The sequence below is a fragment of the Carassius carassius genome, chromosome 29 (genome assembly GCF_963082965.1).
Source record: "Carassius carassius chromosome 29, fCarCar2.1, whole genome shotgun sequence".
NCBI lineage: Eukaryota > Metazoa > Chordata > Actinopteri > Cypriniformes > Cyprinidae > Carassius > Carassius carassius.
Window position 1 is genome coordinate 19,297,083 of NC_081783.1, and position 72,089 is coordinate 19,369,171.

At 37.9% G+C, this 72,089-nt stretch overlaps 2 protein-coding genes and 1 long non-coding RNA gene across 5 annotated transcripts; 1 reads left to right on the forward strand and 2 right to left on the reverse strand.

Moving 5' to 3' along the window:
• Positions 1-26,687: 26,687 nt before the first annotated feature.
• LOC132109839 (uncharacterized) lies at positions 26,688-29,867 on the reverse strand. The gene is made up of 3 exons (XR_009424557.1): positions 29,730-29,867; positions 27,925-28,103; positions 26,688-27,396 (listed from the first exon to the last, which is right to left on the reverse strand). It is a non-coding gene; the product is annotated as an uncharacterized LOC132109839 (long non-coding RNA).
• pcgf1 (polycomb group ring finger 1) lies at positions 29,724-38,283 on the forward strand. 3 transcript variants are annotated; one of them, XM_059516219.1, is made up of 9 exons: positions 29,724-29,856; positions 34,366-34,471; positions 34,636-34,788; positions 34,876-34,947; positions 35,031-35,136; positions 36,905-36,947; positions 37,086-37,172; positions 37,592-37,672; positions 38,102-38,283. In XM_059516219.1, the coding sequence occupies exons 1-9, from the start codon at positions 29,770-29,772 to the stop codon at positions 38,150-38,152; spliced, it is 786 nt and encodes a 261-aa protein (XP_059372202.1). In that variant the 5' UTR covers positions 29,724-29,769; the 3' UTR covers positions 38,153-38,283. The 3 variants fall into 3 exon arrangements, with proteins under 3 accessions (XP_059372202.1, XP_059372203.1, XP_059372205.1); XM_059516220.1 differs by having other exon boundaries at positions 37,089-37,172; XM_059516222.1 differs by lacking the exon at positions 29,724-29,856 and adding an exon at positions 29,875-30,004.
• A 2,855-nt stretch (positions 38,284-41,138) lies between these two features.
• Positions 41,139-44,198, reverse strand: LOC132110168 (transcription factor LBX2-like). The gene is made up of 2 exons (XM_059516768.1): positions 43,601-44,198; positions 41,139-42,096 (listed from the first exon to the last, which is right to left on the reverse strand). Exons 1-2 carry the CDS (start codon positions 43,926-43,928, stop codon positions 41,651-41,653), a joined length of 774 nt encoding a protein of 257 aa, XP_059372751.1. The 5' UTR covers positions 43,929-44,198; the 3' UTR covers positions 41,139-41,650.
• Positions 44,199-72,089: the final 27,891 nt, after the last annotated feature.

The following is a 72,089-nucleotide window of genomic DNA, read 5'->3' on the forward strand; positions in this document are numbered from 1 at the left end:
TAATTGCTAAACGATTAATAGCTTTTTTGTGTTTGTTTATATGTTATATGTGTTTGTATATACAAAGGCACACACATATAGTATTATCATCTTGGAAACATTATATTATGGAAGTAAAATGCACTGTGATTCTGTTTTAAAATATGATACTGAACAGATTTTAATGTGGGAGGTGCATCTGAATATGACAGAGATAGAAACCAAATGATCGACTAAATGTCTGGCAAGGACAGAAAACAATTTAATCAAATTCAAATCCATTGTCAAAATTCATATTAATGCAATACTCATGTCCCCACAGGATCCCATCCCATTTCTGTGTGAAAGTGTTACTTTCAGCAGTACAATCTCCAGCTCTCTAATCTTGACACTTCAGGGCCTTTTGATTGCTTAAGTTGAAAAGACTAAGGAGTTGTCATACTGCTACCGCAGGCCTGGTGCTAATATCAGTAGCTATCTGCTGTCCGGTCCTCCCTGTCCACTGGTCCTGCCCTGCTCGCAGCTCATTCCACTTCACTACTGTCTTCTGATTGATGGCTGGGAAATAGCGGTAATGTATCTGGACAGGAATGCTATTACTGCAAGATTCACACACCCCTACGAGATTCCAGCGCGCCGGTGAGATGGAGCATCAGAGCCGGAGCGAGAAAACGCCTGGAATTTACATTAATTCATGTTCAGAAGTACAGGGAGGGAAGGATTGCTTTGAGAAAGGCAGAAGCACTATCAATTGAGAACTCTTTCTAAACACCTTTGCAGATTAAGTAGCCTCTTTCTTCATCTTTTTTATTCTGTTTCACTCTTCATTCTGTGTAAATTATGAAATCCAACCACAGGGCTTATTAGTCATGGATCCGGCAGGTTGGGGAGGGGAAGGTAGGGTAACATCCGAAGCATGATGCAACAAAACTACATCCGTCTCATTTATGAATCTGTCTATATATATATATATATATATATATATATATATATATATATATATATATATATATATATATACATAGGTGCATCTCAATAAATTAGAATGTTGTAGAAAAGTTTGATTATTTCAGAAATTCAACTCAAATTGTGAAAATCGTACTAAATGAATTCAATGCACACAGACTGAAGTAGTTCAAGTCTATGGTTCTTTTAATTGTGATGACTTTGGTTCACATTTAACAAAAAACTCACCAATTTTCAACAAATTAGAATACTTCATAAGACCAATAATAAAAAAATATAATAATAATAAAAAAAATAAATTGTGAATTGTTGGCCTTCTGGAAAGTATGTTCATTAACTGTACATGTACTGAATACTTGGTAGGGGCTCCTTTTGCTTTTATTACTTCATCAATTCGGCGTGGCATGGAGGTGATCAGTTTGTGGCACTGCTAAAGTGGTATGGAAGCCCAGGTTTCTTTGACAGTGGCCTTCAGATCATTTGCATTTTTTGGTCTCTTGTTTCTTATTTTCCTCTTGACAATACACCATAGATTCTCTCTGGGGTTCGGGTCTGGTGAGTTCGCTGGCCAGTCAAGCACACCAACACCATGGTCATTTAACCAACTTTTGGTGCTTTTGGCAGTGTGGGCAGGGGCCAAACCCTGCTGGAAAAGTAAATCAGCATCTTCAAAAAGCTGGTCAGCAGAAGGAAGCATGAAGTGCTCCAAAATGTATCAGTAAAGGGATGCAGTGACTTTTTCAAAAACACAATGGACCAACACATGCAGATGACATTGCACCCCAAATCATCACAGACTATGGAAACTTAACACTGGACTTCAAGCAACTTGGGCTCTGAGCTTCTCCGCCCTTCCTCCAGACTCAAGGACCTTGGTTTCCAAATGAAATACAAAACTTGCTCTCATCTGAAAAGAGGACTTTGGACCACTGGGCAACAGTCCAGTTCTTCTTCTCCTTAGACCAGGTAAGATGCCTCTGACGTTCTCTGTGGTTCAGCAAATTCCTTGACACGTCTGTGTGTGGTGACTCTTGATGCCTTGATGATGTCCATTCCTTGTGAAATTCAATAAAATTCTTGAATCAATTTTGCTTGACAATGCTCATAAGGCTGCGGTTCTCTTGGTTGGTTTTGCATCTTTTTCTTCCACACTTTTTCTTTCCATTCAACTTTCTGTTAAAATGCTTGGATACAGCACTCTGTGAACAGCCAGCTTCTTTGGCAATGAATGTTTATGGCTTGCCCTCCTTGTGAAGGGTGTCAATGATTGTCTTATGGACAACTGTCAGATCAGCAGTCTTCCCCATGATTGTGTAGCCTAGTGAACCAAACTGAGAGACCATTTTGAAGGCTCAGGAAACCTTTGCATGTGTTTTGTGTTGATTAGCTGATTGGCATGTCACCATTTTCTAATTTGTTGAGATAGTGAATTTGTGGGTTTTTGTTAAATTAAAACACAATTAAAAGAACCAAAGACTTTAACTACTTCAGTCTGTGTGCAATGAATTTATTTAATAGACAAATTTCACAATTTGAGTTGAATTATTGAAATGAACTTTTCCAAGACATTCTAATTTATTAAGATGCACCTGTATATACACATTAATATAAAAATATAACACATATACATAATCTTCTTTGTATCAATCCAATTTATTATTTGTTCCACCTAAGCATATTTTTTCAAACATATATACAACTCTTAGCATTCATTGGCTTCAAATGAAGCACTGGTGTGTCACTTCTTATTGCTTTCTTACTCTTGTCTATAAATCTAACCCAGCTCACCTCTCTCTCTCTCTCTCTCTCTCTCTCTCTCTCTCTCTCTCCTTCTCACTCACTCTTCTGTTGCCCTCAGAGATCCATTTACAAGAACAGAGTAAACACTCCCTATTCCTCAATAAGCTTTTAAGGTCTTTCCCTCTCATAAACTTGATGAAACTTCACGGGCCAATGGGCAACATTAGAGCAGGAAGGTTAAGTGGTGACCGCACTGTAGTCACCTGAGGGGACGCATCACAGCTTGGGACCATTATGGATGATACTGTTTACCTGGCTACTAAATAAGCCCAGTTCCTTTATATATTAACAATCTGAAACGCAGTTGAATACTATTTAAAGGGAAAGAGAATTTCTTACAATAGCATTAACTATAGTCGAATCTGAAGCTGTGAACTGGGAATCAATCGCATTTTACTGTAGCCAAGTTGCTATCCCACGACAGGAATGAAATTCAGTTGTAACTGAGCTTTGTTTGTATGGAGACCCGTATTGTATCTTCAGTGTCTCTTAAAAGCCCCCATCAAACTTCCAGTACTGTGAATCATCAGCTAGAATTCAGTGATTCATTTTGCGGCTCACTTAAATCTCACATAGACCATTACTGTCAACGAGGTGAGATGTTATGGCATTTGTTATTAGTTATGAGTGCTGAGTTTATTCCTAATGGTGAGTAACTGCGATGAATCAATTTGAGAGGGGCTCCGTTGGGAGAAACTTTAATGACAACGGGGTTTGGTGTTATTTAAGTGATCTTGACTACTACTGTAGTCCTCTCACCACTGGGCTACATCAAAGTAGCTACTGCTAATCTCTATAGGTGAATTCACAAAGAAACAAAATTCATGCACTGCCTGCATTGATTATGTGCCTTTAAAATGCTGAATATGCACTAGTCAACACTGGATATATGTGTTACAATACTTTTGATCATTATTTGATCTATATTTAGGTTGCAGTGTAGAAAGGAGGCATGTTTGTGCTTGAAGACAATGACTTTGTCAAGCTGTAGTGCTATTAACATGGATTGCAATTGATTAGACTGCGCTATGGAACTGTTCATGTACATTTACTGGCCACTTTATTAGGTACACCTTGCCAGTACCGGGTTGGACCCCCTTTTGCCTTCAGAACTGCCTTAATTCTTTGTAGCATAGATTCAACAAGGTGTTGGAAACATTCCTCAGATATTTTGGTCCATACTGACATTATAGCATCATGCAGTTGCTGCAGATTTGTCGGCTGCAAATCCATTATGCTAATCTTCCTGTTCCACCACATCCAAAAGCTGCTCTATTGGATTGAGATCTGGTGACTGTGGAGGCCATTTGAGTAAAGTGAACTCATTGTGAGGTTCAAGAAACCAGTCTGCGATGATTTGAGCTTTGTGACATGGTGCATTATCCTGCTGGAAGTAGCCATCAGAAGATGGGTACACTGTAGTCATAAAGGGATGGACATGGTCAGCAACAATACTCAGGTAGGCTGTGGCATTTAAACAATGCTCAATTGGTAACAAGGGGCACAACGTGTGCCAAGAAAATATACCCCACACCATTACACCACCACCACCAGCCTGAACCATTGAGACAAAGGCAGGATGGATCCATGCTTTCATGTTCTTTAAGCCAAATTCTGACCGTACCATCTGAATGTCGCAGCAGAAATCGAGACTCATCAGACCAGGCAATGTTTTTCCAATCTTCTATTGTCCAATTTTGGTAAGCCTGTGCGAATTGTAGCCTCTGTTTCCTGTTCTTAGCTGACAGGAGCGGCACCCAGTGTGGTCTTTTGCTGCTGTAGCCTATCTTCTTCAGGGCTCGACGTGTTGTGCATTCAGAGATGGTATTCTGCATATCTTGGTTGTAATGAGTGTTTATTGTTGCCTTTCTATCATCTCTAACCAGTCTGCCCATTCTCCTCTGACCTCTGACATCAACAAGGCATTTTCATCCACACAACTGCCGCTCACTTGATATTTTCTCTTTTTTGGACCATTCTCTGCAAACCCTAGAGATGGTTGTGTGTGAAAATCCCAGTTGACCAGCTCAGACCAGCCTGTCTGGCACCAACAACCACTCCACGTTCAAAGTTACTTAAATCCCCTTTCTTCCCCATTCTGATGCTCGGTTTGAAGCATCTTCATCACATTTACAGTATATGCTTAAATGCATTGAGTTGCTGCCATGTGATTGGCTGATTAGCAAATTGTGTTACCAAGCAATTGAACAGGTGTACCTAATAAAGTGGCTGGTGAGTGTAACCGTTTTTTTTAAAAGACATGTATTCTTTAATTTGGCAAAGATGCATGAAATTGATCAAAAGTGACAATAAATATATTTGTTAAAAACGGTTTTAATTTAAAATAAATCCTTTGAGCTTTATTTTCATCATAAAATAAAACAAAAATCACAATATATATATATATATATATTTTTTTTTTTGAAAAAACATTAAGCAGCACAACTGATTTCAACATTGATAATAAATCAGAAATGTTTCTTGAGCAGCAAATCAGCATATTAGAATGATTTCTGAAAGATCATGTGACACTGACTGGAGTAATGAAATAAAAATTTAGCTTTTATAAATTACATTTTATTGTTTATGTTTTATTAATTTATGTTACTTTAAATTTGAATAATGTTTCCCAATATTACTGTTTTTACTGTATTACTAATCAAATAAATGCAGCCTCGGTGAGCATATTTTCTTTCAAAAAGACTAAATAATCTTAGCGACCCTAAACATTTTGAACGATTGTTTATGTAAAGTATAAATGCTTTTGCATGTAACAATGTTATTTTAGGCTGTACACTGAAGTCAGTCTATTCACAACGAAACGAATAACAACGGTGCAAAAATTCCCAGAATATTAATTGCACTAGAACCCATTAATTGTCTGGGAATTGTTGACCTGGGCTCGAGTTTGGGGATATTTCTCCATGGAAATGGTTCTGTCATAGCATGTACAGCTGAAATCGTAGAGTGTTTGTCCTCTCCCCTCCCAGCTCAATCTGACTCTGATTAACGCCGCAGCCCATGGCGGGGTGGGAACTGACCTTCGCAGTGATGTCATCACAACCGGAGCGCTCCAGGTTGACCATCACGTATGAGGCGGAGTGCTGAGTCATTCATTGCATGCCCGGAGTGGTGAGTTTTCCTTCAGGAATAGCGCAGAGCACGGGTGTTTGTCTCCCAGTGCTGGCTGAGGTCATGACGGGATTGAGTGGAACGTGTGCTGTATCTTTGGCTGGGCAAGAGGCGTACAGAGTCCACCCTCATACTGATCCACTCACTGCTGGGCCTCCATTTCGCCATGTGTCCGGGCGAACACGCATACACACACCTCTCCCCTGGAGAAATCTATTTCACCATATATCCTTAGGAATGGCTGGGCTGAACGATCACCCCACACATACACACACACACATACACACAATGCTTCTCCTTGACAGAGTCTCACTTTTCATGCACTGGGACCTGTCTTGTACAATACACGGCCCACCCAGGAGTGCAGCCTACCCGTGTTTGTGTGAGTGTAAGTGGGCAGGTGGGTGTGTATTTGCACATCTCATATGTTTCTATAGGCGATTTGTTTTAAAACGAACGTATGCTTTGGGACGCAGTGTTGCATTCCATGTATGTACACATAGCGAACACAGCTGCTCCTGCTCACCTCGTATCACTGCAAATATCTGGCTCTCCCTTCACATTCTATTAGTGCTCACACAAATATCTGCCCCGGGTCTATTCTTCATACGTCTAAATTTCCAGCAGGCATCTCCGTACTCAAGTCTGCCAGTTCGCCGCGCAAGTGTGTCAGATGCAGGCACTGACACGCGGAGGACAATCAATCTGCTTGCCAGTCAACTGGTCTGACAGCCCACACGAAAAGGCCTGACAAATGGTTCGTGGCAATCTAAAGCCAAATCAAGCTGTCATTGGGCTCCCAGACCAAACGAATGAGACATATCAGAGGACTTGCTCAGAACTCTTCACTGTTTATTTAGGCCATTCATACCTGTCAAAGACTAATGTACCCGATTCTTTGTGTGTCTTTGAATCTGTGCCAGCCTGAGTGAAAACTAAGTGAATGCAGACTGGGTTAGTGTAAAACGAGAATGCAAAAAGAAAGGATGGTTTGATGAAACATGCATTCTGAAACTACATTTCAGCATTGGTATTATGCCAAATTAACAGCTTATAAGGTAAAGTAAATAAGGTAAAAATTGATGTAAGATCTACTTTGAAACAATATTCACTAAGAAATGTGTAGTAAATAGTGAATTTAAGTAATAACCAGCTGGGTAGTAACGAGTTACATTTACTTCGTTACATTTACTTGAGCAAATATTTGGGGAAAAAACTGTACTTTTACTTCCTTACTGTGGGCGACTTTCCTCTCGTTACATTATCTTAATGCAGTACAAGTTATAAATGCTTCAGTTTACTCCAAACGCGCCGTCTGCTTTTGCTGGGCAATGAGCGATGCCCATTCATGAATCTCTTTGACTCTCTCTGACTCTTTTGAGTCAATTCTGTTCAAAGGCTTGATCAAACCAGTTGGCAAACCAGTGAATTGGTTTGCGAATCAGTTTGAATGATTCGTTCAGTTCCTTGCTGCACATGCTGAGTCGTCTGAAAGCGGTTCTCACTCAGAGATGTAACAGAAAGTTTAAGAACATCAAGAGCATGGAAGATGTGGCTTTGGATCAACAGTCAATTGAAAGCAAATCTGCAAAAGCTATTGTTTGCTAGTGATGAATATCTTTATTAAATGAACACCGCATGTGCTATGGTTCAACAGGTACAGCCTAAGTTATAGCCTAACTTAGGCAACATTCGATTACAGTACACGATACCACTATGACATTAGTTTGCTGTACGTGTAACTTACACATTAAATACAATATTATTTTTACATTAAATAAGCTGTCACAGAGTATGAAATGAATACCCTCCAAACCCACGTTAGCTCTGTTCCAGGAGGAATGCCTTTGCCTAGACACATATATTGATATTTCCACAATATTTACACTTGCATAAATATACATTTGTTTACATTTTGGAGAACAGATGGAAGAAGATCTGTCAATATGCATTTGGTTCATTATGTTCAGATGTTCGGTAACTTAGCCGTCATGTGAGGAGTTTCACTCTTCTCCGTGTCAGAGGTTATTTATACATATATAATACATAACTAATATACTTTAAAACATAATTTATTTCAATGATGCAAATCAGAATTTTCATCAGCTGTTACTCCAGTTTACAGAGTCATGATCCTTCAAAAAATAATTATAATATATTGATTTATTACCAGTGCTGGAAACGGATTTGCGGCTTAATATTTTTTTAACTTGTGACATTTTGTTTAGGATTATTTGACGAATAAAAAGCTAAAAAGAACATCATTGAGAGTAAATCAAAATATTGGAATGATTTCTGAAGGATTATGTGTCACTGAAGACTGGAGTAAAAGCTGATGAAATATATATGTATACACACACACACACACACACACACACAAACACACGCACGTACGCACACATACACACACACACACACACACACAAATTTCATATATTTTATCTATATATCTAAATAAAAATAGACTATAGATATTCAGCATATGACCCAAAGTAACTGGTAACTAACTACTTGAGTAGTTTTTTTATCCGATACTTTTTTACTCTTACTCAAGTAACTATTCATACTAGTACTTTTAGTTTTACTTGAGTAAATATTTGTATAAGTACTTTTACTTGAGTACAGTTTTTGGGTACTCTACCCACCTCTGGTAATAATTTAGACTAATGACCTGGTCCTTTTGCAAAGAGCTTGAACTAGCAACCTTCTGGTTAACAGCCCTAGGATTAGCCATGACACTACACCATCCCTCATACGTCTTTGCCAACATGAGTCAAAACCCAAACATGGCTGAAAAACATTTGATAGAGTTCACTAACTGTGACGAGTGGGGTGGGGCCGAGGGAGCGAGGCCGGTGGAGTGATTGGAGATGAGCTACACCTGTTCGACCCACCGGTCTCGAGGCCCACGGAGGTGATGGAAGGATATAAAACTGGAGCGACGACAGTGAAGGACGAGAGAGGACCAGGCCTGGGCTTTATTTTAGGTTTTGGTTTCATTTTGTGCGCATCAGTCGTCCGTGAGGGGCTGATGCGCTGTTTTTTGTTTATTTTTATAATTAAAGTTTAATTTGATTGACCGCCGGTTCCCGCCTCCTTCTTCCGGATGAATATGAAGGTTTTATCATTACAGTGGTGCCGAAACCCAGGAGAAGGAGGGACGGCGCTGCTGAAGATCCCTCGCCGCTGTGGTGAATCCGCGGTGCCATTGAGCAGGCGAGGAGGATGCCGCCATGGACGCTCGAGGCGGTGGACTGGAGCGAGTTGCCGGGGACGGGCGAGCTCGTTGCCGGGCGCCCGCGATGTGGAGGGACGGCTGCCGTCCATGAGGGAGCGGAGGAGTCGGCGCCGTTCGCCAGGGGGCCGGAGCCTGCTGCCTCCGTGATGGAATCCGGAGGAGCAGGGAACGGGAGACTCCTGCCGGCTGCCCAAAACCGGAGGAGCCGTCGCCGTCCACCGGGCGGCGGAGGAGTGTCGTGCCGTCCGCCGAGGACCGTCCAGTGCCACCGCCAGGCACCGCGGAGGAGATCACCCAGCTGGTGGAGGGCCGAGCAGCAGTGCGTCTGGGAACCGGAATTTTTTTTTTTTTCTCTCTCCCCTCTCTCGTCTCTGTCGCTCCTCCTTCCATCTCCGTTTCTCTCGCCTCGTCTGTCCTACCCCCAGGTTCCTGCAGGTCATCGTGAGCATTCCCCCCCGGAGGGAGGGGGGGGGGAGTAGAGCGCAGTCTCAGGAGTACCCCCCGGCCTGCGAGGGGCGATGGGGGTATGTGACGAGTGGGGCGGGGCCGAGGGACATGGGAGCGAGGCCGGTGGAGTGATTGGAGATGAGCTACACCTGTTCGACCCACCGGTCTCGAGGCCCACGGAGAGGACGGAAGGATATAAAACTGGAGCGACGACAGTGAAGGACGAGAGAGGACCAGGTCTGGGCTTTATTTTAGGTTTTGGTTTCATTTTGTGCGCATCAGTCGTCCGTGAGGGGCTGATGCGCTGTTTTGTGTTTATTTTTGTAATTAAAGTTTCATTTGATTGTCTGCCGGTTCCCGCCTCCTTCTTCCGGATGAATATGAAGATTTTATCATTACACTAACATTAATTAATGTCAATAGGGACAGACTGTTTTTGAATTTGACAAATATAACTGTTTGTGGAAATGTATTACGCAATACAAAAGTAACTGATGCATCAGACAGACCTTACTCAGAGTAGACTTTATATTTAAATGGATGCTGAATTTTCAATTTTTTTAACTGTCATCATTTAAAGGGTTAGTTCATCCAAAGATTACATTTCTATCATCAATTACTCATCCTCATGTCATTGCAAACCTGTAAAGCCTTTGTTCGTCTTCAAACCTCTTAGATATTTTAGATAAAATCTGAGAGCTTTCCAACCCTGCATAGACAGCAATGCAACTACCACGTTCAAGACCCAGAAAGGTAGTGAGGACATCATTAAAATAGTCCATGTGACATCAGTGGTTCAACTGTACTGCTACAAGAATACTTTTTGTGCGCAAAGAAAACAACTTTATTCAACAATTTCTCCTCAAAGTATTCTTGCAGCTTCAAAAAATTATGTCTGAACCACTGATGTCATATTTTAATGATGACCTTATTACATTTCTAGTGTACATTTTTATCAATTCACGCATTCTCTAGGTTTTGAAACTATGACCTTGGCGGTGCTGGTGCCATGTTCATACATGCGATTACAATGATTACATAACTTTTATTTTTGGCTAACTATCCTTTAAATTTTTTGGAAATGGAAACAAGGATGTGTGGGACAGGAGTACGAGTCAATTCAACGTTTTCAAAATGAAAAGATCAATGTTTTTTTATACATAAAAATATATTGAACAGACTGCGATTACATCCCTCACCACTTTGTTTTCAATATGCCATTGACTGCTAATAGACACATAACTGTGATGTAAAAGCATAATGTGGACTCCCATTACCTGCATAACATCATCCCTTAGCAGACTGAAAGTGAGTCTATCACCATAGCATCCATTGTCTAACATGGATGTTACAGTAATTACACCCGTAATGAAGCGGTTACCCTGACAACGCCCCACCTCTCGGCAGAAAGCTGTAACCAGACTTCTCTGGCAGGAAGGGCCACAGATGCTCTCTGGTTTCAGGAAGGTAAAGACTATGTTTAATGTTAGTCTGGGAGGAGGACACTGCCTCTGGGATAAAGCAGCTGTTTGCTCCTGTAAAAAAAGAAAGAAAAGAAAAAGAAGCATTGCGAGAAATATGCTGAAGAATGCAGAGGTTCATATGACCATACAAGACTTATTGTTGGTAATTATAGTCCCAGAGATAATGGCATTATCAATGGCAGAAACATCTGCACAGCTCACACAAAACTGCACAGACATGTTTACGGCATGTGGCTGGAATCAACACATGTTTAAAGCGGCACTTTTCATCTAATGAATAACTGATTCTTTGTGGTATTCGAGCCTGGTTCTGAATTGCGTGTTACGTGTCGTTCAGTTTAATGGGTAGTGCATAGGAACTCTGTGGGAGTAAAACATGTCCAAGTCCAAAGAATGAGTTTTTCCTAACCAATGAGCCTACAAAATGTTTTCATAACATTTTGAAATATTTTAGGAACAAAACACCCGGTACAGGTTAGTTCATTCATCTGAGTGTTTGGTGGTTGTCATTACAAATGTCTTTGGAATGAGGATTCTACGACATCTTGCAATGAACATTCTTTTCTAAATAAATATACCGCTGGGGAATTCAATAATGAATTGTGTCCAATCATAGCATTGTTTATTTGCACACACCGTCTGCTATGTTTTAGCACCTTGATTTATGCAAATCAGGTAATGGCATGAATGCGGTCCAAAAATTTACTGCTGAATGAAATATGCACGATGCAATTCCACTTCTTGTGAATGTGACAGAGTTACGAAACTGACTGAGATTGTACAGCGTCACTCCAAAACGGCAGTCCAGACAACCGAATTGGCTGTTTCATCACAGGATTTATAGATATTTTAGATTAGACTAGACCAGATAGAGAGAGAGAGAGAGAAAGAGAGAGAGAGAGATTGAAAATAAGTTACAATCTATGAGACAAACTTACATAAAATAGGTTTTGGTGTGCTAAAAATAATAATGCTATTTTTCAAAATGAGGAAAAACTTTTATACTGCTGGAAGAAAACACAGCTGTTAATAATGAATTAAGTGTCCATCAAGATAAAGAGTCTGTCATGAGATAAGATGTGATCCAAGAAGTGATCGGAAACTATTTCAAAGCCGTTTTTAAAAGTTTTTTGCCATTCTGGCAAGCCTACAGTCTCAAATACACGGGAGAGAGAGAAACGGACTGACTGATAGACACACTGGCCTTTTTCATGAAATGTGAGCAGAACGAATTTCTATGTAAACCGTACGCAAAACCATTGAATTATGCAATAATTGATTTACGAGCGATTTGCACAGAAATTAATTTGGCTCATGTTTCATGAATAAGGCCATAGATTTAAAATGCATTTTTTTTAAATCTTTTCACACATCAGTCAAATATGTTATCTTTTGAATTAAATAGTTCTGCTCTTTTTTTAATATATATATATATATATATATATATATATATATATATATATATATATATATATATATATATATATATATATAAAGAATGCCACACAGAAAAGAAAGAAAGAAATGAAGGAGAATCAAAACAAGTTGACTGAAAGTCCTTAAGCAGGAATTTATCCTAAAAGGAGGGCAATTAGGTGTACTAACAACACCGCATCCCTTATCTATTACCTTTATCAGTGGTTCCTCACAGACTGAGACTGAACTCCACCACTGAGGAAAGCTATTTTAACAAGACCTTTGAAGGAGGAAAAAGATGATCATAAAATCAGAAGTGTGCATGGTGTCATGTTAAACTAATCTGTGGAATTTACGAGCTTCTTTCAAGTGCTGACCAGAGAGCAAAGTCTTGTGGGATTTGAAAGCTGCATGGTTTCACCCAGGGTCTCGGAAAGGTGAGTTAATAACACATTCAGCAAATAACCTGTGGTCACTCTGTTTAACACCTTTTATTTTAAACATTCGTAACTCATTATGAATGAACTGAGTTTTGTAAACATGTCAGAGACTTCAGAAGAAAGCCAGGATTACAGCACCGGTCAATTTACATCTGTCTCCACTTGTTATATTCATATTTTACAGTTTTCTTTAGTTTTAGAGTTTCAACCAAAGTGAGGTCACTCGCATATTACCTTTTAGACAAAGAAAACCCTGTTGCTAATAGTAACAGATGTAAAATATGAGCCCTCTTATTCCGGGTTATATTTTTTCTTTTTTTGGGTGGCAGTGGCAGGTCAGTGTGTGAGTTTGAAAAACAGCAACAAAAGATTGCTGTTCACTGAAGCTATTGTGAGTCTTTAGACTCTTACTAAATAAACCCACTTGGGGAGATCTGTGTGACTATGTCCCCATCTCTTTGCGATGCTCAGGCAAGGCCTGAGCAAGCTGTGCTGCACATCTGTGCTGCAAAAATGCCAAAACTTGTGTCAGACTCCATTTAAGCTCACATGAACTAAACCCACCCCCTAGTGCTAGTGCACCTGTAGCATGGAGTTTGAATTGTGAAATTCTTCTATTCTCTATGCATTCTCTCAAACCCCTTTCCTACAAAAAAGGCATACTGTACACTCAGTATGAATCATAAAAAAAGACATACACTCACCCCTAACAAAAGAAGGTCAGGATTTCACTTGTGTGTGAGCGTCTGGGGGTTAAGTATTGCAGCAAGTAAGTGCTGCACTGCACGTTAACCTAAAAAAAAAAAAAAAAACACTAACGTGAGTGTTAGAAAAGAATAAATAGGAAAATGTGGAATTTACAACTGCTGCATGTGTCCATTTTTCATAAACCTGTTGTCGATTCGTGAGGTCTGACAGAGATGTGCACGCAAGGAAAATCAGCATCTGTGTGTATCCATCTGTGTGTTTGTGCATGGGGGTAATCTAACAGATTTATGGGCATATCTCCAAAATCAGTCTTCAGCTATGTCATCAGCATTGTAGAGGGTGCATTATCTGAACTGATTTACTGTGATACCTACAACATCCTGATGGGCAACTTTGGTCATTTAGTGTAAGAGAACACACGCATTTAAAAAAAAAAATTTTTTTTTAAAAACCTTTGAGAGAGGGGTGGGGTTGAAGCATGTAAGTAAAAGAAAGATATGTGGCATACTCTGCTGTTTCCTCTGTCTTTGGAAAGTATCCAATTTGCAGTGATAACATCATTGTTTGATATGGGCAATAAATGTGTGATGTTCCAAGTTACTGACCCTTTAGTGAGCAGGTAAATTAAGCTTGAATAACACACTAGCTGCTCTCACTGCCACACTGTACACACACACACACACACACACACACTTGCATTAGTGGTTTACGGGGACTCTCCATAGGTTTAATGGTTTTTATACAGTACAAACTGTATTTTCTATCTCCCTACACCAACCCTACACCTAAACCTATCCTCTACAGAAAACTACTGGCAATTTTTTAATTTCATTAAACACCATTTTGTATGTTTTTTAAGCCTTCTGTTTTTCTTTTAAACATATATACCAAGTACACACACACACACACACACACACACACATTGACTTATTAGGTATTGAAATGGCATACTGACATACTTTAGGTTCTAAAATTATAATTACTGCAAACTAATCCAAAACATAAGCTCCCACTCAAAGAAAGTGCTTGCATTTTTTAAAATAAATATTTCATTTAGCATACTTTATGAAATAGAATTAACTTTGAGGATGATATATTTGGTTTTGATCCCAAAGTAAAGTCAAGTACACTAAAACACAAAAACAAACACACCTGCAAGCCTGCAGTCCTCATTGTATCTTACTATTTTCCTTTGACTCTTACTTATAAAAAATAAATGGTTCCACTGTTCCATTTTTGGTTCCCCAAAGAATGAATAATTTGGCTTTTTTTTTTCTTGGATCTATTAAAATATTAAAATTCTAAATACTACAGAAACTTTTTTTTTTCATTACAAAGAAACCTGGAAATGTTCCATGAATGCAAAAGGTTTTTCATAGAACACTCCATGCCAATAAAGAACCTTTCTTTTTAAGTGTTTACACTCTGAAATTATAACCCTTCACTGCATTTAACATTGCCAAACTCAGTCAAAGTAATGGTCTTAGAGTCGAAAATCTATTGAGTCTTCACTCAAGTCACTCTGTTCTTTGAGCACCCTACAATGGATGAACAGAGAACCAATAAGACAAGCTGGAGGCATCTGCTCTGCACTGCCCCCTTCTGGTCCAGAAAAATAGTAACATTTCCCTTTTTGTTCACAGCCTGACAACCCTACCTTGAGGTCTTAAGAACACTCAGTTAATCATATTCTTCCTTTTTTGTTCTTTCTATTTGTCCTATCTACACCTAGAAACTAGATTAAAATCAACTTAAATTTACTTATTTTGAGAAAAATTCAAGGTCAATTTCAGTTGTGTAACACGGAGACGATACATAATAATGAAAAAAAAACATAAATAAAATGGGATTATAAAACAATAGCATAAAAGCTATTAGATCACAGTCGTTTAGTATCATCCTGGTAGGCTGAACAATTTCGAGGAACCCACTATGAGATCATTTCACATCTCAGAGGCGATTAACACTTACAGTAGAGGTAAAATATTGACACATAGATCAGGTGTTATCAAAGCTGAAGAACGTCCAACTGTATTGGCAAGCATAGCAGTTCTATCCCAGACGGTTTGGCTGCCCCCACCGGAGTAATTCAAAATTTAATTGCTGCTCAGACAATGATGTGTCCAGGAGGGTCTTCCTCCAGCTTCTCTCTAAGGACAATATTGCAACCCAAAGCAGACAAGAAGCTAAAATGGAAGCAACCGTGCTGTTCTGAACTCCCTTCTCTTTTAAAACAATACAAGAAAGTTTCAGCACTTTTATGAATACAGAGTCCAGTGGTCAGAGGTCTAACAAAGCTTGGAACGTTATCGATCCCACATTTCTTTTCGCACTCCGTTTACTTCATCATCTTTTAACTTAATGGGTTTACCTCGATAAACTCCACCCCCACAATCTTGTGTTCCTCAGCAAAGCGTTTGAACTGCTGGGTATATCTTGACCTGGCTGAGCTTTTCACACATACCTGTAACTGATTGAACCAAACACACCAGCCAAATGGGAAATCAATGTCCTTTCAAACACAGCTCAGAGACTGCAGTTCCCCTGCTGTTATCAAAATCCTGTCTCACTCACGGACGCCATAAAGCACACTTAATCACTGACCATGAGGCATTTCTTATCCGATAAGTACTATCCATTTCTATTTCTTCTTTGTGTGTTAATTTTTATACCAACCTTAGCTTTTACAGCATGCAAATAAGCTGGCTTTAGTTTGGGAAAACAATACTACGAATCTTAGTGATAAATCTTTGAGTCATTCATTACAACAGCAACCTTTTCTTATTCTTTTCTTTTTCCATCTTAAGATGACGTCCGAAATTGTTGGATGACTTATTTCCAACGCCCTATTCATGGAAAAAAAAAGAACCTGTCAACACACGCCAAAGTTGCGTAAACACTTGAGAAAATATAGATATTAAAATAAAGTCAGAAGACCTGCAGACAAGTGAGATAAAGTGTGTTTTTGTAAGATGTGTCAAGTTTAGCAGCCACTACCTCACACCCGATTCAAAGCCTTCCTCCGTCTGACAGTGGGAAGCCAGCAGCGCATCTACTTTGCAATCAAAGCCAACAGTGACGCTCAAAGAAGTGTCCCGTCCCTGATGGGAGATAGTAACCCTGGCTAACTATGTGGCCTTTGTTTTTTTGCCCTGCTCTAATTTTTCTGCTCGGTTGATGAGCAAATCAGAGTTAATTGTTGCAAGAAAAGACGAGGTCATCAGCCAGGGTAATTTAAAAGAAAATGAGGTTCCGCTAAAGATGACCTCACCACTGCAGTCAGAATCCCCTTTCCCGCCTCCTCAGGCAGGGATGAGGGTTCTTCTCTGGCCAAATCCTGCACATGTGGCTATATGGGAGGTAGACACTGAGATTAAAATAGGGGTCAATGACCAGGATAGACTGTTCAAAGTGCTTCATCAGTTCTATCCTGTTCAACTGACTGGCCAAGTTACATTCATCGATAGCTCAAGGGGCTTATAGATCATTCGGCGGCCGTCTGTGTATATCTAGCTGTGTCGTTCATCACATGACTAAGAAATCTACTGGATTTCTAATGTGACCTTTAAACTCTTGATCATTAAATCATTTAGCCCCACATGGTGCTCCCCCATTTCCCATGTGGTCCAGTGCTCTGCTGATTGCTGCCTGGATTAAAGCGATGCGAGGAAATAGTTCCGCGTGCCGTTCACCTCGCCGTTTTCTTTTAATCTCTCTGTAACTTTGATCCACCCCCGATCAGGACCTGCAGGAAAATTAAAGACCTTCCACCCACTCACAAATCTTCAGTTGGCTCATAAGTTTGCCAGCACACCGGTGCACTGTGAAGGAGTGACTCTTCGGTCACTAAACACTGAGTGGCTTAGAGTTGCCACATTAAGGCCTAAACCACCTGTGCACAAGCCTCTCTTTGGGTTATCATCGAGAAAGAACGAACTCCCTTGACCCTGCTGTGAATTCAAACAACGCTGGGATTTGGAGGTGGTGAGGACGGTGGGTGTTTAGTGGGGGGATTGGCAGTGTTTGGGGTGAGGGAGGGACACACACTGTTGCACAATTTCATCCACTTTTTTAAGAATACGTTTCGAAACACAAAAGTAAACTGTCCGAGTCCACAGCTAATCTCATCCTCACTCCCCCAGTGTAGAAACACACATAAGCAAACACACTACTAACTCCTGGAACAAGCAGACAAACACGCTAATGCAAACACAGACATCAAGCTAAGCAGAATGATCGTGTGAACGTCCATGCAAACACAAAGAAAACGGGGGTGATCTACAAACAGGGTGATCCACAAATCAAGCAGCACTCAGGTTTAACGAAAGTAAACAACTGCACAGCAAAGCCGTAATTAATGGCACCCTTCCCTTTTCTACAGTAAAGACATGTCAAACAGTGGGGACCTGGCAAGGTAGATTACCGAAGATTTGCAACACTTGAGGATTACTCAAGAATGCCTGACTTTGATCTCTCTGCACTTAGCCTTTGATTCAGAGTAATTATTTAAAGGAGTGAGGTTTTTTCCCCACCAACACAATGATGAATGGCTCTAATGATTTCTTAATTTTTAGGCACTGAGACAACCTTATCTGTGTTTGTGTGTGTGCGCCTCAGCATGTGATTTTTGAGTGCTTTGTCTACCACATATCCTACTGAGGTGAAGATATCTGGACATGACTATATATTATTTATACCTTAATTTTTTAATTCAATTTCACGGAGCAGACATAATTCCTCAGGTTGATCTGCATCCTCCCTGTCTCAAGTATTCTCACCTGCACCTTCCCTGTGCTGCACTTGAGGAGAAAAAGAAAGCACTTAAGTTATGCTTAATTACAGAATGGATTCATGCACAGATATGCTATTATCTTCTGGTTAAAAATATTTCTGCCTGCTCTGCATGTTCTTTTGAATTATATTGATGCTGTACTTTACTACAAGTATTAAGCGGGCATATTTTAAATTATAACTTTGTCCCTACTTATTTTGGGCAATAATAATTATATTCATGTCTCTTTGAACTCTTTAGTATTCTGCTTAGTGCTAAAGAAAGCTAGCAAACCATGTAAAATAACAGCTTAAAGAGAAAACAAAAGTCTGGTTGTATTTGCAATTAATCCAGTATGCAATCGGTAATATATTAATCCTAATACAATGCACACTAAATTCTGAATTGAACAATTGACTCCTTTTCAATTTATGAATTGGAAATGGAATTTAATTGGCCACGCCCCACAGGAATCTCAAATGATATATATTTAAATTCACTTTATTTCTACTTTCTTAACCCTCCTATTAACTTTGGGGTCAATTTGACCCCATTCAATATTTAACGTCTGTAAATACATTATTAAAAAAAAAATGATTTCTTCAGATTAAATTAATTTTCCTAATTTAATGGGGACAACTCTGTAAACATAAAATTAACCTGCTGATATTTTTGAAATGTCCTGTACACATTTTGTAGCATCGGTTTTCCTTGGGGTCAATTTGACCCCAGGCTCTTTTAGCTGTATAAAACATAAGAAATATAAAGATTTCACACACATTTGTTTTGGTTGTTTTAATAAGGTCACTATAACATGTTCTAATTATATAATGTTCATTATAATTTTACATATTCAATATTATATTCGAAAAACTTCCCTCTGTTTTAGGGCTCTAACCTAACATAACCGTATCTGAAGTAGTTCACATGACATGGGACATAATTCTCATGAGAACTTTGATGTTCTCATGAGGGGGAAACATCATTTTTGCGAGAACTTTGATATTTTCCATGCCGTGGGGAGGGGAAAACCTATTTATCATGGTTAACCAAACAAAGAGGTGGAGCAAACATTATAAAAGCATGAACAGAAGCATTCTAAACAATTTCTCTTTGTGTTCTGTGTACTCTATATGTTCTCCATCTCTCTCATTCGAAAATTACATCTAAGCAAAGATTTTCTGTCAATGAGATTTTGACAGTGAAAGTGACAGAGGAAAATGTGTCTGAGACCGATGATAATATTGAGGACCCTGATTATGAGGCATCCTCCTCAGATGAGAATGAGATTCCTAATATTGACCCTCCTGTTGTCTCTCAACCACCCACAAACCCATTACTTTCCAAAAATGGAATGTTATCATGATCCCGCTCACCACTTGAACAACAGGGTAGACTTAGTGCTGCTAATGTCATCAAAATGGTTCCAGGGCCCACTAGATATACTGTCAGCCATACTGTCCAAACAAACTTAGAGGGTAGACGTGTGTATGGGGATGGTTGGAAAGGCTTTGATGTGACTGACTTGAAAGCCTACATTGGGTTGCTCATTTTGGCAGGAGTCTACAAGGCAAAAGGAGAAGCAACAGCAAGCCTTTGGAATGCTGACACTGGAATGGCAAAATGCAATATGCCCCTGAGTGGGCACATCTTGTAGCTTTTGGTCTCTCAACCGAGGTTGCTGAGATCATCCTTCAATCCAGAACTCACTCCATGAGGAAACTGTACACCTTGAGGTGGTAACCTTTCATCTCCTGGTGCGAAGACTGCCAGCATGACCCAATTATTTGCCCAGTTGGGACAGTTCCTGCAGTTCCTGAGTTCCTGCAGGCCCTTCTCTCTGCTGTTTGACCCACTCCACCCTGAGGGTCTACGTGGCGGCCATTACAGTCTACCGTGCCCTTCTTGGTGGCCATTCAGTGGGCAGACACCCTCTGGTTACATGTTTCCTCTGCGGTGCATTGAGGCTGAGGCCTCCGGCCAGAAGAAGTGGTTGATCAGGATGCAATCCTAAAACCTTGAGTCCTCTGATCTCCCCACACCATTGGGAGTCAAGGCTCACTTGAACTGAAGTAGGGCAGCCTCCAAGGCCTTCTTGTCAGGTTTGTCTATACAGGACATCTGCAATGCAGCTGGACGGTCCACGCCCCTCACATTCATCAGATTTTATGGTTTAGATCTGCGAGCCACTCACTCACTCACTTCTTTCTCTTGCCTCAATTGTGATCCTTGTATACACACTAGGCAGGGACTTGCAAGTCTGGCGGCGTGGGCATTCTCGTTCCCATAGTGTTTTGGACACAGCTCGAGTTCCTGAAGGGGGGTTATGTATATAACCATGGTTCCCCGAAGGGAACGAGACGCTGCATCTCAAAGCCATACTTCCGGCATCCCTGCCAGAGTTCGCTTCATTCCTAGAAGCTGATGCTTGTTCTACCTTACGTTCTTTTATAGCTTCCTGGTCGCTACGTCACCCGCCTATGACGTCACGCCCATTCATGAGACTGATTTCACATATTATTCAGAGCTGGTCATGCTGAAGGGCGTTACCATAGCGTTTCGGACGCAGCATCTCGTTCCCTTCCGGGAAACATGGTAACATACGTAACGTAGGACGTTGCGTCAAATTGACCCCACACATTATGTATGTTGCAATCCTTAATAACAAAAAGGACTGTTATGTGTTCCTTGCTGATGTTTTGATTGTGATGATGTTCTGTTTAAAAATAAAATCCTTCTAAATGTTTGAAATTGTGTTTGTTTTTCCCGGGGTCAAATTCACCCCAAACATAACTCGTGTTACTATCCTTGATAAAATAAATATATTTTTCTTTTCAAATGTTATAGATTACAAAAATCTATACTTATAAATATTATAAAACACCAAATATATATATACTTTTCAAATTTGAGGTCAATCAGTAAGATTTTATGGTGATTTGTAAATGTGTCCATAGTCGTGCAATGGTTATTCTGGATTTATAAGGGGTGGGGAGGGGGTTGGTGGGTGGATATCAACTTAAAAGGCCATTTAAGTAGTCATCAAAGACATACATTGCCTGAGACACAAACCTTTGTAAAAAAAAAAAATCATATTCTGGAGGTTTAAATTGTAACAAATGTTGTCAGATTTGAGGATAACAGGAGGGTTAAATTCAAATTCAAACTGCAATTCATCATCTATTAACTGAAATTCAACTAAATTTTGAACGGTACACAGGCCAAACACAAACACTTTTCAGATTGTTATGCCCCTGCTATAAAGAAGTACTATAAGATAATTTAACAGTTCTTCACATCTTCTTTGATCTAAATGATGAGGGCCAGCATCCTGTTTGGAAGCAAAATACTCAGAAATACAATCAAAAAATGAATGACTTTTCAATGTCTGTCTGTCTCCCTCTTACTCTTTCCAACATAGTCGACAACAGCACAGTAACATTGCATGTTACCAACAAAAAGATGCAACCCAAAGATGAAAGAATGCCTGCATGTTGGTTGAAAGAAGACCAGACAGAAGAATACAGTCTCCAAAACAATCCTCTCCTTAATGTAGAGCGGGTATAAGGGTTTGCCAGCCTTTTTGTAACTCTATCAAAGCCTTCCTCAAGAGCCAAAACTCTGAATGAATATAACTGAATCTTCAAAGACGGCCACTATCTGCCTCTGCCAGCTTGCTACATGTTTTGTGGGCATCTCACGGGCGGTCAAGCTTCCTGATTAGAGTTTATCGGGTGCTGGCGTCTCTCGAGTCATCGTGGGCTGTTCGGTGAGCCCTTCTGACTGCTTAGGCATAAACTAGTGGGGATAGATTTGCACACGGATTCTGCCTCTTGCCATCTTATGGGTTTGAGTCGCACCCGCATGATCTCAAGGCATCAGCCATGGCAGATAACAATGGGGGAACATGCAGCCATTCAGTAATTACAGCATAAACTGGCGTGTTATGTTACAATCTTTAGAAAAACCTAACCTGATTAATCAAAAGCTTCAAAACATACAGTTTCTCATTTTCAATTGGTATCTACACAAGGATACCAGCTAGGACGTGGAAGGGACGTGACGTAACTCTTTACAAAGAACTGTTCGTATGAAGCAAACTCCACCCATAGGAATTTATGTTGGCAATGCATAACCAGATATTCATCCACCTTCAAATGCATACCCACATCAAACTCACAGTTTAGACAACTTTACAACTAAAAACACAAACATTTTCACTGAGTGCCTTTACAATTATCCAAGCTTTCCATCTTCTTAGGTTTCCATTGTAAGTGCATGTGTATTTTACAAACAAAAGCATGAGTCAACATTGTTTTCTAGAAATCAACAGAAGTTTGGATTTAACCAATAAAAGACTAACAACATCTTTTAGAGTCTTCCACAATGCTGTTTTGTTGTCTGTACTTCACAAAACAATGCAGGTCAAATCCACTGACCCATGAGGATGTTACGACATGGCATCTCTAGGTGTTTACATTTAGTTGATTCCTTTCAGGAGAACCCTTCTGAACTGGCTGCTGTATTAGTCTTAACACCTGTGAAAGGTACTTCTCTGTTCAAATTGACTTTATGTTGGACCCAGTCCAGAATGAGCCAGTTCTGAAGGAATGTGAAGCCGTGCCAGGCTAGCACGGCTGCTGCTCCTCTGAACAAACAGGAGTTTCGGGCGTGAATGCCATGCCAGTTCATCTGAGACCAAAAAGCTCAGTCTTTTGCCGACAAAGGCCTCAGACCTGTCATTGATTCAACTGAATGACTTATTGGGAACAAGAGTTTTTAATCATTCAGAATTACTGCATTGTTTTAATTAAATGGATGAAAACATCATCTTCCCAGTATCTCTGCATGCTGAGGTAAGTTTGGATTCTACCATTCAAGGTGTCATTCAAATACTGAACCAGTCAGAGATGGGTCAAAAATGAAAAACCTGAGGAAAGTTAAGAATAAGCATCAGAAAACATTCAGTTAGTCTAGATCAGTTCAACTTTCATGCGTGTTCAATTAAACCAGTTGAGTTAGGTCTGCTTGCAATCAACCACTGAATGACAGTATTGTGACATTTTAAAAGAAACCCTAAAAAGCCCTCAACACCCTCACTCTGGGCATGGTTCCAGCCTGTCTTGACAGGTCCCCTGTCTTTACGAGTCAATTTCACACCTGATAGGACCCCCTGAGAACGTTCCCCAGAGGCTAAAATCAGAGCGGGTCATCATGTGTACCCTATCCCAATCCACTCTGCTTTGAGACGAAAACAGAATACATACATAACCACTAGTGAAGTCCTATGGGACTACATGAGGCACTGAAAACTCAATTTAATGAACCTTTCCACACAGTATGTGACCGTCTTTGGCGCAATTAATGCACTAATTATTATATATTCTAAAAATAAATAAATATGTAAGTTATATGTATTGTGTGTTATTATATACACATACAGTAAATACATATTTACAAATTCTGGTTAATTCCTTACTTAAATACATATTGTGTATACATATTGTAATTTCTCAAAGTTGATTTGAGATTCACATCGACATCTCATACACTACAAAAAGTTCATACACTAAAAAAAATGCTGGGTTAAAAACAATCTAACTTGGGTTATTTGGCAAACCAGCACTGGGTGAATATTGGACACAACACATGCTGGGTTATTTTGACCCAGGGTTAAACGTTTTTACCCACCATGCTGGGTTGTTTAATTTAAGTCATCTATTATTTAAAAAATATTATATTGCTGGCTTAAAATGGACTGGAAATTAAAAATCGCACACAAAATGACTATAGGCAACAGCAATAATCAAAAGATGAACATTTATTATTAAGCAAGAACTCCCATGGACAAAATACAAGACAAATTTAATTTATTGAAATGAATACAGCATAGTTTACAATATTACATACATATAAACCATTGATCGTTTAACAAGCATTTTAGAAATAAAAAAGGCACATTTAAAAATGACATTTTAATTTAAGTGTATTGAACCATTCTCTATAATTGCTTTTTACTGAAATAGTGCTAATTCTCGTGCCTGTGTGTCACCGAAATCTGAGCCGGTGAAGGGCTGCTGTTCACGGGGAACTGCGATTTCACTACGGCGTCAAATCTGCCCTCAGTGCCGCTGGCAATGCTACAACGCCACTGCTTTGGGGTATGTCAAATTTAGGGCAGAGCACGCCTCAGAAAACTATATTTACATTACACCCGGTTTGCATTTCATCTTCAAGTCGAGGAATGGTCAACTTTCTATATCGGCCACTCTCAACACTTTCTCTGTGTTGATTTCAATCCCATAATGCAGCGCGCAAGCATTTAAGCTAAAGTTCCATAGGAATTAATTGAAGACGCTCATTCCGCTGCGCTCGCTACGTGCCAGTGGAAACATACTGTTACTGCGTTTCACTCATAGCTGAGATGTCATGACTGATTCCAAAACCTGTCCAAATACAAACAGTACTGAAATTAGACAACATATTGTAACATCAAATTAAATTACACTCAGTGTTATAATGAATAAAATCCATTTATGTTATGCAAGGCAAAGGCGATTTCAGCGTGAAACAACCGTTGCTGACACAGCTGACTGACAACTCGTCCTTATGTTGCGTTGTGTAAAATAATATAACTTACGCCAAATTAAAAACGTTATAAATGAAATAAAATGTATACAAACCTTTATTTCCCGGAAAGAGTGCAACAAATCGGCAGACAGCTCTCTTATGTGGACTTAAATAGCCATAGACTGTAAAAAAAGATGGACGACGCCTCTCCACTTCCTTCCACTATAGCCAAAGCATCTCAGTATGGCCGCTGCCCATCTTGAGTAAGACGTCATTTGGAGCCAGAGTCTGTATCAAACTCCCACAGAGCCAATCAACCAACACAACATGCTACATTTTTAAAGCATCAAATTACTAGCTAAAATCAAACTTATCACAAAAACAAACAACTGAACATATATCAGCGTGATAACAACTACCTTAAATGACCAAAACCATTTTTTGGAAAATTGTATTGGAAGCGTAATTTTTTTATTTTTTATATTAACTCATGTCGCATTTGTTTACACGGAGAGGGCGGGGTTTATGACCTGTACTGCAGCCAGCCACCAGTGGACAATCAAAGAGACCGCAGCTTCGCTCTTAAGGATGTGCGACACACCAGAAAAAAAAATAACCAAGCGTTAAAATGACCCAACACCTGGGTACAAATATTAAAAACAAAACAATAAAAGTACCCAACAGGTCAAGCCCAGCATTTGGATAAAAAAAAATATAACCCAGCATTTTTAGCGTGCATTCTATGACATTTTCATTATAGCTCTGGTGGTTTTCTCTGGACATTTACAATTAAATACACCAGTTCAAATATACAGAAATGTATACAATATGCAAAGTGTTTCAAGACCTTACCTGCCTTCTTAGTTTGGCTTTCAATGTTTTTCTTTGTATCTAGTACTGCATCTAGTTCTGTGAAGTACTGAATTTATATCATGTGTTCCAAAAATATACATATAATAATAAACAGAACATATATTTTTGTTAACCACACTGGTTAAAAAAAGTGTCTGCTTAAAACATGCATTTTGAATGTTAACATAGCCTACCTTTTAGAGTTGGCCCACACTTACTGATCACACTGGGTTGAACGGCTTCAGAGTGTACCAGACAGGATATGATGACACACCCAAATTACAGGAATATTGCCAGTCATTAGAGAATAGACGTACAGACAGGGGCAGTTTGTCTAGGTGAACTGCAGTTACAAAATAATTGAGAATAATCAGCTGCCCATGAGGCTTCACTTCTCGGCTCTAGCGCCCACTGGTGGGGAAAAAAACTGTCTGTTCATTATATTTAAAACAGTCCAAATCTTTATGGACTGTCTTGTTTTGAGTGCAGATTACCATAAGAGAGTATGTAAATATTTAAATAAACAATTAAAAGTTTAGATATGGAACATAACAGGAAGAATGGTCAAATGTGTGTTGTTCATCATTGTGCAGTGCTCAATTCACTTATCCAGGTCACAGAAATACAACTTTGCTCATTCCCTATTCAACAGCCAGCATGTCAATTAACTCATCAGGGTATAGGAGCTGATGGAGTTAAGTGGCTCTGACTACACATTCAAAGAGCCTGTTAATACACTAATTCAGTCAAATGATGTAAAATATATATATATAAAAAAAATTATATATATATATATATATATATATATATATATAATAATAGTTATAAATATATATAAACTTACTCTAGAGATTTTTTTTTTAATCTAATACAAAAAAATAAAAAGCTATTTTAATTTTAAGGACTTAATATATCAGCCAGTATTGTACTTGTCAACTATGTATTGCAAGTCATGCAATGTCCTCAGAAGTAATACGCCAAAACAAAGCAATAGCAAATCAGTTGTGCCTCTTGATGTATACAGGTAACTGTAAACTGTTATGCAACCTGAAGCATTAATATAGAATTTAAATTATGTGCAGTCACAGTTACACGCATGTGTACTTTTTTAAATAACTCTTTAAATAAGGCTTGACGGATCAGAATTTAGTTTTAACAATCTGTTTTGAAAACCAGAATTATAACAATAAAATGGTCCCAAACTATCCCCTCTTTTTCCTGTAAGAGTCTTTGTGTTTTGAGCTGTCGTCAGCGCCCTGGCTTCTGATCAGGGATTGGAGGAGGTTATCTTCATTAGCTTACCACTTGGCAGCTAATTGCTGGAGCAGGCGAAAACAAAAAGCTCGGTGTCCCTACATGCTCTGATTGCTCTGGGACAGGGGGAGGCAAAAGTCTGTGTGCACCAAACAGAGGGCCTCACTCTGGCATGACTTGGCAGGCGAGCCTCCTATCCGGTATAAATGTTTGTTTGGTTGTTTTTGGAGCTTTGGGTGAACAGGTCTAGGCCAGGGGCACTGAAATCAGCATGGCAGTCTTTTCTTTTTCTTTTCTCTTTTTACTCGCTTTTTTGCCAACAGGAGACATACTAAATCCCTTAATTCAGAAGGAAAAAGCATATTAAAAGCATATTAGACAAGTGTTGTGGAATCCCTTTGGAATACCAGACAATACATTTCTAGTTTTCCAAGTTTTATGCAGTTCTCGTCAAATAATTTAAATATAGAACACACTCTACTGGATACATATCTTCAGTCATCCTGTGTAAGCTTTTACACATCTTAGCGGTGAGGAAAATAAAGCAGCTTTATAATGAATCAATGAGTTGGATTGTTTCCACTTATCAAGATCTGGCTTCAATTCAGTGTGAAGGCAGTCGGCAATTGCAATTGCTTTAGTAAAACATGTTCTGGTTCTTCTGCCTCACATGAATGAATCTCAACAAGAAACATATTGTATGGCCTATGATTTCAGTGACATGTTTTTATTAAAACTTCTGTAACATCCCTCTCCTATCTCCCTCTGAACTGAACTCGATCCAATGGAAATGACTCCAGATATAGGGAGAAAAGCTGGAAGGATTTGATAAGTGTATAGACAAAAGGCAACAAGAGAAGGACTTACTGTCCATTAACTGTCTGAGATACAGTGAAGAAATAAATGCCACGGTACGCCAAAGGGTTTGGCACCTCTGTCTTTTCTCTTTGATGTTTTAACTATCATCAGAGCTCTGTCCTCCCCAAAGGCGTGATTTGTGGAAGGAAGGTGCTGTCACTCAGATGTGCGATGACCCCATCAGATGTCTGTGTTAAATCAGAACACAACTTCACGGTTCAGACTTGCAGTGTTAGAAACTCATATTCCTACAATTACAGCTCAGTTAAACACTGCTTCATTCAGGTTCACAATCACAGTCAAGATGAGACATTGTTTCTTTTGTGTTAAATTACACTTTGAGTCCAAACAGGTGAAATTTTGATTAATTCTAATACTAGGTTGTGACAGGTAAGACAAAACAGACCACCTATGAGACCTATAAGCCATTCGCACATGCTACCCATTTTATAAGAAAGATGAAGAGATAAGAATTTGTTAAATGAATATTTCTCTGTGCAGTCTAAGTATCTACAAAATCAGTTTCTTGTAGCCTACATGCATCCCCAATTTAAAAAACAAAGTCATGAAGATCAAACATTATAATACCAGTGTGGTACTACTGAAGTGTGATGCTGCAACACATAAAACTGTGTTTTGAGATAAACTTGAATTGGAAGAAGTAATGATGAATTTGCATTTATTAAATTCCAGAAGTCAGGAAAAAGAGCAGAAACCAGACTTTGGGCTGAAGAACAAGTATGGGCTGTTCACTTGTTTCTAAAGCATTACAGGAATCGCTTATAACTCCATTAAAGTAAGTAGGGACATCTAGTGGTTGCACGGCGAAATTGCACTTTTGACTGCATAACCAGTTAAAAGTGTTGAAGGAACTTTCTTTAAAACAGAAAATTATTTCAATCTGTCCTACAGATTTTAGAGCAAATAGACAACTACAATGTAAACAACCCAAGTATATAAGGCAAACATACATTGTTAGCAAATGAAAAAGATGATTTGAGGGACATGGTACATTCAAGAGGTCCTACAATATCACAACGCTGTTTTCAGTGTTCTTGTCACCAAATATTGATTTGGAAAGATTAAATTATAATATTGTATCAGCCGAATAATCAACAATCCATTTACAAACCATTGAGCAGTCTGTAAATTTATTCCTACTACTGCCGTTTTCATTTTTGAAACTTTAATTGTGGCAATGAGTTAATCTTCCACTGTAACTGAACTTGTAACTGCTTGTGGCATTCTTATGAAAACATTATTTATTTATTTAATTAATTATATATATATATATATATAATGCTGCAACAGGCCTACTATGAGATTATTAGGGTAACGTTAATAGGTTTCATTTATGTCTTAGTGAAAACAAAAAGCCAAATATCTGTCACAGTTGAAGGCCTCAGAATCAAGACATTAACGTTAGTCTGGATTTTCTTTTCTATTGACATGTCAAAAAGTGGTTGATCAATATGGTTTTGTCACTAACAGATACTTAAATTTATACATTTTGGCCCTTCAAAATCTTGAACATTTGGTTAAATTGTATTGGATTAAATCTGAGTCTGTATTCTGTAGGTATTATGCTCCTGTCAGGTATTTTCATACAGAAATTGCTGATATCCCTAAAAGTTAAACTCATACGCACAAGATGTAATATAAAAATGCCTAATGTTAAAAAAGCCTAATGTTGACGGATTCCTTTGGAAAGATGTTTGCACACACCCAACGATAATATCAGTGTGAAATGGAAATGTGAGAGTGTGTGTGGAAACAGCAGCAGATGATCCCCGCCTCTCAGCGACCGAACTCACCCACTCTCCCGTTACCCGGAAGTATGCAGAATTCCCAAAGATGGCGGAGCAAGGTCCGATGGCGATAGCTATGCGGCTAAGAAATCAGCTGCAGAACGTCTACCAGCTCGACCCTTTACGGAACGAGGTGAGTGAGAGAGTCCAAAATCGCTTCAGCGGCCCGTCTGTCGCCGCGCGCTTCCCGCGCTTTCTATAAACGCGCGCGAGAGGGGCGATCTGTGTGGTGCGAAAGCCGAGAGATGGAGCGCGAGACCTTGATGAGCGTCTGCGCAAGCGTGAGTGTTGCGAAGAATCCGTTCACTGTGTCTAGCGGTTGTGTTTTTGTTCTCCATGGGGAGGTTTTTCTTGACATTTCTGTCCCAGCCGAATCTCTTGCGTTGTAGTTTTTCCCCAACGCCACCATTCAGCACATAATATGCGTTGTTTTGAGCGCTTTTGCATGAATAAAACGGTGCTTGTTCACGTCGCGTGCTTCGCTGTGATACCCCACATGTTTATTAATGCGGATTGACCCTGACGAGTGAACAGGTGCATCCATGATCTGCCGCGTGCATTACCGTCAGCGCGTGTCCGTGTTGAACATGCGTGACAGAAAATGCATTTTGTTCTTCATAACTCAGTCATGGGACGTAAAGTGACTCGATGATCAAATATGCTTGTCCTGCCGTTTTCTTCGACCTCGAGTTCTTGTTTAATGCAGTGGCTTGCAGTGATTGATATTAAACCATTACTCGCGTATTTACTTTCTGTTTAGCCAATGGCAGGCTTGTTAACAAATGACATCCGACTCGCTGAAAAGTGAAGCGCGCTTTTGTCGCACCACAATAAGAAGCGCGTGTAAAAAGTTGTACGCAACAAATTAATTTTATTATACATTATTTTCCATGTCTGAATAGGCACTGAATGTTAAAATAATTATATATATATATATATATATTATTTTAACACACACACACATATACACACAAAGGGTAAAATAAGTACATTTTTCTCATTAAGTAAGTATATTGCTAAAGGTGCGGTTGACACGAAATTTTCACCAGATGTTGGTAACAACCCAAGTAATCCATACATAAAAACAAAACAAATGAGTTCAGAAATGACCAGGGAAAAAGTAGCTTATTGAACATGCTTACTGACATTTATTTAATACTCCGTACAAAAGCCTTTGTTGTTAATGACAGCTTCAGACCGCATCCTGTATGGAGAAACTAGTCGCATGCATTGCTCAGGTGCAATTTTGGCCTATTCTTTCACACAGTCTTCAAATCTTGAAGGTTCTGTGGGTCTCTTCTATGAGCTTTGATCTGTAGTTCTTTACATAGATTTTCTATTGGATTCAAGTTAGGTGATTGGCTGGCCATTCTAGCAGCTTTATTTTCTTTCTCTGAAGCCAATTAGGAGTTTCCTTGGCTGTGGTGGGGATCATTGTTTTGCTGAAATGCCCACTCTTGTTTCATCTTCATCATTCTGGTAGGTGTTGGGACTGAACCAGCTAACCCGCTGTAAATGTGCTTGCAGCAGATATTTATCAACAATGTCTCGGTAAATTTTTCCGTTCATCCTTCCTTCAGTTATATGAATTTTGCCAGTGCCACACCATAATGTTTTTGGGTTGATGTGCACTGCCATTTGATGTGTATTATGGCATCCAAAAAGTTTAATTTTGGTCTCATCTGACCAGACTATAGGCATATTCTCCCAGTATTGCTGCAAGCTTTAAAATGAGCTTCAAGATGCTTTTTCTTCAGCAATGGAGTCTTGCTTGGTGAGCGTGTATACACACCATGGCGGTTGTTTGAAACAATTGTACCTGCTAATTCTAGATCTTTCTGAAGCCCTCCACAAGTGGTTCTTGGCTCTTAAACAACTCTTCTGATTATTATTTTCACTCCGTCAGAAAGCTTGTGAGGAGCACCTGGTCGTGGCCAGTTTCTGGTGAAACATTGTTCTTTCCACATCCGGATTATGGCCCCAGCATTTCTCACTGGAACGTTCAGACGTATTGAAATCCTTCTGTAACCAGTGCCATTGGTATGTTTTGCAACAGTCAAGGTCTTGAGAGTGCTCTTTGCTTTTACCTATCATGAACTGTTTCTCATGTGACAAGTTGGTAATAAGACACTTTTTTTATAGGCCATCACTTGAGACTGAAACAGCTAATATTAATTTCCACTGACAAGGGGCAGGATTGATTTCTAATTTCTGATAGATTTCAGCTGGTGTCTTGGCCATTACATTACATTTTGTAATTTAGCAGACGCTTTTATCCAAAGATACTTACAAATGTGGACAATAGAGGCTATCAAAACCAACAAAAGAGCAATAATATGCAAGTGGTATATTAGTATATTATTATACCGTTAGATTTAAATTTCACAAAGAAATGTACAGCATTTTGTCCTAGTAATAATAAAAGGACAAATTTAATTCATAATTTTAAATATCATTTTGTAAAAAAATTGAATTGAATTGTGAAATAAAAATCATGAATCGAATCGATTTGTGAGTTGAGCGAATAGTTACATCCCTAGAAAAATGATGCATTTATATATTAAATATATTTATATATGATAATTTATAAGAATATAAATATATACACAGGGGTGCACATAATTTTTCAGCCTGGTTCTCATAAGAGAACCTGGAGATTTGGTTTGGTCCTCACACTGCATATAGAGTGACCCATTAAATGCAACTATAAAAAATTAATTAATAATAGTTATAATATTATTACACTTTATTTAGTTTAAAAAAAAATAATAGTCAATAAACTAAATAATAGTGTGTGTGATAATATTATTAAAAATAAAAAGCAGTCCTAGTATTAAATACAAATGCATTTATTTTATAGTAAATAAACTTTAAAATAAAATGCTAATATTTACTACTACTTTGTTTGTTTGCCTCTTTAAGAAGAATTGCTTTATGTATTACCCAATTTTAAGTTGCTTTGGAAAAAAGCGTCTAAAAATAAACAAACAAAAGCGTTTAGATCATATTCAAACTTAAAATCAGCAGGCTTTTATTTTGGCGGGTTGCCAGCAAGTAAGTATTTGCGCTTCTGTATTTAGCGCTGCAGCTGATTAAAGACAGGTGCAGGGTTTTGGCTAGCGGACCCCCACCTGCTGTTAGCATTCCATTGACTCCCATTCATTTTGGCGTCACTTTGACAGTGAATAACTTTACATCTGAGGCGTTTAAAGACTCCACTTGTCCATTAATTATTTCTAAAGAACCACGAAATTGTATAAAAGGCTCCATTACCTTGTATCTTACGTTATGGCCCCGTAGAAGCAGTTTTTGTAAAAAATAGGCTAACGATTGCGTCATAACCTGCGACTCTCTGTCGCACAGTAGAGAAATTACCGTATGGACAGGAGAAGCAGCTTGCAGATAATCTTTTACTGTCTATGTGGCAATCTGGGGAACGTGGAGGCATAAAGTCAAGGGAGATAAGTTATCAAAATACTTACCACAATTTGCTCCTGTTCACACTCGCCTTCTCTGCAAGATGCGGTGGGTGATTCAGATTTCTCTTGGCACAGGGATTAGAAGACTTACAATTGTCAGACAGGTTGCTCACGTGACATCTATGTCATCAAGCTCAGTTTGAGTCTGCACAGTACGCCTGACCCCCAGGAAGTGCGTGCTTCTAATTGACTTCACTTGTCGCTGTGTCCATTTCTTTTACTGTCTATGATTAAAGAGCGTTAGTGGATGAATGTCACAGTTTTGCATTGTGCTTTGAAAACAGCATGGCATAGCCTAGATTTATGCTTTCAGGTTGAAAATAAAACTTATATAGTACAGTTTGTGATCTAAAATGGTAATTGTGCATTAACAGCTGTCAACCATGTCGGTACGCAAATGCGCTGTCTGAACATATTTATATTACGCATTTTTTATTTTGGTCGCGCATGCGGACCAGCGGACCACTTATGTGCACCCCTGTATATACATGTAAAAATAAGTAAATATTTTCAAAACATTTGCTGTATGTGTGTCTTTATATATACATTATAAATATACACACTACTACATACACATGTTATGTAAACTGTTTTTTTTTTAATGCAGTTTAAATCACGATTAATCATTTGACAGCACTAATATAGGATCTATATATAGTCTTAGTTTTAAAATTTAGTTTTAAATTAAGTGTTACTCTCTTGCATAATAGTCCTGCTGTTTATCAAATGAAAAATATGAAAATCCACATATAAATAATTATGTGGTCATAAAAATGTAGTTTAGCAATTTTAGCTTGTTACAACCGGACACTGCTGAAGCGGCTTTAGATTTGATTGAACTATTTGTATATGTAGGGCAGGCTAAATAGAAATTGTGGAATGGATGTCTTTTTTCTCTCTCTATTTGTCACATTTCACATGTTTTCAAGAGTTCCTCTCACCAAAATAAGTCTTTTGGAAGGACAAACTTTTAATGTTTTTTCAGTTATAAATGATAGTTTTACCAAACTGGCTGGGCTTTCCAGAAGGTCACAGATGAGGACGCCAAGGATAAACTTAAAAATCTGTCTTATTTAAACGGTTCAACATGGGATAACACTATTGCACTGTAGATATGCATGCAGCATGTCACAGTGATCTCAAACTACCCATTTGTTTTACAGGAAGAAGTTAAAATAAAGATAAAGGACCTAAATGAACACATTGTGTGCTACCTCTGTGCAGGATACTTTATCGACGCAACCACCATCACAGAATGTCTCCATACATGTAAGCATTTCTCTCCAAATAACATATAACAATAACTCTCAAATGAACACAGATTTATAGCAGCCTACATCTCAGTTATCATTTGTGATACATGCAGAAGAAATTCCTTAGCTGTGTTGTTAAACTTTATACTTACTCCTATTCATTCTACCATCTCTCTGCAGTCTGCAAGAGTTGCATTGTGAAGTATCTCCAGACCAGCAAGTATTGTCCGATGTGTAACATTAAAATCCACGAAACACAGCCATTGCTGAATCTAAAGCTGGACAGAGTTATGCAAGACATTGTCTACAAACTAGTCCCAGGTCTACAAGAGAGTGAGTACAGTGAATAGGATCATTTGAACCTGAGTATCACTTTGTCTCCTGGTCAGTCATGGTTAAATATCCATCTGGTCTTCTCAGGTGAAGACAAACGAATTAAAGAATTCTATCAGTCACGAGGTCTTGAACGCATCCTACAGCCGTCTGGAGAAGGTCAGTGACACCATGTGGATAGATGCTGCAGTTGATTTGATTTTATTAAGATTGTTATTAAGTATGTTTGTTTTTTCTTGTAGATTCAGTTCCAGATAATACGGGATTACCCTACACAAGCTTTGACCACTCCAAAGCACATTTCTACAGATACGATGAACAGGTCTCTCTGTGTTTGGAGAGGCAAAGGTAGGAAGACAGCAGCAAAGCTTATTATGGGTTTTCCCCCACGAGTTATCTTTTAATACTTTAAGATTTTTTAAAAAGAAATTAATACTTTTATTCATCAAGAATGCATTAAATTGCTTAAAAAAAATTACAATAAAGACATTTATAATATTACTAAAGATTTTAATTTAACCAGGTCTTTGTCATTTTTAACTGGATAATTTTCCATTTTGAATATTAAAAACCATAGCTTCACCTGAATGGTACCTAACTTGGTGACTTTTATGGCACTTGGTATATGAACACAAAACAAATTGAGGGCATGATACGAAAAAGCTAAGTGGTCGTAAAAAAAAATAGTCACACTCATTGTCTTTGGTCAAAAATGACCGACCATAGGAAATGAATGGGATATGGGAAAAAAAAAACGAAAATACTGAAATATGTATGTGTACAATCTACAAATCCTCAACAATGCAGAAAAAAATGCACAGCAATGAAGGGATGAAGCTCAGTGCAAAATCAACACACCAACTCACACATGCTCAGACACAAACACACTTGTAAACACACACACACACACACACACATCTATGAACTGGTGCGACTGTAACACTGCAACTATGTAAAATAAAATCAATAATTAGACTACAATGCAGTAAAAAAGTGGACGGAAAGGAAGGGGTTACACTCTAAAACATCAAGAGTGAAAAACCGATACATCCACTCACACCAACTTCCTTACACACACTCCCAGACACACACATACAGAATTATACATACTCAAATAAATTGGTATGGCTATAACCATGTAGCCAAAATGAGTCAGAAGAGTGAAATACTGAAATAAGAGGTTAAAATCAGATCAGACCCAGTCTGTTCAGACCCAGTTTTTGTTACATTTTTATAGAATTTTAATGTTTTGTGTAACAATCTGTTTTCTGTGTTTAGGTTTGAATGTGGCAATAATAATGCAAAAACCTACACTTCAAATCAACATTTAAAACAACAAAAAATATAAACAATTAAATACATTTAAATCCACAACCTAATAAAAGTAAACAATTATGTTTAAAAACAACTAAAGAATTCACAAAACTCTCTATAGAGTCCTACAGGAATCTAGTGGTTAAATATCTAAAAAATAAATATGGTAAAAAAAAATATATCATAAATATTAATTAGTACCATGAAATTCTCTGAAAATACAAAAGGGAAAAAAATAACAAAAATATATAAAATTGATTTTACTGAAGAAAAAAAACACATTTCAGGTGTGTGGTCACTTTTGAGCGTGAAGACCATGAGTGTGACTCCCAAATGACGGGGTTAAAAAATACTGTTCTTTTGAACTTTCTATTTATCAAAGAATCCTTTAAAAAAAGAATCCCAGTTACCACAAAAAAATATTAAACAGCACAAATGTTTTCAGCATTGATAATAATAAGAAGAAATGTTTCTTGAGCAGCACATCAGCATATTAGAATGATTTCTGAAGGATCATGTGACACTGAAGACTGGAGTAATGATGCTGAAAATACAGCTTTGCATCACAGGAATAAATTGCATTTTTAAATATACTTGAATAAAAAACAGTTAATTTAAACTGTAATAATATCTCACAATATTACTGTTTTACTGTACTATCAAATTAATGCAGCCTTGGTGAGCATAAGAGACTTCTTTTAAAACAAAACAAAAAAATCGTACTTGCTTAAAGCTTTTGAATGGCTAGTGTAGGTGCATCAAAATAATTATATTACAATCCTTTTTTATCTTGTTTTTACAGCTCATCATTTTCTGGGAAAGACAAAAATAAATTAACTCTTCAGGTAAGACAACAGACAGAGGAGGAATATGAATGTACATTGATTCACTCTCAAGAAAACCTTAATATTGGTTGTTGATTTTTTTTTAAATATTAGAATAAATGATACATTTGTTTATTTTATATTGTTATGTTCCTGCAGCAGAAATTTGTGCGTTGTTCTGTCAGGGCTGAGGTACGACATCTGAGGAAAGTGTTATGTCATCGACTTAACGTGGAAAAACACCAGGTATGACTTTTTTTTCTTTGTCTTGCTTTATAGAGCCATTGCTTTTACATTTGCATACCAGAAAGCCACATAATTGTGGAAGTTTTACATTACATTCAGTTCAGTCATTCCTATCTATCTATCTACACACACACACAGATTTTTGTTGTTAGCAAACGTAACTAAGACACTGTATTAGACAAAAAGACTACTTTTGATTATGTAAATGCATGTATGATTTGTACATCCCAATTAGGACAATTTGTTGTTCAATTCTATAATAGAAAGAATCAAAGTTCAAATAGGATGACCAGCTAAAAATAGATTTTTTAATTGTGAAATGTATTTGGGAGAGATAGATTTTTAACTAAACCTCTTATTGTTTCCATCTTCCTGCCCTGTTGTCTTCTCTCTTCATTGTGTGCTCTTTGTTGCTGCAGGTCCAGATGTTATTCAATAATGAGTCTCTCCCAGATCACATGACCATGAAGCGTCTCTGGCTGTCTCACTGGTTTGGAAAGGTATTGTAGTCTCAAGCGTCTCCAGCTAATTTCATACCGCATTCTTTCACACTATCAGCCCGTTTGCCTTTCCCTGTAGGTGGGATCTTCATTTCTGTAGTGATTTACTGTGCTCTGTTTTACTCACTGAAAGAATCTTCTGAGGGGAATCACAGGCAGAGATTTATTAGTACTAGGAGAAGCCATATGCTTGATGTCGCCTTATGGTCTGAAATATGCAGTGGAAGTGCTATTCTCCATATTGTTTCATGGTGTGTGGGGTGTCAAAGCGTTGTGAGAATTTAGCACAAGTAATTCCATGCTTCATACGTTTTTAAGAGCGACGGATGAAGTTCTGCCCGCAGTCTCTGTTTTTTAGTATCAGTCAAAACTACTGATAGTTTGTTAAAGCTTTCATTCATGTTCTGTTTTCCTCTGTCTCCCTTTTAGGCACAACCACTGGTACTCCATTATGCTATAAAAGACAAACGGACAAGATAGGATTATGTGAAAATATCAACTGGTGTAAATATTTTGTATTCCACATATTCTATTTTAATAGCTTTCTGTGCACATATACTTATTTTTTTTGTTTTGTATTTTTTTAAATAAATTTTAAGTGGTAAAAAATATTGGGTTCATTTTGTATTATATGTATGTGTGTGTACTTTTCTCTCTTTTTTACTTAAATTACTTAAGTGCAAGATGTAAACAAATATTTAATCTTTATATGAACATAAATTATGTGTAGTCTTGTTGAAGTCGAAATGAAGACTTTTGCAATTTGTATTTAGATCGCCAGTGTTTTTAGAAATGAACCACTAGGGTGCAGTGTTGGTCTTCAAGAGAGCCCAGACAACGATCTCCTTCGGTCACCTCACGATGACTCTATTAGGATCATCTCAAGGCATTTTTCATCTCTGAATATGTAGCGATCTGAAGATGCAATAGCCTAAAGACCTTCGGCAGAATGTCTAGTAGAATCGCCTACTAATATAAAAAAAACTTGCTTTTAAATAACTCATACCATCATTAGGCTACGGCAAATTACTAATTCTGTTGAAACTGTGAAAAACGCTTTAAATGTCTCGAGAAAAGAAATCAATCAATCAAAAAAAAAAAAAAAATCAATAGCTGTTTTGTTGAACAATATAATTTTGGTAAAATGCTACAGGCTATGTTTAGGCTACATACATTTCTTCTCATATTTTATTATTTGCCAGGTAAGTTTTACAATTTATCTTGCCTAATCTTTGTAGGCTATAATATCATTTTCGCTCTCTCGTGTCAAACACGTAGGCCTACAATAATGTTACTTTGCCATTTTGTCAACAAATTGTAGTAGGATATCGCAATATGAATAACAGGATATTTTTCCTTTTGTAATTGAGTCACGTAGATTACACTCATGTGCATTAAAACACACGACTCTGCTCCCCTCTGCTTTCATCGAATAACCTTTTTTATTTATTTATTTCAAGAAAATTAAGTATTGTGTAGCTACATTTTTGCAATTAGGCCTTGGCCTACTTTATTTTAAATTAAACATCCAGGCTACATTTAATATACGCATATTAAATGTAACCATTGAAGAAAACGAAATAAAATGTAACACGTTTTTTCGCTCTATTGCAAAAATGATTCAATAAAAGGCGAAAACTGATTAAAAACGGATTCAAGCGCATGGCTAAATGTATGATTTTATTCGTTTTTTTTTTCTTTATAATAACTAGCTACCAACCTTAAACGTTTAACGAAGTGTCGCCTTAAAGACGACGATGATGATAGTGTTAAATAACATTCAATAATAATTAAGTGGGCAAAGTTTCTGTAAGCATTAATTGATTAATTAGTATTATTGTTATTATAAGGCTGTTAATATTATTTATATTATTATTATTATTTCTGGCATTCGTTTTTCATATTGAATTTTCCATTATGACGACTTTAAATGAAAACAGTAAGCTGATTATTTTAATAGGCTTCTATTCTATCTGTTACAAAGCACAGACTGCGTTTCCATACGTCTGTCCGCGTGCGAATCCACTAACAACTAGGCTACTTTTACATGAATGAAAAGTTTAACTCCATAGGCTACATTTTTGCAGAAATTCTATTTAGGCTAACACGGCAAAACTCCCTCTCTAAAGTGAAGCACCGATCTATCGTCGAAGGGACCGTTCAGCGCTGTTTGCTCGGATATTTTCACACTGTGAAATCACGGCTTTCAGTCGTCATAGTCCAAACGCATTCATATTCATATACCATCAAAATTCCAGTAATCTCGATCTCAGTAGGAACCCGAAGCATTTGAGCTATTGTGCGGACTTCAATCGCAGCAGAAAACACAAAACAGCACGAGAATGTGCGCTGCCTCGACAGCTCTGAGAACTCCGGCTCTCTGGCGAGTCTTTCCACAAAGCGCTCATAAAAATCTACTTGACTTTTCAACCCCAACTATTCCAAGCGATTAGGCCAATTGTACTTCCATCTTCTCACTGCCCAAAAACTGCTGTCTTTATCTGCTCACAACTGACACAAATGGGCCGAAAGAAATTCGGCAGACCAGGATGCAACAATCCTCTTCATTTCCACCGGCTTCCTATTGAGGTTTATTCATTGGGAACCGCATGCAAATCATCTGCTATTCATGGGCGTTTTAACACACGGGCACAGATGTGGGGTATTATTTGGGCTCGACCGACTGAAACTGTCATTGCGCGCTCAAGGGCGGGTTAACCTAATCAATCATGTTGACTAGTTTGTGTTAGAGAAGATTCATAAACCATATGGCGCGAGGAGGAAAGCAAGCTTTATGTTGTCCTCGTGACAATGTGAGAGGGGGAACCTTGTTCAGTTGTCCTAATTAAGATTCAAGCACTTAACACACACAGAAACTCTTCTTAACACACACAATGGAGCGATGTGTAAAAGTGCTCTGCCTCTCTCAGCTGTTTAACTCCACGAGAGTGTGCCATAAAATCATTTGCATAAAATAATACATTTTATGCATGGCAGCTTATCCTTATTACACTGTAAAAAAAAAGTAGACCTAAACTTAAATTTAATCGCTGCCTTAAAATTTTAGGTGGACCTAAACGTTGTCTTTGCAGTTTAATTAGGCTACCAGTGAAAAAAGGGTTAAGATAGAGATAATTATTTGTGTTGGGGGGGGGGGGGGGATTGTTGTAGCATGATTATGTATATTAAAAAAAATAGTGATTTTTATTGATATCTTGCAAATAAAATTGTATTTCCTATATCCGAAGGGTTTATAGGGAAATTATAATTTTATAATCCAGCTCAGCATACAATGCATGATTAAACTCAAGGTAAGGAAACATTGTGAAATTACATATACCCTTTATTTACATAAATGAAGATTAAATAGAATGTTACAATAAATTTAACGAGTTAGATGCATCATAACTTGTTATATATACACACACACAACCTTGCCCTTGCATTGTCTTGGACATACATTTTATGTTTATTTTTTGTTGTTGTAATAATTTGTTAATAATGCCAGTAGGAAATGTGCAAGGAACTGGGAAATATAATGTAAAACTTGAGTCTTGCCAATTACAATGTGGAAACAAGACTGAATAAATTCACTTTTTGATGACTTCTGAAATTATTTATAAATATATAATTCTATTCAGATGAGAATTTAATTGAAAATCACTTTTGGCATAGAGTTTCTACAGCGGTCATAAATGTGTTGAGGTGTAAACAACTGCAAACATTTCCTTCGAAAAACAAGAAATAAAGCTTAAAATGTACATACACATGTTGCAGTCTTGATACTCTAAGCATTTCTCAGATCTTAATGAAAATGTATTCCTTAAACCATTTCTTCGATCTGGACATCAGAACGTAGAGGTCCTTTCAATAAATTAAAAATAAGAGAGACAAAACTTTCCTTGCATTACAAGTTCTTCAGCAGAGTCCGTGCAAAAGTTGTGAAAAATGCCCTTCTCTGAAAACAAGGACCTGCTTTTAATCGTCCACCTCAATTTCCTCATCCTCCTCTGAGAACTCGTCTGTGGTTTGGCCTCTGGATGAGGATGGGGACTGTGGAAAGGCTCTTGGGGAAAGGCTGGGAGAAATGGGCCCCGAGCCACCTTGAGGGTCTTCCATGTCCTCCATGGACACTAGTTTCTCCAATGCCTGTGGTGGGATTTTCTTGAGGGACTCCACATCCGCCTTCATCTCCTCCAGGTCTCTCTTGAGCTTGGCCCGGCGGTTCTGGAACCAGGTGATGACCTGCGCGTTGGTCAGACCCAGCTGCTGTGCGATCTGGTCTCTGTCGGCCGGTGAAAGGTATTTCTGGTACAAAAAGCGCTTTTCCAGCTCGTAGATCTGGTGGTTGGTGAAGGCCGTGCGCGACTTCCGTCGTTTTTTGGAGGCCTGTCTTTGGCCAAAGGCGTTGAGATGTTCACGACCTTTAAATGGAAAGAAAGGAGAGTTGATTTCCAGGAACACATGACAGGAATAACACAGGAGGCGAGTGTGGGTCACAATTCAGAACAACTTTCATCAGTAAGTCATTCCCAGACACTGTAAAGCTACTGCTCATTCAGTAAACTGAAACATGAACTTACAGCAACATGTGCAAATTTCCCATTATTTAAATGCACATCGACTTGATTTGAGAAGCATTCTTCTTGCAGGTTATTTGGAGGCTCTTTGATGGCCCTATTTTTGGCTGTACATGGTTCTTGAGTCGATATTTGGTTCTCTGGAGATTAAAAAGTCTTTAATGGTCCATTATAGGTTCTTTAGATCAGTGTTTTAGATTCTAGGATCTTTCAAGCAACATAACAGAACTTAAAAAGGTTATCAGGCTGCAAAATCTTTTGGTTTTGTTTGGTTCAAATTAGAACCTTTATTTTTAAGTGTAGGCTACACACTGTTGTGTTAGCTATTTGATAGGCCGCAGTTGTTCATTCCAGCTGCATAACAGCTGTTTTTGAAAAAAATGGAGAAACTTTCCAAAACATCTGAACTATTGATCGCCAAGTAAATTCGAAATATTTGATGTGTTAATCAAGCAGCCTATCACGCCACAGAACTGCCCTCAATCTTATTACAGACGACCTTTACCGTTAGCGTGACCCACTAAGATAGTTCTGCAATGTCAACACGAACGTCATGATCGAGGACTGTTTTCAGTAAATGTGTCAAGTGAACATGAATGATTTCCATCTCTTTAACATTCTTGTAAAGGCACGGTGCGTTCTTTCATGCTAAGCTGTATTTCTGAAAAACAAAGGTTTGGAAAATTTTTGAGATCTACAAAGAATTGGTTCTGTAGAAACCATCATTTTAAAGTATCATGAACCAGTATACTGTTATTTTATCCTCCAAATAACAATTTAGCAACGCAAATCCCTATATAATGAAAATTATTATTGATAATAAGATATAGTTTCTTTTGCTCGACAATCGAAGAACCTTTACAATTTTTTGAGGGGTAGGTGACATTCCTGAAATACTGACATTCACACTCGAGGAATCACTGTTGACATTTAGTAAAACAAATTATTAAAAATTAGGAGCAATGTAAAATCTGAAAATGTGTATAACAAAAATAGGCCGGGGGGAAATTGGTTAACCTTGAACCTAAAAAAAAATATATATATATATATATTGATTAAGAAACATATTTATAGGCCTATTATGTGTATTTATATATAAGCTACTTTATAATATTGTTTTATATGTATATATATATATATATATATATATATATATATATATATATATATGCATACAACCAGTTGTAAAATCCACATAGCCTATAATCGCTACCGCTACAATAACACACTTCCAAAGGTAGCTACCACTAACTTCAATTTACGTGTTTAAAACTCGAAGACTAATTAATAAACACAATCCGAACGCAAAACAACAACAACAACAACAAAAAAAGACAAAACATTTTACCTTCTGCAGCTTGTATAACGCTGACTTCCAGCCCCTTAAATGTTTTGCTCGCTAGCTCCTCCAGAGCGCACAACGGCGAGGACGGAGCGCTGATCCCGTTCCGAGACGCGCTCGAGACGGTCACTTTCTCCAGCACGCGCGGAGGACACAGACTACCGACGGACTTCTTGACGGAAGGTTTATTTAAGATATCCTCAATGCTGAACGGGGTGAGAGGCTTGTTGGAGTTGGCCGGAGGTGGGAGTTGGTCCAAGGGACCCCGCCGCCTCTCATTGCCGCTGGACTGCAAAACGGAGCCTGCCTTCATGTCTTTAGAGCTGGAGGTCATCTCAGTCCCAAGCAACTATTTCGAATAGAAGTCACCTAGTTCGCTTACTCTTGTTTATGCATACAAAAGCCTGGTCTATTCCCTTTTCTTTAAACAGAATCGTTGTTCTTCCTCAGTCTGTAGTGGCTCTCCAAAAGCACCATGCTTCAGGCGTCACAGCCACCCGAAATTTAGTCCTCATATGCGGCTCCAGTCTTCTCTGAGGTGCTCCATGAAGATCTTCAGCATGTGTAGCCGTGTCTCAAGGAGGCTCAAAACAGCAAGCAACCGCTAACGAGTTCTTGTTGATTGCTTTTGTGAAGTTCAATTAGAGAAACACTACACTACTTGCTGACCCGCTGCTCCGTCTTAAAGGGACAGACCATAATAATGAATTGGACCGAGAATAGGAGGAGTTTCCCCCTGAAGTTTAAAGAGAGGGGAGATGGCTCGGGATGTTTATGCATCTGTTGATGCATCCCACTCCCACTTAGGGCAAACCACGTGCTCCACGCGTATACCTCCATGAAAAGGGAGAGTGCTCTCATTAACACCAATACTAGCCTTCTCTATATGTCAACGTGTCTGCTATCTCTTCAATTTCAGAATAATAACAATAACAATGTATACTGTAAAATATAAATAAAACAATAAAATAAACATTCATCGAGGCATTAATGAACATTTAGAAACCAAGAGTTGTCCACAGTGGAACAACCTGAGAAAAAAAAATCATCGAAATCAATTAGCCTGTAATCCCATGATTATTGCTTTTGATTTTGGAGGCACTGACTGCATGAATTTCTCACACCTCGTGTAGGCTGTCTGCTGTCACACGAGATCAGAATGGAAGGGGATGTCATTGTTTCAGTCCTATAAAAATATTTTTGACGATTGCAAAGCGTCTCAGATGTGGGTAACAATAATGTACTGTTAAAGATAAATATAAGGTATTTTAAACAGTGTTGGTTTTGCCAGTAGCAGCGACTTTTTACAAGCAGTTGTTTTAAGCCTTTACAATGCATATATTTTGCTGGTGAGACATTTTTATTCATTCTTAATGTGGCAGAAATTTAGCAAAGGCATCATATCATAATAAAGCAGGATACTGACCAGTGTGATTTGTTTTAAACGGCATATAGCCTATATATTTTTAATAAGGGTTTATCATTTTATTATTCTAAATGGTATTACAATTTACAAGAATGTTTACATTTAAACTGAGTACATATAGAGGACCAACATAAACTATTCCCGTAACATCTCAGTCAGTGCAGCACAGTGCCAATCTATGAATTTATGAAAATGCACGTGGGTAGAGAGCAGAGAGCAGCAGACTTACAGCAGTGCTGCTCTCACCCGCTCCGCGTCGGACTTTATTCCAGATGATGCTCGTGGGACACTGGAGAAGCGCAGTGAGCCTGCTATGAAGATGCAGGTAAGAAGAAATCGTGTTCTTGCTTTAGGAAAACACGAAATAAAAGAGATCGATAACCGGTGTACTAATGATAATTATAACATAAAAAAAATAAATTAACAACATATTTTTTTCCAGACATTCTTGGAACGCATTTCGTGCTGCAGTGAATTTATTTTGCGATTTTTTTTCCCCAGCTTGCTTTTTAACAAAATTAGCACGATACAAATGGTTATATATATATATATATATATATATATATATATATATATATATATATATATATATATATATATATATATATATATATATATATATATAAAATCTTAAAGTTCTACATAAAGGCATCTGCTCACGAATATTTTAAAAAACATTCAGATGTAGGCCTATTCGCTATCCTTTATTAGAAAAAGGCTTTTTTAGCTAAACAACCCAACATTACCAAACAAAAGTAATTTTCTCTTTAACTTCCCTGAGGCCTTTATATTTAGGTGGTCTCCCCATAAATGTAAAACATTGGGCAATAAAACAAATTGCGATGCTGACATTTGATAATATTTAACAGGGTTTCAATAATCGATTAGAGTGATAGATGTCCCCTTACACGAGTCATTGGCGAAATATGGCCAGTTTGCAGGAATATCGCATTGTCCGTGCCAAGAGCGCCATATGGTGACATCCGTACAGGGACTGAAACGAGCCAAACAGCTCACGAGCACTAAAACAGCACGACATTCTATTAGTGCGGGTCCACACCGCTCGACGTGGGCGACACGGAGCCAAAGTATAATAGAATATTTCACGGCAAATGAGCAACAATGCACTGGACAAATGTATCTAACCAGACTACACAAAACATGCTAATGAGTCTACTGTAATCTCACACACATTGTAAATTTCATTTAAGTGACATGAATTTTCTGAATTAAAATATCAACAAATTCAGTGGAATATATATATATATATATATATATATATATATATATATATATATATATATATATATAGGCCTAATGTAAGTCTTCAAGGAAGCTGATGAGCTTATTTTAAAATAAATACAAATCATATAGGCCAACATAGGTTATAATAGGAAAAATTTAAGTAAAGGGCTACGTGAGTTAATTGCGCAATAATAATAATAATAATAATAATAATAATAATAATAATAATAATAATAATAATAATAATAATAATAATAATAATAATAATAATAATAATAACTAGTCCAGTCGGGTTCAAATGTCCTTAACGAATTGGTCACCTCAGAATGTCAGGTCAGAGAAAAGCTGCTAAACCTATTAAATGATACATGGGCAGTAATGTAATGTGGATGGATAGGATTTCTGATCGGGAGAATGATGCCCTTCAGCGCCAACAATAGCACATTCGCATTACCCCACGGAGGGCGGGTAGAGAAACCGAAGCTGAACATGGTGTTACATTTCTCTCAAATGCGCGAGCATTATTAGTTCTAAAGATAATCTCGCCATCTCTCTTCTCCAAACCGCTCTGAGAGGACACGGACGGTCTCAAGCGGAGCAGCGCTAATTCGAAAGGTTTTCTTTGGCCTAATTTAAACGTTAATTAGAAACAGAACACCTGACATCATCAATCATCACGGCTTTAAGGGGAGCTGGGTTTATTTTCGCACAGCCCTGCGTCACTTCCCTCAGCAGAGACGCATATGGAGGTGGCAGCGATCTGGAAACATTTATTCAGGATAATGCTGTGCACGAGATCACGTTATATATATATATATATATACACGAAACGTGCGATTAAATTATATTATTGAATAAAACATGGTTCCATAATAAAACAAAATGCAACAAGAAGGAAATTAAATAGTAGGCTAGCCCATAGAATAAAAAGTGTTTTTTTTCTTCAGATTTAGAATTTTTTTTTTGACTTTTTTTTGTGCAAATAAAAGTATGAATGATGCAATATTAAACGCAACTAACCAATGTAATTTAAAACAGTATATGCAAATTATGTATTATTGTATACACTATTAAATACATCACACATGTGATATTAAAATATGCCAAATAAATTTGATCTGGTAGCAGATTAGTTTTTCTCCTTATTTTTCTCGATATGATCGATATAAAGAATTTCAGAAACACTGAATTGTCTGATTCCCTAACAGATTTACTTTTCAATATAAACGATAAGATTTCATTTTAACTAGCCATAAAGCTCAGCAGTTGCCTGAGATATTAAATAGGCACTTCTTATAAAATATCACAGTAACATCTCACATGTCTCCACTGCATTGCACTTTAAGATAGGCTCGTTTCTGCTAACATTGCTCGCCCCTCTCTCACCCAAACAGCTGTACTAACTACTGTATAAACATGATACGGGGACATACGTGGAGTCAGCCGGTGACATTTGACTGTGATGAACCTATCGGGTGTGTTGTGTAGGTAGCTGTTACTCTAGCTCTGTGCCGTTTATTTCCCAAATACCCTCTTGGCATAGTTTGATCCCACATGCACTGATAACAAATCCATATAAATATGAATATATATATATATATATATATATATATATATATATATATATATTAAAAGATATAAAGGAATTTACTTTAAAATTCTGAATTATAATCTCAAATAAATGACGGTTTAAATAAAGAAGTAAGAATGAGGTCAATTGTCTCCAGTCTATGAAGCTGTGAATCCTAGCAGTGTGATTGACACGTTCTTTCATTATAGCTATTGAACTGTAAACCAATTATGTCGACGTTTGGTTGCTATCAACAAAACAACACAATAAATAAATTAATTAAATTCAATTTTAAAAAAGACAGCTATAAGAATATGATCCTTATTATCAAAGCATACAGCATATATTATGTGCATAATATTAACAACACGCACTCTCAAATAAAATAATAAGTGCAGCTGTTATTGCCGTTTAATACTCGGAAAAGAGTACTATAGCTGTGATTGGGACAGTACCTTCTCAAAAGTGCACTTTTGTTCCTTTTTTGCGCCCACAGTGACTGATTTGTAAAAAATAAAAAATTCAGGGTGTATAACTTTTTGTGAAGTTTTTGTTTTTGATTATTTAATTTATGATTTATTTTGGATTATTTAATATATTATCCATCTCGGATTATTTCATTTAAACTAAGGTTCAAATTAGTTGCAGAGCGCAGAACTATTAGTGGACGTAATGAGCTAATCGATGTATTCATGAGTGTTAATTATGTTTAATAATATCACATGGATGAGTGTTTTGTCCAGTTTGACAAGCTCAAGTCAATTTAGGAGCAGTAAAATCGGAAATCTATTATTATAAGGCGCGTGCACATTTGATGGTCACAGGTTAATTGCGCGCGCAGGTTGATGGCTGACGGCGCAGTGAAGGTGTCCAAACAGCTCTCATTATTACCGAGCCACATCTCTCTAAAAACAATATAATCAAAGCTTCAGAGTCGCCTGCTGTTTTACATCCCATGTTGCTTTTGATGGTGTCATGTTCAGCGGTATTCAGTACCTGTTGATGTTTTCTCTTTCTGTGGATGACAAATGCCCCGGCTCCCCAAAGCGCACGCACCCTCCCCAACAACCACAAGCCCTGGACAAACGGACGCGCGGATCAAAGGCTCGGACCCCACCAGAGCAGTGTTGCACCCCGCCAGCACACCACTGGGGTCGGGTCCAGATCATAAAAAGGGCCGTGAGGGGCACGACTCCTGGAGGGAATTATGGAGCTTTTCGCCGTTGAGTTCCGAAAAAGAGCAGCGAAGGTGTGAACAGGAGGAAATGGATTGGTCCTCGCTGATAAACGCAGTTATTTGGATAGATCGTCAAAGCGTGGGAATTCGATGGAGGTCACGTATAACCTACTGCTCTTTACCAAACAAAGGTGCAATAAATTATTTCACTAACTTACGTTTTTGTAAGCACAAATCCATACTAACATCAAAAGAGTATAGATGCTACAGTGTTTATAACAAAATAATAACGAATATACACGCAGACAATAAAACCGTTTCTAGCTATTCGGTTTGTCCAATTATAAGAGTTATTTTTGCATGTCACATCAATTTTACCATGGAGACATTCTCATTCCTTCTCCACTGAACCCCTCCATCCTCTCTCTCCTCACCTGAATGAACGGTTGACACCCCAACACACTTCACTGATGGACACGCGCAATTACGCACATCTGCGTCTGAGCGTCCAATGAGCGGAAGCCAAAACAGAGCTGATACGTGTTCCAGTCCATGGCACTGCCACTGTGCCACACTGCCAGGGCCATCCATGTGTGAAGAGTCATCTGAGCTCGTAAAATTTCGTTTTCATAAACACTGAATGCATGGAATGGATAAAACATGCAAGGAATGGATAAAACATTTGAAAACACTTTTGCGCGTCGATGTAATTAATCACAATAACACTAACAGTGTGTAACTGCAAGCTGTTCTACAACATGATTACACATTAAGCACAAGTTGTTCATTATTATTAATCATGTTAGAAAGAAAGTACGGGTTTTTCAGTATGTACAATTTTAAATTATTAAAATTGACAAATATTTCGTTTATTTGCAAATGAACAAAATAAGAGGGTACGACGTGAATTAATTTATTCAAACTTAAAATTCATAAACAAATAGACATTATTATTATTATTACTCATATGGATAATGGTGATAATAGCAAACTGTATAATTGTTATGTAGTACCATACCATTGTTTGTACGTTTTTTTTTAAGATAAAAATATTGTTTAAAAAATGTGAAAAGTTCGACTACATTCAACGTGTCTGTTTTTTATTTTGTATTTACATTTTTTATCTGAAGCAAGCATACGTAATCGCTGTTTTTCTTGTTCTCGCTCTCTCTCTCTCTTACACACGTACCTGTCTGGTGTGGATGTGTGAAGGGTTTTGTCTTTTGAGCGCAGTGTCACGTGAGATGATGCAAAACCACGGAAGGATGATCAAAGAGATGCGCGTTTATTAACCAACACTGATGACGGCGAGCGTGATTTCACTAAGTACAACATGTTCCTAGATCAACATCCTTGTTGATCCTGGAACAACATTACAACCAACCAATCATAAATGAGATATAACTTTTCAGGAAATATCTGTTTTGGGCTTACAATCAGGGTTAGGTGCTTCTACACCCTTTTTAGTCAGCTATAATTTACCATTGATTTTAAGAATAAATTATGGGTAGGGTTCGGTTTAGAGGTAGGGATTGGGTTAAGTCTATATTTTTGGACAATAATGTTGATCCAGTATCATCATCAGATGTTGATCAAGGAATATGTCTTGGCAAATCACACACACACACACACACACACACACACACACACACACACACACACACACACACACACACACACACACACAGACACACACACACACACACACACACACACACACACACACACACACACACACACACACACACACATTAATGGATAAAGATGCTTTGGCCTTTTGGATCAGGCCTCTGTACAGATAAACATATCCTTATTTATACTGAGGTATAGTAACACTTAATAGTATAGTTTATTTTTATTTATTTAATCATTTATTTTAAATGCTGGACACATTATGCATAACAATACATGTAAAAATTAGGAGTTTCGTAACGACAAAAAGGGGAAAACATTAAAAAGAAATCTAGTGGGTGTAAACAGATTGATCATTAGTTGGTAAAAATAACATATAATATTTTACAAAGTAAATGGTTTAACAAAACGTGCCTTTTAATAGTTTAAAATAAAATATAATCGTTTTAATTTTCTTTTTTTTTTTCTTGTCACATGGCAACCAAATGGTTTAATGCATTTAAGGTTTGTCATATTGACGCTGATTTGGAGAACAAAAGGAGAAAGAAAATTAATCATCTTAAATTAATTTTATTTTTATCATTTTAGTAAAGTATTTTAATACATTTAATAATTCACCAACTAAACATTTTTTGACAATATATATATATATATATATATATATATATATAGATAAAAATCACATAAAAATCTGACTGAAAACTGAAAACATGGTAAACACTTTATGTATTGTAATAATAAATTACGCATAATTACATGCAAGTAACCCCAAGCCAGACCCTAATCCTAACCCTAACCATGACTACATGTAGTTAATTAATATTACTCAGTACGTAAATGTAATTACTACACTGTGTAACAAGGACATCTTAACATTAAGTATAATCAAAACATGCTAAAGGAGGTGTCATTTTCTGCATGCAATGCATTTTAAATGTATTTTTAAGTAACTTAATATATAACATATTTATGAATGCATTTGAGATGAAGAGATCTATTCATGACACTATGTCGTGCTGAATGCTTTCTGGAATGGAAATAACGGATCATCAGCTGATTATGGCGCATGTAATCGAGCAACATCAGCCACGATTTATGTAGTTCCCTGAGAAGCACCGTGCGCTTTTTAAAGAGGGATTTAATTTGGAGTGCACTCCGGGTGCATATCAGCGCTTATGAAGATAAATGCTATTATAGAGCACACTGTTCCGTGGGAACTACAGCAGAATCAATCACCGCAGTTCTGGCCTCGACCACTTGGGCGCCTAATGGAGAAGATGGGGGGAGGTGGAGTGAATCATCTCATCAGAAATCCCACGAGGACCAAAGGGCAAGGTTTAAAGCTGGATTTGTCAAATGTGCAACATGCACACCATACAGCTCAGCTTGTTGACAATGAATTGTGTCATCCTGGAAGCTTGCTATATTATACAAAAACATAAATAAGTTCTATATTATGTAAAATAAGTACTGTAGTGAATAAATACAGTAAAAGGCAATCTTAAAAATGTGCTTCATATGGTTGTTTCCAAATATTGTCAAGAACATTTAATTGAAATTAATGTAATTGAGTTATGTTTGTCGGTGTCAAGCATAACCAGGACTGTAATGAATAACCATATTGTTATTAATTGGCAGACAACCAGTTAAGTGAATCAAAAGGTGATTTATTTACCATAAAATGTCATTAAAAATAATGAATGAATGACTAAATAAATGTGTGTGTGTGTGTGTGTGTGTGTAATATATACATGTATAATGTACATACTCAGGTTTATTCAATGTGTAAGCAAAGTATGGTAACACTTTAGTTTAGGGACCAATTCTCACTATTAACTAGATGATTATTAATATGCACATTATTATTATTATTATTATTTTTATTATTATTAATCCTACCCAATACCTAATAACGTAATAATTACCTTACTAACTATTAACAGTTTGTTGAGGCCATAGTTAATAGTGAGAATTGGTCCCCAAACTAAAGTGTGACCAAAATGGTTAATTAATTCTTAATAAATAAAGTATTAATAAACTAAAAGTACAACTGTAATTGTATGAAACCAGTATCACTACAGAAAATTTCACTTAAAAGAACTTGCCAATTGTTTGAAAGATTTTTAAAACATCATTTATTTTTTTATCATCCTAGACATCCTTATGTGTCATTACACTGAAAAAAAAAAGATTCAATGAATTAAGGCAATTGGTTGCAATCGGTTGATTTTAGCTACATTTAAATAAACAAATTTAGTTGAGTAACTTTAAACCTTTTTTGTTTTATTTAATGTAGTGATTTTTTTTTTTTGCAACCACTTACCTTAAAAAATATTTAGTATCATTTTTTTTCCAGTGTTCCTCATACACAACTATATATAACATGGACAACATATTGTAAAATGTTACCTAAAATAACATGTAATAATGGGCCATACATGAAATACACTGCAGAGCAGAAACATACAGTGAAGATTAGTGTTTTCTAAAGTGTGTGTGGAGATGACAGTGTAATAAATGTGCATCCATGTTACATTTTACGAGAAGAGTGTCTGAGCTGTCTATTCACAAATAAATACTGTATATAACGAGTGTGGTGAAGCACCTCTCCAGAGAGGTGTAGTTTCTCGTAGCCGAAGCGCATAAGGGTTTGATTAAGCTGTGATCAGCTCCTGCCCTCTGCAGCTCCACTCCACTCCGAAAGCGCAATGAGGAAATAGCTTGTCTGGTCGCTGACAGAGCCCCGGTTTTTCTGTAAAGATAAATGACCCAAAGTATTAAAGTTTAACACTTTGACAAAACCCACCTGATCTGGAGGATTAATGCAATGAAAAATCCATCTGCGCGGGACTCCGTGGAGAGTAATGGCCTTGCGCTGGGAAGGTCAAACAATATTTAGGATAAGTACATATCCAGTATATAAAGCTGAACTTTCCCAAGGCTCACACACTTAAATGACACCTACACACATGCTCATATGGAGGAACAGTTGTCAAAGGACAGTGGGTACATTATTCTTCGTTAGCGTGCGTTGCCAGTTGTGCTTTAAAAGTAATGTACACCTATTATTAATGCATCCAAATGAATAAGTTAGTGTTCATTTAACCCTCACATTCTGTTGAAAATGACTGAATGGGCTCCCAGAGACCTCAGCGCATATGTAACTAAAACCCTCATTTGAAATTAACCTCTAATTTTACCTTTAAATTAAATGGTTTTCTGTATTAGTCAAAACCCAGCGAGCAGATAATAATAAAGATTTAACAAACAGAAATGTGACAATATTGTTTGCTGTCAATCCAAGCCCATATCTCATCCAATTAGGAAAAGTGTGACACTTAAAACCTGATGTTTTCGACCCATTAAAATGGTCTTTAGTCTCTTAGACTCTTGAAGGTTGAATACCTAAATAACAAAACAGCACACAACCAGTCCAGACCTGATTACGCACAAGGAATCGGGAAGACTAGGGCTGCGTATATCCCAGATGGATCCCATAAATAGAGTCCAATTGGAAATGGCAGATAAACGGCGCTGTCGGAGAGGACAAAAAGATAATTTTTCAAAACATCCCAGAGAAACAGATCCAACCAAACCTTCATTACCCCTCTGGTTTTGGACGAAACAGAAACTATTCACTCCCTGGAAGTAAGTCATCTTATGGAGGAAAAAGAGCCTGTCCCCCGTGGAACATTCCTCACGGAGCACAGGAGGGGACTACAAAAAAAAAAAAAAGTCAAGAAAGAAAAGAAAGTGTGTAAAACAGGAAGATTTCAGATTAGCAAACCTCAAAGTTTTTAACTTCTAGATCTATCTATCTATCTATCTATCTATCTATCTATCTATCTATCTATCTATCTATCTATCTATCTATCTATCTATCTATCTATCTATCTATCTATCTATCTATCTATCTATCTATCTATCTATCGAGTCACATCTTTCCAGACTCCTTACAAACAAATTGAGCAAAAGTGATATGCCAGTCTCTGTTTTCATTTAAAACATTATTCAAAGCACCTTTATGCGAGATCAGGTGACAATAATAAACATTTATATAACAACTGTTTATATTTTTCTCTTGATTAATTTATCCAAGATTAAAAAAACAAAAAACAAAAAAAACAAAAACAGATGTGTAATCGGAAAAAATGCAGAGTAAAAAAAAGCTAGGAAAGGTCTCGGCCCTCAGTCCTGCCATAACTTACAGTGTCCTTGTCGCCCATAAATATCAGAAATAGGCTCACACTCAAGCCCATTCACAAGCAGCACTGTTTGTGTGTGTATGTGTATCCCAGGGGCCTGGGGTCAACGTATATATATATATATATATACACACACACACACACACACACACACACACACACACACACACACAGAATTAGCTTTCAGCTGTATACCGTCTGCTCTCAGGTAATGGAAAGGGAGGTAATGTACAATGAGAAACACAAAATCGGCCAATCGTTCTGCTGACGGCAGCTGTTAACTTACTGCTGATATTTATTGCTGCACGTTTTGAAGCATGTGTGTTTTGGTGTGCTCGCTTCATCCTTTTAAGCATTCTGGATTTGTTTTTGGTGGAGAAATAGATAAATAATTGGAGATGACAGTGCTTAAGGAGGAACTAAACCTCTACTGTAAATTTGTCAGAAAACAAGGCTTCCAACTCAAGGCTACGGGCTCCTCGGGTGGATAAGCAGAGGAGAACCGCTGATCTATTTAAAATCATAGTCTGGAGCAGTCGATTCCTTTGTGAACAATGCTTTTCACGTGGTATTATATTAATCAAATGGTATTAATACAGAAAAAGTGGTGTTTGTTCTGTGCAGAATGCCAGTAGCATTTTAGAGCATTGCTTTTTGGTTGCCAAGTTGACAAGGCCTAACTCTTTCAATTTTAGTCTATTTTCTGGCATGTTTTAGCATCTCCCAAGTGATAATTTTTAATTATTTGAGGTGTCGTTGTAGCACAAACAAAAGGTCACTTTACAATAGTTATCCACAAAACACCAGTAACTAATAATATTTTGGGTATAGGAATAATGCACATTCACTGTTATTAGGTTTAAGATTATTATTATATTTTTTTATTATTATTTATAATTTTTGTTTTCCTGTAAAGATGCACCAACTTGATCAAAAGTGACAGTAAAGACATTTATTTTAAAATATAATTTTTTCATATAAATGCTGTTCTTTCTATTAATCATAGATTCCTGAAAAAAAGGTATTTAGCTTTTCTCAAAAATATTAAGCAGCACATCTGTTTTCCAAATTGATAATATTAATAAATGTTTATTGAGCAGCAAATCAGCTAATTAGAATAATTTTGACCCTTTGACCGAAGACTGGAGTAATGATGCTTAAAATCCAGTTTGCATCACCTAAATGAATTGTAGTTTTAAATACATTCACATATAAATTAGTTATTTTAAAGTGTAATAAAATTTCTGTATTTTTGATCACATAAATGCAGCCTTGGTGAGCATACGAGACAGTATTTCAAAAATAAACCAACCCAAATTTTTGAAAGATAGTGTATACTGTATAATTGCATTTGACTATTTTGATTCATGCACAGAAATCAGTGCACAGTGCATGATCAGCTTTCTATAATTGTGATTAAAAAACAATTATCAGTAGTCTCAAGCATTTTTCCAAATCTGCTGTGTTTGGTTTATTGCCTCAGACTGAAATTAGCAACAGCTGTTATGAAAGAAAAAAAAAAAGATAGGGGTGACAAAAATAGCATCTGTTTTAACAAAGACTTAAATAACAAGGATGTGCATTAAATCAAAGCCTAACTAATAGAAAAGAAAAAAAGGCCAGATCAGCTCAGCTTTTTAAGGCATCTGATGGCTCTTTTGTTTTACTCTTCTAAACAATGATGCTTTATGGTCTTTGCACAGAAAACACCCACCCTACAGTCCGTTTGGCAACAACAGCATTCCTATAAATAGGAAAAAGTCTTTTAACTCCACCTAAATCTCTGATACAGGGCTGTTGTGTGTGTTAATAAACTCTTTGCTCACCCAGCGAGAAGAAGCCAGGTCCGATCTGCCCATCTCCAGCGAGATTAAACGGTATGGAAACGAACGGGGACAAAACCCATCAGCGTGTCACGGAGGCAGCCGGTATTGTATCTATATGTATTGAACAGCAGAGCCGTCAGGACTGCTGGCACAGTCATTCATCACAAACAAAGAGGGTTCTGTCAGTAACACAATACTCAATACATCAGTAGCGCTGCTCTCTGACAACCAGGACACCAGCAACAGACCGGCGGAGGAACATTCACATGTTTTAGCTTCTCACTTCTTTTACAGTCTCAATTCTTTACGAGTCTCTCATCTGCTTGTTCTTTTCTTCTGCCCTCCATCTCTATAAGCAGGACCTTAAGTAGGCCTATCTCCTAGAATAAAAGGAAGAATTGTTTAATGATGCAATTTTGCACCACATTTAACAGTTTTAGGTTCTCATGCTTTGCTCCTCTAATATAGAATCAAGTCAAAGAATCTCAATCTGATGCCACTAATAACCAGTTTTAAACTACAGATGCACATTTGAAACATCAATATAAATGTAAATGGTTTACAATAAGTAAAATGTTTATGACCATTTGCATAAGAATCAAATTCGAATTAAGTCCAATTTGTTCTAGAGCGTTCACAATTGCAAACTGTGTAATCATTTTGCCAAAATTAAAATAATCTATGTATTGTACTTTAGAAATTTATTTTATGTGTTTTTACTGTTTTTTTTCTTCTTCCAAGAAACGTTTTTACTGAATAAACCTAATATGTTGGTCTAAACCAAATATAAGATCAAGTTAGATCAAGTAGAAATAGTTTGTCAAAAACCACACATTCATTTTTACAATATGGTATTTTTACATTGTTTATTAAGATGAAGTACAAATGGGATACTGATGGAATCAAGTGACATAATATTTTAAAACACAAAATATTTTTTATTTATTTTTTATAATTATTATTTTATACTCACAGCCTGTCCAGAATATGTTTTAGTCATATTTTACACTAAAATAAAAAAAGAAATAAGAAATTGTATTGTTTATATATATATATATGTATTATATATATATATATATATATATATATATATATATATATATATGAATGAAAGTATACCTGCTCCCACTTTAATGCATAAAAGTGTATATTAAAAAACATATTAAAGTAAATATGTTAAGTATGCAACATATGTTTACATTCAAGTTTTTGTGAGATTTTGTTCAGTTTTCTTCCACACTTGCCATTTTTTTCTCTACATTCTATGATGTTTGAGATGTATAGGGGTTTTATTTGAATGTTTTATGTTGTTTTATCAGTTTATGTTATTTAATTAACCCCCCCCCCCCATGTTTCTTCTTGACTGTACAGCTCTTTGTTACAGTATTTGTTGCTATTAAATGTGCTTTATGAATATCCCTGAACTTGAGATTGTCTCAATAATAATTGTGCATTAAAAAAAAAAAAAAACTAAACTAAACAAGTGCTGTGATTGACACCATCTTAGCAATGAGCTCTATATGTTTAAGTGAACTTTCCACATTAAATCTTCATCTCTTGAGTTGCTGGTCTGCTGTGCACGTCTCTCTGAGTGGCTGAGTCAGCGATTGTGGTTTAATTACAGATCTGCTCTGGGTGGGACTAAGGGTCCACCACAAACACACACACACACACACACACACACACACACACACACTCAAAGTCTCTGCTTTCACCTGGGACAGAAACTCTACAGGGAGAAAAGCAATAACATGTTCAATAAACGGCAATAATCTTGAAGCGTGTCCTCTTCCCCTGCGCTGCGGCAACATTATCTGTTTATCCAGCACAAAATGGAGAGGAACTCATAGTGTGCATCATTACAGAGTGTTAAAGTAATCAAATTCAGAGCTACAAAGTGAACTGTGTTTCTACAAAGCATTATATTAAGGCCTCGAATTTTAAAATGTCATTATTTGAGGCATAATTTTAGTTTTTCAATAAGAAATTCATTAAAAATGTATAATAATCAGAGATTTGAGTCATGCACAGAATCAATTGGCTGGTACAGATTGAATTGTCTTTGTTTTACACTTTTCTAGTGTAGGCAGGATTCATAAATGTGCCTCTTCAATTGAATTACTGTGATACTCTAATCAGTTAAGGAACTGCACAAATGCTATTCCTCTAAAACGTTTTAATTCACTCCTCAACAGTTACTGGTTTGATTTGACTTATATATTCAATTTTAAATCCATTTTGCTTTAAAAAAAAAAGAAAAAAAAAAAGATGAAAAAGACTAAAAGCCACAAACATCAGGTATAACCCATCATAGTCATCAACACAATGTGCTTTATTAGTTTAAACAGAAAAATGACTAATTGTAGTTTATTAAATACATTTTTTTTTACAACTTTGTATTTTTATTTTAAATAATTACTTATAATTATTACTTACTTATAATTACTTATATATATAATATATATATATATTAATTACTTATATATATATATATATATATATATATATATATTTAAAAGTAATTATTTAAAAAAAATGTATTTCATTTTTAAATAAATGTATTGATATTATTAGTATAATTTTTTTCTTTTAAATATTATGCTATATATTTTTATGTAAACCACTTTGGATTACCATTGTGTATGCAGTGTTTTATATAAATAAACTCGCCTTGCCTCTGAAACAACACAGTCTATGCACGACTGGAATCCCCACAAGTAAGCTATTAATAACTCAATAACAAGTCCTTTGCTGAGATACGGAGGTCATAATTTACCAGGCAACAGCCAAGGACTATATTAATCTTTGGGAAAAGACCCTAAGGAATATTAGCGTCCGTGTCCCATAACAGGGGGACAATGACGACATTGTGTGTGTCAAAGCGGAGCGTGAGCGGTGCAGCCTGTAGTGAACTCATTTAGAAGTCTGGGTGACTCTCCCCTGAGATCGGCCACCTCTCGAACCCCTTTCCCCGTGTTTAGTTTTAATTAACCTCTGTTAGATACTGGGCTGTAGCTTTAGCGAGTCTGTGGCAGAAAGGTTAATGATTTTTATGGGCTCGGGGACAGAGGAGGGGACAGATCAATGTGAGTTAATTCCCCACACGGCTCGCTCTCACCACCTCATCTCCGCTTACTGTCTCACTGTCAGTTTCTAGACATGCGGAAAGAGAGAAAGACAGGATGAGCAGGGCTAACACACACACACACACACACACACACACACACACACACACACACACACACACACACACACACATACACTTAGAAAAATGGAAAAGGTACTGTTAATTTTCTTCCAGGACATTATCCTTTTTTATTATCCAAGTTTACGGACATTTCTCCACATTACAGACACAACACAATGAAATGTTTAATTCCAAATATAGGTAAAACACCTGTGAAAAATCAATACAGAAAATTCCTTTATATTAACAGTATGTTGTGCCCTATTTTTACAGAATTTTTCTTAAACTGTTGCTATCTAAATGAGTGTTTCCTATTGACTGCCATAAAACCATAAATAACCTGACAACAACCTAAACTACTGACCATTCAAAATAAGTTTTGTAGCATCTTTATAGATCAATATAAATGTTTTTTTTCAAAGACGTCATCAAAATTAGCCCTTTTTTTGAGTATAGTATGTGCCATAAGAAGCATTTTGAAAAAAATAAATGAATATTAATTTATACTATTTACACAGTTCTGTATGAAAACTAAAAAAGAAAAAAAAATATCTGTACTTTTTCCATTAAGTTGCATTCAAACCACAACAAAATGCATGTCAAAATACAGGTGATACTGATAAAATCTAAGAAAATTCATTCATATTAATTATTAGTATATTGTGGTATTTATAGAAGCCAGTTATATATATATATATATATATATATATATATATATATAATATATTAATAATAATAATAAAAACAGGTAACTGCAACTTTTTATGGCAACAGTTAAAATGAGAAGAAAAGTCAAAATTGTGAGATAAAAACAATTACCTTTGAGAGAGAGAGAGAGAGAGAGAGAGATAGTGTAGTGTAGTGTAAAGAGCTATTCACATCAATTACGTTAACTATAACAATTACAATAATTATAAGTTTTAATAAGCATCCTAAATTAAGAGAATAGAGAAGTCTACTCCTCAGCTACGACAATAACAACACAGAGAAACAATATCGATTGGAATCACTTTAAAAAGATAACAACAAAGACAGACGATCAGAAGCAGCTTATAATAAACAGTACATTATTGTTCATTGGTGTGGGTGCTTAGTTATTGTTATAGTTATCATTCTGAACGGCCCTAGTTAGTTTTGGTCTTTTAATTTAGTTTGATTATTATTAAAAAAAAAAAAAATCCTGCTCATTTAAACCGATCAGTTAAATAACGGATATTTCATTGATATGTTCATGTCTGGTCGTACCTTACAGGGTTAAAGACTCCTTAAACGGCGGCTCATTTACACGCTCAGCTAAAGGCAAACGCGAATGAATGAGCAAAACACCCTGGAGGCAATGTGAACGCAAAATTACAGTCCAACAAAAATAAGCTTTTAACTTCTTGACAGCGAGAGATAAAATCACTGTCAGATCATTTGTCATTCACTGACAACAAAAACAAGCTTTTTAGCATGAGATAAATGACATACTTCTTACTTGATCAAACAGAAGACCAATGCCAACTGCAGCATGTGTGTGTGTGTGTGTGTGTGTGAGTGTGTATAAAATGGTAAAATTTGGAAAGAGGTTTCACGAGTTTAGTGAAAGCGGTTCAGCTTTAGGCCAGAAATAAAGTACACAAACTCAGAAATGAATGCTTTTCCAATTGACTGCCAGCACACAGTCCTGTTGTACATATTAACATGCATCACTGAATCACTGAGGCGGTAACAAACCTCAGTACTCGAGGGGATGATAGAGTTTCCTTCAAACGTCTGTGCCATTAAATTAGTTGTGCTATTATTCAGGTAGCTAGCAATAGATGCTGACAGATTAAGGTAGCTAACCATAAATGTTAGTTGCTCTGCAAAATAATGTTCTCAGTAGTAGAACTAAAAAAAAAACAAGTTTCCTTTCTACCTTTTACAGCCTCAAAAAAGGTCTATAATATCTGTTAGCAATACAAATAGTTGCTATTGTTACTTAAGGGACCACAGAAGTTTTTGAACCAAGCTGTAAGTTCGGTTCAAGCCAAAAATTATTCAGACACCAGATATAATTTCTTCTTTTTTTTGTCTTTTCACTAGTGGGTGCAGGAAAGTACTAGTGATGTATATTTGATAAAAAATGAATGAATGAATGAACGAGCGAATGAATGAGTAAATGAATGAACACAAACAAAGAAATAACAATATACACACACAGCTAATTTTGGACATCAATGGAGAATGCTTTTAAAAAAACAGTAGGTGTAGTTACCACCTCCACCAGCAGGTGCTCAGGTCATTCAAGCCACTCTTACGGCAACACTGAGGAGGACACAGCATGTGTTTGCTAGGAGATGATTTGCATCCTCTGCTCTAGCAAAGTCAATTCCCCAAAAACAAGTTATTAAAATAGATGATGTAAAATAAGTGAGTGTGGCTGTCAGAGACATTCCAGGTCAGGTACGGAGCATGTCTGCTGTGATGCGAGGCTCACATTTGTCATCTTCATCAGACGCGAAACTCTCTCTCACTCATATTTTATATCATTTGGATCTGCATCCAGAAGGCATCAATCTGTGTTTAGCGTGAATGGATGACATCACCAGAGATCTTTGGCAGTACTGTGTGTGTTGGGATTGCACTGTGGTGTAGATCAGTGTTTTTCTTCTTTTCGCCTGTTTTAGTTTTTTCCTCATCCATGTTAGTTCCTGCTTTATCAATGTACACCCGTCAGCTGTGTACCCATCTTTTCTAGGCTTCTTTATTTTACCACAAAATATTTTTTGTACAGATTTCTGCAATGAACAACCTTGATCACACCACTGAGGCTTTATCATTAGAAATCTACCTGCTTCTTGTAAACAGTTTGTCAAAATCTTAGATGCTATATTTGTCTCTTCCCTGCAGTAGAAAAGCCTCCTAAAAAGTCTCCATTCAGTAAATAAGCAAAAACTGCCTCTCATCATTAGTTCCCCATTTAAATCTTGTCCAGGGTCTTACATCACTGTTTTTTTTTTTTTGTTTGTTTTTTTTGCCATTTTTGTCCTGGATTCAACACTACTTAACCTCATGGTGTATAATAATGGTAAGTGTTCAGAAATATCTACATATAAAATCTCAAAATCTTTAACATACAACCCGAATTCCGGAAAAGTTTTTTAAATTTTAATAAAATGAAAACTAAAAGACTTTCAAATCACATGAGCCAATATTTTATTCACAATAGAACATAGATAACATAGCAAATGTTTAAACTGAGAAAGTTTACAATTTTATGCACAAAATGAGCTCATTTCAATTTTGATTTCTGCTACAGGTCTCAAAATAGTTGGGACGGGGCATGTTTACCATGGTGTAGCATCTCCTTTTCTTTTCAAAACAGTTTGAAGACGTCTGGGCATTGAGGCTATGAGTTGCTGGAGTTTTGCTGTTGGAATTTGGTCCCATTCTTGCCTTATATAGATTTCCAGCTGCTGAAGAGTTCGTGGTCGTCTTTGACGTATTTTTCGTTTAATGATGCGCCAAATGTTCTCTATAGGTGAAAGATCTGGACTGCAGGCAGGCCAGGTTAGCACCCGGACTCTTCTACGACGAAGCCATGCTGTTGTTATAGCTGCAGTATGTGGTTTTGCATTGTCCTGCTGAAATAAACAAGGCCTTCCCTGAAATAGACGTTGTTTGGAGGGAAGCATATGTTGCTCTAAAACCTTTATATACCTTTCAGCATTCACAGAGCCTTCCAAAACATGCAAGCTGCCCATACCGTATGCACTTATGCACCCCCATACCATCAGAGATGCTGGCTTTTGAACTGAACGCTGATAACATGCTGGAAGGTCTCCCTCCTCTTTAGCCCGGAGGACACGGCGTCCGTGATTTCCAACAAGAATGTCAAATTTGGACTCGTCTGACCATAAAACACTATTCCACTTTGAAATAGTCCATTTTAAATGAGCCTTGGCCCACAGGACACGACGGCGCTTCTGGACCATGTTCACATATGGCTTCTTTTTTGCATGATAGAGCTTTAGTTGGCATCTGCTGATGGCACGGCGGATTGTGTTTACCGACAGTGGTTTCTGAAAGTATTCCTGGGCCCATTTAGTAATGTCATTGACACAATCATGCCGATGAGTGATGCAGTGTCGTCTGAGAGCCCGAAGACCACGGGCATCCAATAAAGGTCTCCGGCCTTGTCCCTTATGCACAGAGATTTCTCCAGTTTCTCTGAATCTTTTGATGATGTTATGCACTGTAGATGATGAGATTTGCAAAGCCTTTGCAATTTGACGTTGAGGAACATTGTTTTTAAAGTTTTCCACAATTTTTTTACGCAGTCTTTCACAGATTGGAGAGCCTCTGCCCATCTTTACTTCTGAGAGACTCTGCTTCTCTAAGACAAAGCTTTTATAGCTAATCATGTTACAGACCTGATATCAATTAACTTAATTAATCACTAGATGTTCTCCCAGCTGAATTTTTTCAAAACTGCTTGCTTTTTTAGCCATTTGTTGCCCCTGTGCCAACTTTTTTGAGACCTTTAGCAGGCATTAAATTTTAAATGAGCTAATTAAGTGGATAAAAGTGTAAAATTTCTCAGTTTAAACATTTGCTACGTTATCTATGTTCTATTGTGAATAAAATATTGGCTCATGTGATTTGAAATTCCTTTAGTTTTCATTTTATTAAAATTTAAAAAACGTCCCAACTTTTCCGGAATTCGGGTTGTATATAAAGACTTCACTGGATATCATCCAGTGTCACGATTGGTAAACCGTGATCTCTGGGTTTTGCACTTTGTGGGTGAAGTCTGTGTGTTACGCATCAGCACTGATTAGTTTATGGGCGTCTCCGTTAATTGGCATCAGCAACAGCTGTCACTCATTACTCATCCCTATATATTGGCTTGTCTAGTGTCTTGTGTTCGTGAGAGTGTTGTTTTATGTTTGTAACCTATGCCTTGTTTTCTTGTGTGTTTCTGCGTTGGATGTCCGTGTCTCCCCGGAACCCCGTCCACTCTACGCAACCCACCACCAAGCAACACCACTTACCTTTGGCTCGCTTCCCCGCAGCTCCTGTGTCACCCTCTCCTGCTGCCAACTCACCTCAGCCTTCCGGATTCGTCATTCCTCACCACCATCTTGGACTGTGCATTCCTCCCAGCGTTATTTGTGTCTCAGTTTTGTATTGTCCCATTGTCTTCATTAAATCTCATTTATCTCGCACTTGCTTCCTGCCACTCCTTCACCCAGTCGTTACAGAACGCTCTCACCAAACATGGAAGCAGCGAGCACCACTTCACTGTCTGAATTCATTCACCACAGCGTCAACCGCATGGATCAGCAGCAGGAGAGCATCGTGAACACCGGACGTGCTATCCAAGCGCTGGTGACACAGGTGTCCGAGCTCACCCAGCAGATTCATCAATTCACCTCTCCCACTGCGCCCATCACACCGCCTGCGCCGCCTGTCCCCCGGGAGACCTCCCAGGACCACTTCTGGCCAGAGCCGCGACTTCCGGCGTCAGAGAGTTACTCCGGTGAGCCAAACTTTTGCAAGACTTTCCTTAACAAATGTTCCATGCATTTTGCATTGCAGCCCCGCACCTTCGTGACAGAGGAATCCAAGGTTGCATTTGCTCTTACCCTACTCTCTGGCAGGGCCGCCTTATGGGGGATGGGGGTGTGGGAGAATCAACATCCGTGTTGCGCCTCATTCCACGCCCTCTCCGAAGAGATGACTATTCCATTCAGTTACGCACCCTGGCGGCCGTGTGCCAGTGGAACGAGGCGGCGCAGTGGAATCGATTCCTGCATGGGCTGGCCGACCGTGTTCAGAAGGAGATCTACCTCCTCGAGCTGCCCCCAACGCTCAACGGCCTAATCGACCTGGCACTCCGGGTGGACACTCAGATTAACCGCCTGGGTAGACAAGCCAGTCCTACACGCCATTACGTCTCTCCGGAAAGGGGCCACTCGAGTCGAGAGAACATGGTCGGTCCCGTCGACGATCACGAACCCATGCAGGTGGGTAGAGCTCGGCTTTCCCGGAGGGAGAGAGAGCGGCGGAGGTCCCAAGGACTATGCTTATCATTGACTCTATCCTTGCACGTCACTTGCACGTCACTTTTTTTGTGGGTAAGAAGGATGGTTCTCTGCGACCTTGTATTGACTACCGAGAGCTGAACAACATCACAATAAAGAACACCTATCCGTTACCGTTGATGTCTTCAGCTTTCGAGAGGTTACAGGGAGCATCCGTATTCACAAAATTGGATTTACATAAAGCTTATCATTTGGTCCGCATCAGGAAGGGGGATGAATGGAAAACCACCTTTAACACCCCTAGAGGGCAATTTGAATATTTGGTGATGCCGTTCGGGCTCTCCAACTCGCCAGGGGTTTTCCAAGCACTCGTTAATGACGTGTTGAGAGACATGGTAGATCAAGTCAAGTCAAGTCAAGTCACCTTTATTTATATAGCGCTTTAAACAAAATAAATTGCGTCAAAGCAACTGAACAACATTCATTAGGAAAACAGTGTGTCAATAATGCAAAATGATAGTTAAAGGCAGTTCATCATTGAATTCAGTGATGTCATCTCTGTTCAGTTAAATAGTGTCTGTGCGTTTATTTGCAATCAAGTCAACGATATCGCTGTAGATGAAGTGACCCCAACTAAGCAAGACAGAGGCGACAGTGGCAAGGAACCGAAACTCCATCGGTGACAGAATGGAGAAAAAAACCTTGGGAGAAACCAGGCTCAGTTGGGGGGCCAGTTCTCCTCTGACCAGACAAAACCAGTAGTTCAATTCCAGGCTGCAGCAAAGTCAGATTGTGCAGAAGAATCATCTGTTTCCTGTGGTCTTGTCCTGGTGGTCCTCTGAGACAAGGTCTTTACAGGGGATCTGTATCTGGGGCTCTAGTTGTCCTGGTCTCCGCTGTCTTTCAGGGCAATAGAGGTCCTTTCTAGGTGCTGATCCACCATCAGGTCTGGATACGTCCTGGATCTGGGTGACTGCAGTGACCCTCTGATCTGGATACAGACTGGATCTGGTGGCTACGGTGACCTCGGAATAAGAGAGAAACAGACAAATATTAGCGTAGATGCCTTTCTTCTAATGATGTAGCAAGTACATAGGGTGTTATGGGAAATGTTTCCGGTTCTGGTTTTACCTAATTAATGCAGCCTAAAAATCCTTTAACGGATTTGGATATTAAAAGCATATTAGTATGTTATGTGTAAGCCAGGTTAAAGAGATGGGTCTTTAATCTAGATTTAAACTGCAAGAGTGTGTCTGCCTCCCGAACAATGTTATGTAGGTTATTCCAGAGTTTAGGCGCCAAATAGGAAAAGGATCTGCCGCCCACAGTTGATTTTGATATTCTAGGTATTATCAAATTGCCTGAGTTTTGAGAACGTAGCGGACGTAGAGGATTATAATGTAAAAGGAGCTCATTCAAATACTGAGGTGCTAAACCATTCAGGGCTTTATAAGTAATAAGCAATATTTTAAAATCTATACGATGTTTGATAGGGAGCCAGTGCAGTGTTGACAGGACCGGGCTAATATGGTCATACTTCCTGGTTCTAGTAAAAACTCTTGCTGCTGCATTTTGGACTAGCTGTAGTTAGTTTACTAAGCGTGCAGAACAACCACCCAATAAAGCATTACAATAATCTAACCTTGAGGTCATAAATGCATGGATTAACATTTCTGCATTTGACATTGAGAGCATAGGCCGTAATTTAGATATATTTTTGAGATGGAAAAATGCAGTTTTACAAATGCTGGAAACGTGGCTTTCTAAGGAAAGATTGCGATCAAATAGCACACCAAGGTTCCTAACTGATGACGAAGAATTGACAGAGCAACCATCAAGTCTTAGACAGTGTTCTAGGTTATTACAAGCAGAGTTTTTAGATCCTATAATTAACACCTCTGTTTTTTCAGAATTTAGCAGTAAGAAATTAATCGTCATCCAGTTTTTTATATCGAGTATGCATTCCATTAGTTTTTCAAATTGGTGTGTTTCACCGGGCCGCGAAGAAATATAGAGATGAGTATCATCAGCATAACAGTGAAAGCTAACACCATGTTTACTGATGATATCTCCCAAGGGTAACATATAAAGCGTGAAGAGTAGCGGCCCTAGTACTGACCCTTGAGGTACTCCATACTGCACTTGTGATCAATATGATACATCTTCATTCACTGCTACGAACTGATGGCGGTCATATAAGTACGATTTAAACCATGCTAATGCACTTCCACTGATGCCAACAAAGTGTTCAAGTCTATGCAAAAGAATGTTGTGGTCAATTATGTCAAACGCAGCACTAAGATCCAATAAAACTAATAAAGAGATACACCCATGATCAGATGATAAGAGCAGATCATTTGTAACTCTAAGAAGAGCAGTCTCAGTACTATGATACGGTCTAAATCCTGACTGGAAATCCTCACATATACCATTTTTCTCTAAGAAGGAATATAATTGTGAGGATACCACCTTTTCTAGTATCTTGGACAGAAAAGGGAGATTCGAGATTGGTCTATAATTAACTAGTTCTTTGGAGTAAAGTTGTGGTTTTTTGATGAGAGGCTTAATAACAGCCAGTTTGAAGGTTTTGGGGACATATCTTAATGACAATGAGGAATTAATAATAGTCAGAAGAGGATCTATGACTTCTGGAAGCACCTCTTTTAGGAGCTTAGATGGCATAGGGTATAACATATATGTTGTTGGTTTAGATGATTTAACAAGTTTATACAATTCTTCATCTCCTATAGTAGAGAATGAGTGGAACTGTTCCTCAGGGAGTCTATAGTGCACTGTCTGATGTGATACTGTAGCTGACAGCTGAATGGTTGCAATTTTATCTCTAATAGTATCGATTTTAGAAGTAAAGTAGTTCATAAAGTCATTACTGCTGTGGTGTTGGGAAATTTCAACACTTATTGAGGCTTTATTTTTCGTTAATTTAGCCACTGTATTGAATAAATACAACAAAAATGTTTGTTTTCTTCTAAAAGAGAAGAAAAGTAATCGGATCTAGCAGTTTTTAATGCTTTTCTGTAGGATAGGTTACTTTCCCACCAAGCAATACGAAATACGCTCCATTTTTCGGGCTGCTCTCTTTAGGGTGCGAGTATGCTCATTATACCATGGTGTCAAACTGTTTTCCTTAACCTTCCTTAAGCGTAAAGGAGCAACTTTATTTAAAGTGCTAAAAAAGAGAGAGTCCATAGTTTCTGTTACATCATCAAGTTGTTCTGAGGTTTTGGATATGCTAAGGAATTTGGATACATCAGGAAGATAACTTAAAAAGCAGTCTTTAGTGGTAGAAGTGATGGTTCTTCCATACTTGTAACAAGAAGTAGAATTTACAATTTTGGCTATATGAAGTTTGCACAGAACTAAATAATGATCTGAGATATCATCACTTGGCTGAATAATTTCAACACTATCAACATCAATTCCATGTGACAGTATTAAATCTAGAGTATGATTTTGACAATGAGTAGGTCCTGAAACGTGTTGTCTAACACCAATAGAGTTCAGAATGTCTATAAATCCTGATCCCAATGCATCTTTTTCATTATCAACATGGATATTAAAATCACCAACTATTAAAACTTTATCTGCAGCCAGAACTAACTCGGATGTAAAATCACCAAACTCTTTAATAAAGTCTGTATGGTGCCCTGGTGGCCTGTATACAGTAGCCAGTACAAACATAACAGGGGATTTATCATTAACATTTGTTTCTATGGATAATGTTATATGAAGCACCATTACTTCAAACAAGTTATACTTGAAGCCTGCCCTCTGAGAAATCCTGAAAACGTTGTTATAAATTGAAGCAACTCCTCCACCTTTGCCTTTTAGACGCGGCTCATGTTTATAACAGTAATCTTGGGGGGTGGACTCATTTAAAATAATGTAATCATCAGGTTTTAGCCAGGTTTCTGTCAAACAGAGTACATCTATATTATGATCAGTGATCATATTATTTACAAAAAGTGTTTTCGTAGAAAGGGATCTGATATTCAATAAGCCAAGCTTTATCATTTGTTTATCCATATTGCTTCTGTTTTTTATTTGTTGAACCTCAATTAAATTGTTAATCTTAACTTGGTTTGGACGTTTTTTGTATTTTCTAGTTCGGGGAACAGACACAGTCTCTATAGTGTGATATCTAGGTGAAAAAGTCTCTATGTGCTGAGAATTAACTGACCTCTGTGACGGGACGCAGCTAGCAGACGGTCGGTTTAGCCAGTCTGTCTGCTTCCTGACCTGGGCCCCAGTTAGTCAAGTATAAACTCTAAGACTATTTGCCATATTTCTAGAGAGAAGAGTGGCGTCACCCCAGGAGGGATCTGTCTGGTCTGTCCCCTTCCTAGGGTATATCGTCTCATCCGAGGGAATACGTATGGATCCTGACAAGGTTAAGGCTGTGATAGATTGGCCATCTCCAGATTCCCGTAAGGCCCTACAGCGGTTTCTGGGGTTCGCCAATTTTTATCGATGTTTCATTCGTAATTTCAGCCAACTAGTCTCACCTCTGATGGCCTTGACCTCGCCCAGTACTCTGTTCAGGTGGTCGGATGCAGCCGAAACTGCATTTACCAACCTCAAGAGCCGCTTCGTTTCGGCTCCCATCCTTGTAGCCCCTGATCCCACATGGCAGTTCGTGGTGGAGGTCGACGCATCAGAGGTGGGGTTAGAAGCAGTTCTTTCCCAACGGGCTGACTCGGACAATAAGATGCATCCCTGCACGTTTTTTTCTCATTGTTTATCTCCTGCTGAACGCAATTATGACATTGGTAACAGAGAATTGTTGGCCGTCAAATTAGTGGCGTCACTGGTTGGAAGGGTCAGGGGTACCTTTCATTGTTTGGACCGATCAAAGAATTCCAGTACATTAGAACTGCCAAAAGACTCAATTCCAGGCAGGCTCGGTGGGCACTTTTTTCGGTTGTTTTGATTTTACTCTGTCGTACCGCCCGGGTTCCAAAAATGTCAAACCCGATTCTTTGTCACATCTTTTTGATCCCTCCGCCCGCCCGGTGACTCCCGAGTGTATTTTACCTGAGAAAATAGTCGTCTCAGCACTCTTATGGAAGGTGAAATCGAAAGCCCGGTTGCCCACCGAATCGTTTATTTGTGCCGGAAGAGTTACGGTCCGAAGTTATTCAGTGGGGTCACTGCTCTAACATTGCTTGTCATCCGGGGATAAGCCGAACCAAGGGGTTAGTTAAACAAAGATTCTGGTGGCCACTTATGGCTCGTGACGTCCACAGTTTTGTTTTGGCTTGCTCAGTTTGCGCCAGTGGTAAGTCGTCTAACCGGCCTCCTGATGGGCTTCTTCAACCGCTGTCTGTCCCTTCGAGACCCTGGTCACATATTGCACTAGATTTTGTTACCGCCCTCTAATGGCATGACGGTCGTTTTGACCATAGTGGACCGGTTCTCGAAGGCGGCACATTTCATTCCCTTGCCCAAATTACCTACAGCCAAGGAGACAGCGGTCACTGTCCTAGATCACGTCTTTCGGTTACATGGCCTCCCGGTAGACGTGGTAAAAAAGAGAGTGTAAAGAAATACCCTTTGTGAGAAGCAGTTAAATCAGCGGGAGTTAAAAGCAGATCGTAAGTGTATATTTATTTCTTGTCTCATTAGTATTTAGCGCAGTTGTTGTTGCTAGGAAACACTTGTTTGTTTACTGTGTTGAGACGTGCTGCGTTTGGTCTCGTACTCTATCGCATACATTGTTAGTGTTGTGCGCTTGCTTAGACCTTTGTTGTGATAAACAGTAAAGTGCGTTCAAGCGCCTGCCAAGAGAGTGTAAAGAAATACCCTTTGTGAGAAGCAGTTAAATCAGTGGGAGTTAAAAGCAGATCGTAAGTGTATATTTATTTCTTGTCTCATTAGTATTTAGCGCAGTTGTCATTGCTAGGAAACACTTGTTTGTTTACTGTGTTAAGATGTGCTGCGTTTGGTCTCGTACTCTATCGCATACGTTGTCAGTGTTGTGCGCTTGCTTAGACCTTTGTTGTGATAAACAGTAAAGTGCGTTCAGCTGAATTCAATTTCCGTTTTGTCGGGTTTAAAAAAGATTAGTATACCGCGGCAGCGGTCGCGGCAGCCCTCCAGTTAAGCCCTCCTCTTATGAAGACCAAAGAGTATAAAAACCATCGACTCTACCGTGCGACTCCACCGGGCAGGGACACCGGCAGGGAATATAAGTATTGT

What these genes read in the sequence shown, in the direction of transcription:
- LOC132110168 (XM_059516768.1), bottom strand. Translation starts at nt 43,928, where the DNA reads ATGACCTCCAGCTCTAAAGACATGAAGGCAGGCTCCGTTTTGCAGTCC. An exon ending in CGTTATACAAGCTGCAGAAG is followed by an intron (nt 42,097 to 43,600) that starts GTAAAATGTTTT and finishes TTCCATTTAAAG; the next exon opens with GTCGTGAACATCTCAACGCC.
- pcgf1 (XM_059516219.1), top strand. Translation starts at nt 29,770, where the DNA reads ATGGCGGAGCAAGGTCCGATGGCGATAGCTATGCGGCTAAGAAATCAG. An exon ending in AGTCCCAGGTCTACAAGAGA is followed by an intron (nt 34,789 to 34,875) that starts GTGAGTACAGTG and finishes TGGTCTTCTCAG; the next exon opens with GTGAAGACAAACGAATTAAA. An exon ending in TGTCTCACTGGTTTGGAAAG is followed by an intron (nt 37,673 to 38,101) that starts GTATTGTAGTCT and finishes TCTCCCTTTTAG; the next exon opens with GCACAACCACTGGTACTCCA.